General features: G+C 41.4%; 3 protein-coding genes and 1 pseudogene across 3 annotated transcripts; 1 reads left to right on the top strand and 3 right to left on the bottom strand.

The window, feature by feature from the left end:
• Positions 1 to 19058: 19058 nt before the first annotated feature.
• LOC130712444 (uncharacterized) lies at positions 19059 to 20681 on the bottom strand. The gene has a single exon (XM_057562278.1). The coding sequence runs from the start codon at positions 20679 to 20681 to the stop codon at positions 19059 to 19061; it is 1623 nt and encodes a 540-aa protein (XP_057418261.1).
• Positions 20682 to 35846: 15165 nt separating this feature from the next.
• On the bottom strand, positions 35847 to 37733 carry LOC130712443 (uncharacterized). Its single transcript, XM_057562277.1, has one exon. It carries the CDS (start codon positions 37731 to 37733, stop codon positions 35847 to 35849), a length of 1887 nt encoding a protein of 628 aa, XP_057418260.1.
• Positions 37734 to 52411: 14678 nt separating this feature from the next.
• Positions 52412 to 54723, bottom strand: LOC130712441 (endochitinase-like; annotated as a pseudogene).
• A 4590-nt stretch (positions 54724 to 59313) lies between these two features.
• LOC130712440 (protein STRICTOSIDINE SYNTHASE-LIKE 4-like) lies at positions 59314 to 64551 on the top strand. The gene is made up of 3 exons (XM_057562276.1): positions 59314 to 59661; positions 60572 to 60582; positions 64337 to 64551. Exons 1-3 carry the CDS (start codon positions 59314 to 59316, stop codon positions 64503 to 64505), a joined length of 528 nt encoding a protein of 175 aa, XP_057418259.1. The 3' UTR covers positions 64506 to 64551.
• The last annotated feature ends 7538 nt before the right edge of the window (positions 64552 to 72089 follow it).

Below are 72089 nucleotides of genomic sequence, written 5' to 3'. Positions count from 1 at the left end.
TCTTAAGCAAGCTCCCAGAGCATGGTATGAGAGACTCAGCTCATTCCTTCTGGAGAATAAGTTTGTAAGGGGTAAAGTAGATACAACTCTCTTTTGCAAAACTTACAAAGATGATATCTTAATTGTGCAAATTTATGTTGATGATATTATATTTGGTTCTGCTAATCAATCTCTATGCAAAGAATTTTCTGAGATGATGCAGGCTGAATTTGAGATGAGTATGATGGGAGAACTTAAGTACTTTCTGGGAATACAAGTTGATCAAACACCAGAAGGAACATATATCCATCAGCGCAAGTACACTAAAGAACTTCTGAAGAAGTTCAATATGCTGGATTCTACAGTGGCCAAGACTCCAATGCATCCTACATGCATTCTGGAGAAAGAAGATGCAAGTGGTAAAGTTTGTCAGAAGCTCTATCGTGGTATGATAGGTTCACTTCTATACTTAACTGCATCTAGGCCAGATATATTGTTTAGTGTTAATTTATGTGCTCGTTTCCAATCAGATCCAAGGGAAACCCACTTAACTGCTGTTAAGAGGATCCTAAGGTATCTGAAAGGTACCACTAACCTTGGCTTGATGTATAAGAAAACATCAGAGTATAAGCTTTCAGGTTATTGTGATGCTGATTATGCTGGAGATAGAACAGAGAGAAAAAGCACTTCTGGAAATTGTCAATTTCTGGGAAGCAACTTAGTCTCATGGGCAAGCAAGAGGCAATCAACCATTGCACTATCAACTGCAGAGGCAGAATATATCTCAGCAGCAATATGCAGCACTCAGATGCTCTGGATGAAACATCAGCTGGAGGATTATCAAATCCTAGAGAGCAATATCCCAATCTATTGTGATAACACTGCTGCAATTTCATTGAGTAAGAATCCTATCTTACATTCAAGGGCAAAGCACATTGAGGTAAAGTATCACTTGTAAGATCAAGATTTGGTCATGTGGTACAACTCTATGTTTTGATGATAACAAGTATTTATTTGTGGATGAACAACTATGATACTCTAATGTTTGTCTTGAATGTTTTGACAAACAGGTTCTGATTCTGACACCAGAAGATATATTCGTCAGAAGTTCTGAAGATCAGAAGATCTAAAGATCAGAGGATCTGAGGATCAGAGGATCTGAAGATCAGAAGATCTGAAGATCAGAGGATCTGAGGATCAGAGGATCAGAAGATCAGAGGATCAGAAGATCTGAGGATCAGAAGATCTGAAGACCAGAAGCTCTGAAGGACCAGAGGCTCTGAAGGTCCAGAAGCTCTGAAGGTCCAGAAGCAGAAGTTACGAAGGTCAGAGGATCCAAGCATCCCTCTGACTCTGATCACCAAGCTTCACAAGTTCCAACACGAAGCATTCCTCTGATCAGAAGTCAATGGTTAAAGGCAAATGTCTCTATCAAGAAGTACAAGAGCAGTGTACTATTCTGAAAAGCCCTCCTACCAAGGTTCAGCCACAGCAGGTTCTGGAAGTTCCAGAAATGCCCTCCAACGGTCATATTCTCTCAACAGAAATATCCTTTGCACCTTGGACTATAAAAGGCTGAAGAAAAGAAGAAAGCTAAGAGAGAAACCCAGAGCTACAATACAAGAAAAGATTCAAGCCTCTACTTTCTTCATCTATTCTTATTTAGTTTACACTCAGCTTATTTAGAAGCAAACCTTTGTAAACACCAACCTCAAACAGTTGTTTGATTTTCCTTAAGGGACCGGGTAGGTCAGTATCCTTAAGAAGACTAAGAGAGTGAATCTTAGTGGTGATTCCTTTAGGAGATCAAGGTTGATCGGATCCTAGAGAAGACTAAGAGAGTGAATCTTAGTGTGAGCTAAGTCAGTGTATTGTTAGTCACTTGTAGGTTTCAAGTGCAGTTGTAACAATTATCTGATTAGTGGATTGCCTTCATTCTAAGAAGGAAGAAATCACCTTAACGGGTGGACTGGATTAGCTTGAGGGATTTATCAAGTGAACCAGGATAAAATACTTGTGTGCTTTTCTCTTCTCTCTATCCTTATCCGCTGCACCATCTATCTTAGAGAAACCGAAAAGATTTACTTTAAATCTTAAGGGGAAAGTTTTTATATTCAAAACGCTATTCAACCCCCCCTTCTAGTCGTTTTTCACACCTTCAATTGGTATCAGAGCGCAAGTTCTGATTACCACACTTAACAGTGTTCAGTAGATCCGGGCCAGTGTGAAAAACTCATGGATTCCACCACTACTACAAGCAAATATCAATACAGTGCAAGACCACCTATCTTTGATGGTCAGAGATTTGATTTCTGGAAAGACAGAATCAAAAGCTTCTTTCTTGGCTTTGATCCTGATCTTTGGGATTTTGTTGTTGATGGCTACACCCCTCCTGTTGATGTACATGGTGTAAAGATCCCAAGGAAGAAGATGAGTGAAGATCAAAAGAAGGAATTCAGAGATCATCACAGATCAAGATCTATTCTGCAAAGTGCCATTTGATATGAAGAATATGAGAAAATTACTGATCGTGATTCCGCCAAGGGCATCTTTGAATCCTTGCAGATGTCTCATGAAGGAAACAAGAAAGTGAAAGAGACAAAGGCGTTGTCTCTAATCAAGCAATATGAATCCTTCCAAATGGAACCTGACGAATCCATTGAAGAAATGTTCTCCAGATTTCAGTTGCTTGTTGCTGGAATAAAACCCCTCAACAATAGCTACACCACTGCGGATCATGTCATGAGGATCCTTAGAGGTCTTCCTGAAAGCTGGATGCCTTTGATAACTTCCTTGGAGCTCACAAAAGATGTTGAGCAGATGAGTTTGGCAGAACTCATAAGCATACTGAAGTGTCATGAACTAAAGCGTGCTGAACATCAAGATCACAAGAAGAAGTCTATTGCCTTGAAATCCAAATCTGAAAAGGCTAAGGCTCTCCAAGCAGAAGCAGAAGAATCTGAAGAAGCCTCTGAAGATTCTGATGAAGATGAGCTGACTCTGATATCCAGAAAGCTCAACTGCATCTGGAAGCACAGGCAGAGCAAATTCAAAGGCTCATCAAAGGACAAAAAGTCAAAGAAGCATTTCAAGACCAAGAAGAGTCTGATGGTGACTTTTGATGAATCAGAGTCAGAGGATGTTGACTCTGATGGTGAAGTTCAAGGACTCATGGCTATTGTCAAAGACAAAGGAGCAGAGTCAAAGGATGCTGTTGACTCTGACTCAGCATCAGAAGGAGATCCTACCTCAGACGATGAAAATGAGGTATTCGCTTCTTTCTCAACCTCTGAACTGAAACATGCTTTGTCTGATATCATGGATAAGTATAACTCTTTATTGTCTAAGCATAAAAAGTTGAAAAAGGACTTATCTGTTGTTTCCAAGACTCCTTCTGAACATGAGAAAATTATTTCTGATTTGAAAAATGATAATCATGCTTTGGTAAATTCTAACTCTGTGCTTAAGAACCAGATTGCTAAGTTAGAAGAAATTGTTGCCTGTGATGCCTCTGATTGTAGAAATGAATCTAAGTATGAAAAGTCTTTTCAAAGATTCCTGGCTAAAAGCGTAGACAGAAGCTTAATGGCTTCAATGATCTATGGCGTAAGCAGAAATGGAATATATGGCATTTTCTATTCTAAATCTTCTGAAGTTGCTGCATCATCTCTTAAGAAAGGAACTTTCTCTATGTCAAAATATCATGCTCAAATTCTTTTATATTATCCTGTTGAAAGACCCAAAGTTGTCAGAACTTCTGGGCTAACTAACAAGAAAGGACCCAGAAAGTGGGTACCTAGGGATAAGATTATATATGTTGCAGATATCTTCAATAGGTCCATCGAAACTCCAACCATGGAACCTGGACAGTGGATGCAGGCAACACATGACGGGAGAAAGGCATATGTCCCAAGATCCAAAACTTGAACCTGAAGGTGAAGTTGATCTTGGAGGCATCAGTAGAGTAAGATTTGGTCAAGTCAAAGCTAGCTGAAAAAGCTTGTAGAGATGAGCATGACTGTTTCAGATAGAAACAAAGACTCAGAACTTGATGAACCAGAAGCAACAACATCAGAAGATGCTACTACAACTTCTGACTTGCGTCATCAGAAGAAGAGTAGGTTCCTAGCTTCTCATTCTGAAGTATCTAAAGATGAAATTTTGTCCAGAACGGAGATGTCACCAGAACCACACTTCTGCTCTCATCAGAAGATACACTAATCAGCAGCCAAGTATCCCTTGGTATTCCTTCTGAGGGGGAGTATTTCGTCTTATGCTCTTACTATTTTTTTTCCCACCTTCATTCTTTTTGCTTATGACAAAAAGGGGGAGAACTTATAGTATCTTGACAACTCCTATATTATTTAGCTCAGAATCTAGATATTACTTACGTTGATATTAAGTATTAGATTCAGGGGGAGCTTAGCTCAGAATCAAGCACGAGTCTTGGATTCAGAAGGAGCAAGATAAACTATACACATCAGGATAAGTTTTAACTCTGATACCTTATACTCTGAGTGTATTCAGTTTATTTGTTTAGAGTTGTTCATCAAAATACATGGTTTTGTCATCATCAAAAAGGGGGAGATTGTAAGATCAAGATTTGGTCATGTGGTACAACTCTATGTTTTGATGATAACAAGTATTTATTTGTGGATGAACAACTATGATACTCTAATGTTTGTCTTGAATGTTTTGACAAACAGGTTCTGATTCTGACACCAGAAGATATATTCGTCAGAAGTTCTGAAGATCAGAAGATCTAAAGATCAGAGGATCTGAGGATCAGAGGATCTGAAGATCAGAAGATCTGAAGATCAGAGGATCTGAGGATCAGAGGATCAGAAGATTAGAGGATCAGAAGATCTGAGGATCAGAAGATCTGAAGACCAGAAGCTCTGAAGGACCAGAGGCTCTGTAGGTCCAGAAGCTCTGAAGGTCCAGAAGCAGAAGTTACGAAGGTCAGAGGATCCAAGCATCCCTCTGACTCTGATCACCAAGCTTCACAAGTTCCAACACGAAGCATTCCTCTGATCAGAAGTCAATGGGTAAAGGCAAATGTCTCTATCAAGAAGTACAAGAGCAGTGTACTATTCTGAAAAGCCCTCCTACCAAGGTTCAGCCACAGCAGGTTCTGGAAGTTCCAGAAATGCCCTCCAACGGTCATATTCTCTCAACAGAAATATCCTTTGCACCTTGGACTATAATAGGCTGAAGAAAAGAAGAAAGCTAAGAGAGAAACCCAGAGCTGCAATACAAGAAAAGATTCAAGCCTCTACTTTCTTCATCTATTCTTATTTAGTTTACACTCAGCTTATTTAGAAGCAAACCTTTGTAAACACCAACCTCAAACAGTTGTTTGATTTTCCTTAAGGGACCGGGTAGGTCAGTATCCTTAAGAAGACTAAGAGAGTGAATCTTAGTGGTGATTCCTTTAGGAGATCAAGGTTGATCGGATCCTAGAGAAGACTAAGAGAGTGAATCTTAGTGTGAGCTAAGTCAGTGTATTGTTAGTCACTTGTAGGTTTCAAGTGCAGTTGTAACAATTATCTGATTAGTGGATTGCCTTCATTCTAAGAAGGAAGAAATCACCTTAACGGGTGGACTGGATTAGCTTGAGGGATTTATCAAGTGAACCAGGATAAAATACTTGTGTGCTTTTCTCTTCTCTCTATCCTTATCCGCTGCACCATCTATCTTAGAGAAACCGAAAAGATTTACTTTAAATCTTAAGGGGAAAGTTTTTATATTCAAAACGCTATTCAACCCCCCCTTCTAGTCGTTTTTCACACCTTCATCACTTTATTAGAGATTATGTACAGAAGGGCGTACTTCTTCTGAAGTTTGTTGATACTGACCATCAATGGACAGATATCTTTACAAAGCCCTTAGCAGAGGATAGATTTAATTTCATTCTGAAAAATCTGAATATGGACTTTTGTCCAGCATGAAGATGGATCAGAACCTCTGACTATGATACTTCTTCATCAGAAGATGTCTAGTCCAGAAGTCCAGAAGGTAACTTTATCAGAGTTTATGTACCCATTGGTGCTGACTCTGAAGCCGAGACAGTAAACGTGTGTCAGTATCTATGACACATAGTTCCTTGTGCCCGTGCTGACTGTCTGTTGTAATGAGTGTTGATGTGCTTCTCTCCTGCGTGTGATAGGTGTATTTACTGTTACTAACATGTCTTTAATTTTTAACCGTTGATTTTAAAATTGCTTTTTGAATGAACAACGGTTATTTGTCAAAACCCACTATACACACACGATCTCCTACACTTACGGTTTTACTCTCTCTCTCTTCAGTTTTTCAAAACTTCTTACCCACGATCTCTCTCTCGCTCTCTATTCTTTTCCTTCAACTTCACCTTCGACCCAAAACCTTCAACCGACTCCAAAAATGGTGAGAAAAACCAGAACTGAAGCTACGGATGCAACCAGGTTCCCTCACATGGTAGAAGGTCAAGCTACAGGCCAAATGGGTCCTGAGAATCCAAATCAAGGTCAAGCGTCAGAGAAGATGATCCTAATCGCAGAACGGGGCTGTGCCGTTCACTGCGTTTATGCTCCTGAAGAACTCCAAGTACTTGCAAAATGGAGATTCGACCTAGACAACATTGCTGCAAATGGGTATGACTTGCGTCCTGAAGTTCAAGCTCAGGGATGGGAAGAGTACTTCAACAGGCTCAGAGGACCCATTTATAACAAATTGGTCAAAGAATTTTGGAAGCATGCCGACTGCGATGACACTCAAGTGGTCTCCTACATTGCTGGAAGGAGAATAATCATCACTGAGAAGTCGATTGTGAATCTGCTGGGTGCAGACACTGCAAATGGGTATCGATTTCAACTAACTGAATCGAAGCTGAAACCCAGAACCAAGGATGAAACCAACAAGGCTCTGTACACCACATACAAACCGGGCAAGAGCGACTACAAGGTGGTGGATCTTCATCCCAAACTCAGAATCTGGGACAAGATCGTTCTTCACTGCATCAATCAAAGGCCGAAGGGTTGCTCTCCTGACTACATCAACTTCTGCCAGAAGGCGATGTTATTCTTCATTCAAGATAAGAAGAAGATCTGCCTACCCTTCTTCTTGTTCTCTTACCTAAAGGAATGTATCAAGAAGTCAAGAACTACTGCCTCCATCAAGTCTGCCATCAAGTATATTCCCTTTGGGAGACTGCTATCAGATCTCTTCATTGAGAGCAAATTCGTAGAAGATCTGATCAATGCTGGCTGCACAGAAGATTTGTCCACAATAGTCAGTGATGTCTTCACTGCCAATTCCTTGAAGAAGATGGGCTTGTTCAAGAAGAAAATCGCCCCTGCTCATGAAGATACGTCTGCTGAAATCAGACAAAGAAGGGTGCCTCTGAATGATTTCCCTCTGTGGACCCAAGCAGACAACCCAGAGGCTATTCTATGCTACATTGATGATCTGAAGCAACAAGGGTATGAGATTGATGTAGATGAATTCTTCAGAAGATTGCCCCCAGCTCAAGAGTTTGACTCTCCTCCCAAGAGGAAAGTTCAGAGGAAGATGGTCTTAGAAGAATCCTCTGAGGAATCTGATGTCCCTCTGAAGAGGAAGAAGAAGGCTGACCAGCCTAAGAGGAAACATGCTGAAACCACCAAGCCAGATGATGGTGATGATGATGATAATGAAGATGATCCTTCTCCTCCCAAGAAGAAGAAGAAACAAGTCAGAATCGTGGTGAAGCCTACACGTGTGGAACCTGCTGCTGCAGTCATCAGGATGGAGACTTCTGCCAGAGTGACTCGCTCTGCCGTGCGTACAAGTAAGTCTGCTATCATTGAATCTGATGATGATTTAAATTCTATTGATGCACTTCCCATTTCTACCCTCCTCAAACGCACATCCAACCCAACTCACTACCATTCCAGAGTCTCAACCTGCTGTCCAAACCACATCTCCACCAAATTCCCCAAGGTCTTCCTTTTTCCAACCTTCCCAACAAGAAGCCCCTCTGTGGAATATGCTTCAAACCCCATGTCCAGATGAACCAACCTCACCCATAACAATCCAGCAAGAACCCATTATTCTTGAACCCTCTGGACCTGAACTCATAATTCCTGTCCAACCAGAACCTGAACCCAGAACGTCTGATCACTATGTCCCCAGAGCATCAGAACGTCCAGTTGCCAGAACCACTGATACAGATTCTTCAACTGCCTATACTCCTGTATCATTCCCCATTAACGTTGCTGACTCCTCACCTTCCAACAACTCAGAGTCACATCGTAAATTCATGGAGGTCAGAAAAGAAAAAGTGTCTACCATCCCAGAGTATTACCTTACGGTCACAAGCCCTAGGAGATATCCTGGACCTAGACCTGAACGTCTAGTTGACCCAGATGAACCTATCCTGGCTGACCCTTTACATGAGGCAGACTCTTTGGCTCAACAAGCTCAACCTGACCCTGTCCATCAAGAGCCAGTTCAACCAGAACCAGAACACTCTGTGTCTAACCACTCTTCGATTAGATCACCACATCCTCTGGTTGAAACCTTTGAACCTCACCTTGGAGCCTCTGAACCACATGTCCAAACCTTTAACATTGGCTCTCCTCAAGGTGTTTCTGAGGCAAACAGTAGCAATCACCCAACCTCTCCTGAAACCAACCTCTCCATAGTTCCCTACACTTACCTCAGACCCACCTCTCTCTCTGAGTGCATTAATGTCTTTAATCATGAAGCTTCACTGATGCTACGCAATGTGCAAGGTCACACTGACCTGAGTGAGAATGCTGAATCTGTTGCTGAAGAGTGGAATAGTCTGAGTACTTGGCTAGTAGCTCAGGTTCCTATTATGATGAGGCATCTGACTGTAGAAAGGGATCAGAGGATCGAGGCTGCTAAGCAGAGGTTTACAAGAAGAGTGGCTCTGCATGAACAACATCAAAGAACTAAACTACTTGAAGCTATTGAAGAGGCCAGAAGAAAGCAAGAGCAAGCAGAGGAAGCTGCACGTCAAGCAGCAGCTCAAGCTGAACAAGCACGATTAGAAGCAGAGAGACTTGAAGCTGAAGCTGAAGCCCTTAGATGCCAAGCACTTGCACCAGTGGTCTTTACTCCTACTGCTTCTGCTTCCATTCCAGCTCATCAATCTGCTCAGAATGTTCCTTCTAGCTCCACACAGTCAAGCTCTTCCAGACTCGATCTCATGGAACAACGTCTTGATACTCATGAGTCTCTGCTGATGGACATGAAGCAAATTCTTAAGGAACTTCTGCGTCGCTCTGACAAACCCTAGTCTTAGGATCTCTTCGTTTTCTCTCTTAACTTTGTTTTATTTTAACTTCTTTTTATTTTCTTTAAGTTACTTTAGTTGTTATGCTTTGTTAGTTGTTGTTTATCTTTGCACATACATATATATATATATATATTTGTCACATTGTGTTTGCAAAACTTTCTTTTCTTTATTCATAATCATTATGTGTTTACATCATACATTTTTTTTCCCTAAAATCTAGAATGGAGGATCCCTCCTCATTCTTCTGCATTCTTGGCGCTGCTCTGACCTCTCTTTCTCCAGACGATCCAGTGAATACTGGATGTTGTTGAGATTGACGTTTAGTTCATCCCTCTCCAGAATCTCTTCTGTTGTCTTGAGCTTCTTTTCTATAGTTTCCTTCTCTTCCAGCAGCCTCAGCTCAAGCTGGCTGAGTTCTTGAACTTCCTCCACGAAGGCAAGGAATTCCTTCAAGTCGTTCTTCAGCTCTGGACGAAGGTCCTCCTCAAGCAGTGTCCTCGTCAGCTCGTGTATGGTCTTTGTACCATCTGGATGCCTTATGTTAAGGAACAAGTCCTCCTCGAAGGCCTTCCTTCTGAGCTCTTCCAGTGCTCCCATGAATGATGCCATTTTTCTTTCTATGGAATTGATCGAGTTGTGAAGCTTACCCTCCTCTAACTCGCTTTATATAAGCTTCATTCTCTCCTTGGAAGTTATTGCTCCTACAGTTTCTCGAGGTTAAGTCCTTGGTAACTGAAGTTCTCTTTACTCCCGTGGCCGGTGGTAAACGTTCTTCTCCTGCATTAACTCCCTTCTTTACTTCGCGTAACTCTCATTCTTACCGCGTTTATTTCTCCATCTTTTCATTCAGACCTTCTCTGAGGGGGAGTACCTTGTACTTCAAGCTGAGTTTTTCACACCCCATACTTTTTGCTTATGACAAAAAGGGGGAGTGCACCCAGTTTTTGATGTGTAAGCTGTGTTAGTGTGATTTATTTTTATTTTGGAGAATTTAAGAGTTCCACTTTTATGACCATAGATGTGTCACTGGGCAAATACAAGGAATACATTTCACTTCTTCTGAAGTGATTCTATTTGACTCTGATACCACTTAACGTTGACTCTGAATACTTATGCGCTCTGATTATTCTATTTCATCTATGTCATGCGCCTTCACTCTGAACTCTTACATTATCAAGCTCAGAATCTAGACATTTCTAACGTTTTCATTAAGTCTTAGATTCAGGGGGAGCTATGCTCAGAATCAAGCTGTGACTTGGATTCAGAATGAGCAAGATAAACTATTCACATCAGGATAAGTCTTTTTCTATATCTCTAAACTCTGAGTGAATTCAGTTTATTGTTTAAGAATTGTTCATCAAAATACTTAGTTTTGTCATCATAAAAAAGGGGGAGATTGTAAGATCAAGTTTTGATCGAGTAGTACAACTCTATGTTTTGATGATTACAAGTTAACATTTGAGTATGAACAATTATGGTACTCTAACGTGTTTTTCTGAGTGTGCTATTTACAGGCTCTGACCTCAACTCAATCTCACACAAATCAGAAGCACTGTGCATAAAGAGTGACCCAAGCAACGCTTTCGCAACATCTATGTTCATTCTGAACAGTAGAAATGCTTCAGAAGATTTGAAGTTATACAAGCTCTGATATGGACTCAGTCACTTGAAGTTCTGAAGATCCAGAAGTTCTGACAACCAAGAAACTCTAAAGGTTCAGATGTTCTGATGGTGTAGAAGACTCTGAAGATCCAGAAGCTGAATAGTGGAAACTCTGATGTCCAGAAGCAAGAAACTCTGAAGACCATGTACTTCCCTCTGAGTTCAGAATCAGAAGATACAACGGTCAGAGGATCTGTGCTTTCCCTCTGACTCTGATCAACCGGCTTCACAAGTTCCAACATGAAGCATTCCCCTGATCAGAAGTCTCCTTGGTTTAAAGGACAAGTCACTATCCAAGTACAAAAGCAAATGTACTATCCTGACGACCTACCTAACATTCTCAGCCACAACAGAAGCTGGAATTTCCAGAACTGCCCTCCAACGGTAGCATTTCCATGCAGCTTTCAAACCCTAATCCTTGGAGTATAAATAGAGGCTGAAGATTGAAAGATGCGGTTGGACGAATTACACACGCGCAAGCTAAATTCAAAAATCCTTCTTAGCATTCTTTCATCTGAATTCATTGTGTTTACTATTAGCTTTTCAGAAGCAAATCTCTTGTAAACATTCTTTCTTAAACAGTTTGTTTAGTTACCTTTAGGAGATCAAGGTTGATCGGATCCTAGAGAAGACTAAGAGAGTGAATCTTAGTGTGAGCTAAGTCAGTGTAATTGTTAGTCACTTGTAGGTTTCAAGCGCAGTTGTAACACTTTACCTGATTAGTGGATTGCCTTCATTCTAAGAAGGAAGAAATCACCTTAACGGGTGGACTGGATTAGCTTGAGGGATTTATCAAGTGAACCAGGATAAAATCCTTGTGTGCTTTTCTATCTCTTATCTTTAGCACTTAGTTCTCGAAAAGATTTATTAAAATCTTTAAGGTGGAAGTTAAATCTTGAAAACGTTATTCAAACCCCCCTTCTACCGTTTTTCATACCTTAACCTTCGAATATTGATCCGTAACCGCTCCCTTCTTCGCCTCAAACTGTTGTTTTTGCCCCGTAACCGCTGCATTTGGGCGGTTATTTTTTATCCGGTCGCTTTGCTCCTCCCTGATGTACCCTTGCACTCTTTCACGTAAATGTGCCATTGTTTCCACAGGTTTCCTACTTAAATTGTTGTTTAAGCCTCCAGGCTTCAAACCCAATTCAAAAGCTGCAATGCAGATTTCCGGCATCTTATCCTCCAAATGAACAGATAATTGGTTGAATCGCCCCATGTAAGACTGCAAAGTCTCATTTGGTCCCTGACGAACATTGAATAATGTCGCTGGAGTCACCTTTTGAGCACGACTAGTTGAAAATTGAGACAAGAACTTTGTTGATAACTCCGTGAAGTTGACGATTGACCTTGAAGGCAAAATTGTAAACCAAATCATTGCTGACTTCTTGAAAGTTGATGGAAGCATTTTGCACTTCAACGCGTCTGACGTGTCTACAATAACCATTTTTGTGTTAAAATACACTAAATGATCCTTTGGATCCATGTCGCCATAGTAAGAATCAAGCTTTAGTGTATTCAAATTATCAGGGACGGTGGTGTTTGCTATTTCCTCTGTGAAAGGTTGGAAATCCACCACCGTCTCAGCCATTCGTCGATCGCCCTCTCGTAAGCCCTGAGTCTGATTGAGATCAGTAAGTTGATTTTGTAAATGTTGATTATGTTGACGGAGATCATTGAGATCATCCATGATCTGCTGAAGAACATCGGGAGGAACATTATCTTGTTGGACATGATTCCTCTCTCCGTTCGCACCGGATCGAGTCACCATTGCAGTGAAAAATGAAGCCTAGGAAAGTATCCTTCGGCCCCACGGTGGGCGCCAATGTTCCGGTATTGAACTGCCGATAGGGCTAATCAAACTAGAGAGCGAACAAGAGGTAAACAAACGAGTAAAAATGCGTGAAATGATAGGTCCCCCTACCGCTTGGGTGGTGCCTGTTATTTATAGCTTGGCTTTTGGTCCGGTTGGACCATGGGTTACCCGACCCATTTGGTACATAAGTTTGGTCAGCCCAATTGTAAAATACATTGATTCGTCCATATCAGACCAAGACTCAAACCCACTCAAAGCCTCTCCTCTACGTCGCAATCAACCACCATGTGTTCGCCGCTTCAACCCAGTGCACTCGCCGTCACAAGAACAATCACAATTCTCCATCTTGAAAGAGCTCTGGATCTGCTTCTTCGCACTTCCCATCTTTAGTCTGGTAATAGCTCTTTTCATCTTTGGATATGTGTCTTCTCACGTTCTTTAGCTAACCACAAGCCATGACATGCCAAGGCGTTGCCTTTATCTCATCTCCGAGCAGTGAGCACCAATGTGAAGTCTGTGTTCATCTTCTTGTATTTATGTTTTATTTTTATGTATCTTTTCTCTTTTTGTCATCTTATCTTTTATTTTGGTGAGATTTTTCTGGATTTATTGAATCTGGCATGTATTACAATGAACTACACTTCTCTATTTTTTTGGATCCATCAAAGAAAAGCAATTTTTTTCCTCCTCATCCCTTTTTTTATCTCGTTCGTAACTGTTCTTGAATTGAACACTCACGGAAAAGGTAACCCCCAAAGTCCTAAGGAATTGAACACATGGATAAATAAGTAAAAGTTTGTTATTGGTTCAAATGAGCAGAAAGCCCCTTACAATGACCCCTTAACCCCTATTTATAGAGGCTTGGTGGGCTTTAAACGCTGCCCTAATGGGATTGTTGGGCCTCCTTATCCTAAGCCCAACTACCTAACAAATAACTCTCGCTTCAAGCGAGCAACCTAAGAAAAAATAAAGTCTCGCTCTACCAGGCTGTCCTCTGGCGAGCGTCATGTGCTTGAACCCACTATCCCTACGTGAGCGACTCTTGGATATGGGAGGCTCGCACAGTCCAGTAACCAACCAGATTGACCCACACCCACAATATCCGAGATATGACCTGAAATTCTAGATCCCTTAGAACAAATGTCCTGCACGATGCTGGGACAATCGATTAGAACATCATACAACTGAAAGACCTGAACACAAAACAACAAACAACTAAAAGGGAACAAGAAACAGGAAGTTGTTAACCCAGTTCGGTGAAACTACACCTACGTCTGGTTAGCTTTCGCCCAATGAAAAGGAATTCCACTATCTCAAGAACTAGGTATTACAGACCCACATGAACACATCAAGTTCATTGTTCTTAACCTAATCTACCCAGTGGTATTCTACTTAGAACCACAGCCTAAGTATGAGAGCCCCTCTCACTTTTCCTCAATCACTGCCACAGTGATTGGTGAACAACAATAACACAGAGTTTGTTTGACACTCAAACACAACACAGAACTCAGTCTCACTTTATAGAATCAGTGAGCAAGACGAGTTCACAACTAACAAAGACAAAGAACAACTTACACTCTTAAGAACACTTGATCTTCAAGGTAATTCTCTCGATCAACTTCAAGCTTCAGGTCTTTGTCAATATATACTTCAGCAGAGGCGGCTAGGGTTTATTTGGGCTGAAGAACACTTTGATCCAACTCATATCAGCAGAGAATCTTTCAAGATCTGATATGAGTGATCAACAAGTAAAAATAGAAACAAATCTTTTTAATCACATATTTGCTTCAACAATAACAACCCGCAACTGGCTCCCAACACACAGTTACTTGACCTTCAAGTAAGCACAGATCATACCATAAAGCATAACCACAAGGGACCCACTTGCATGCCAGCAGGGGCGGATGTCCTGGCCTTCATCAAGGCAGATGTCACAACATCGGCTAGGACATCAGGTTGTTTTTAACAAAATTGATGACAACAAAGGAACAACATGACCGAACCGACGCTTTACACAGACAGTGGTGAGCCTAGGTTTTTAGTTATTTCCACCCGAAGAAACCAACGATGGCGGCCCGAAACCGATTGTATTTGGCTGATGGACAACCCTAGCTATACAAATATAATATGGCATTGACTTTCATTTTACTTTTTCTGTATATATGTATTCTAAGATGCTGCTCTGGTACGAATGTGTTCCTTCCTAAGGTATGACAATGGAAATAAAGTACCCTTGAAAAACCCTAGCAGAGCTAGAAGAGGAAAACAATACGTAAATAAGGAAATAATCTCATAAATGGTTGAAAAGGTCCCTAGTACAAGGTGAGGACATCCTTTATAGTAGGAATTATCCTTATCTAGAATGTTCATGGATTTGAGCCTTACATACAGGGCCCAAATCCCTATGTTGAATAAGACAAATGCATGTATACAATATGATAAGACAAAACAACTCGGGCCCACATCCTTAAGCTGGGGTTTACGTCCTAATAACCTCGTTGCTGGTCTTACCGGGCAGGTCAGTAGACTTATGATGACCCGCCCGGCCCATAAGCCCACAAGACATGAAGCTCCATCTCTTCTGGAACTGAAATGTCTTAGTCAAGATAGAAATGTTCTTGCCGCCCTTCCCGCGGTAAGCCCGCCTTATCTGACCTAGCCCACAAGACAAGAGACTACTTCTTTTTGGAGTCTGCTTGTCTTATAAAATTCACGCCAGGTCGCCCAACTTGTTTGACTCGTGCCGTTTCTTCTATCGTTGCACCGTTACCAAAAAATTGCCATCATTAGCCTTCAACTGCCGCAGTCTTTTCACGCGGAATTCGAGGGATTGCCTCGATTTGTGAAAACGTTTAAAAATGGTCACGTCTTTTCCACTTTCCTTCTCTCTCCTTACTTGACTTCCCTATATAAAACCCCAAATCTTCATTTTTCACTCTTTTACTTTTCCTTACTTTCAACCCTTGTATTTGTTGAAGTTCTCTGAACTCGACTGCCGCTTGCTACTCCGGTGACCTTTCAGTGTTCCGACCACCATTGCTCGCTGCATTCCCATTACCTCACCTATCTTCGGTCAGTTTCTCTCTTTTCTCTTTACTTTTCTTGTTGTTTTTCCATTCATCTCCCTTTTCTGAAGCTTCTCCAAAATGTCTGCCAAAAACCCCTCTTGTTCTTCTCTTTCTCTTGATCCTGTTTCTGATGATGACAAAATTTTTAATAACCAAAAGGTTATTACGGTTGAATCTGATTCTGAGTCCCACACCTCGCCCTCTTCCTCGGAACCCGCCCAAGAAAGAACGGCCTCTATAACCTCTAACCTTTCCACCGATAACCCCTCAACTTCTGAAAGTTGGCGCACTAGTGATAAGTGTATTGATGACAAGTGTCTCCTCCGTTCCGTTTGGAACAGTGTTCAAGCACTGAATAACAATCGCCTTAACGCCCGAGGTTTTACCAGGGTGAACCCCGAAACCGGCCATAATGACGACCTATCCTTGAACGTCGCCCTTTGCGATGACAGTGAAGTCGTAACCCTTAAACCTAATGGAGCCAACAGAGAGCCCGCCTGGTTCTATCTTTATGGGTATATTTTTACGGAGCTTTTCATGAAGCTTCCTTTTTCCAGTTTTATTTGTGATGTGCTTACTTTCCTAAATGTCGCCCCCTGCCAGCTTCTACCGAACGCCTGGGGCTTCATTCGTTGTTTTGAATTGTTGTGTGAGCAGCTAAACGTTGTCCCCACTTACCCTTTATTTTTCTTTTTCTATAAAACTAGCATCGCCAAACTTTCTTGCGTGTCTTTTGTTCCTTTATCGGCCCGTCCTAACATGTCCATTTTCAAACCCTTGAAGAGTAACTTCAAACATTGGCAAAAAAAGTTTTTTAAGATCGTTCATTCGCCCGACATTCCGAACCTCATCCTTGACCAAAAAGACCGCCCCTTGTTTCCTCTACACTGGACCGTGAACCCTCGGCGGGACATCACTGTCGTGCTTGAGGCGCTGAACAAAGAGGAGAAACAGGTCGCCTTTTACATCCTTACCCTCCCTCAAATTTCCTGTTCTGACCTTCTTCAGGCCGCCAAAGATGAGAAACTTCCGCAATTTTTTTGGAAGTCTGGATTCATTATGCATGCCTTGTAATGAGCTTTCCTTGGTCGCCCGTTGCTAATTTTTTTTTTTTTTTTACTGTTTTCAGCTGAAATGGGCAAGGCCAAAGGCGGCGTTAGTGCTGACAGCATGCAAGCCTTAATCGCCAGTCAGGTCGATGCTGCTAAGGGGCAAAGGAAGAATGAAAAGAAAGACTTGAAGAGTGACAGGAAAAATAAGTCACCCTTGATTGATGAACGCAACCCCAAGCGCCAAAAACCTGGCGGTTCCTCCAAGAGTGACCCCAAGCAGCCAACATTGAATGATGCCTTATCCAAGGCTTCAAAAGACAGGAGGTCTTCCAGCAACATTCCCCCGCCCCCACTTCAAACTCCTGGCGCTTTTGCCAACCTGATCGCTGCCGCCAGCCCTACCCCTCAATAATCTCGGGACGCAGTACCTGGTAGCGATACTGGCGCTCTTCACAGCGTCTTTGATCCCAAATTCAATGGCCTTAACTTTATAGAGAGGAATTTTAACACTCAAATTCCGCATGACGTGGCCTCCAAGGGTGTTCGAACCGCTGTGACTCTCGCAGTAAACCAAGCGCTCGCCGCTGCCAGCTGTGCCGCCGGTTTTCTTCCTCATTTGAAGAATATCGAATCTGATAAGGCCCGCGCCCAGCAAAAATTTGAAGATGCTAAGGTGGCATATGCTCAATTGAAAACTGAGTCGGACACCGCCGCCAAGCGCGCTGATTCTGCCAAAAAGCAAACTGAAGATGCTTTGGTCGGCGTCCGCCGTCAGCTTCAGGGGGCGACTGAGGATCTTGCCAAGGAGAGGGCTGCCAAGGGGATCCTTGAAACCAAACTTAACACTGCTGAAGAAGAAATTAATAGGCTGAAGGCTGAGTTGCATAAAACTAACGAGACACTTTTAGTGAAGAGTTCTCGCCAATATGTTTTAGGTCATCTCAGCGCCAAAGAGCAACTTCGGATTCTTTATCCGAAACTTGATTTTTCTATGTTTGGTTTCATGAAGAAGATCGTGGATGGCAAAGTTGTAGGCGATCCCGATCCTAAAGTGCGCAGCCTTCCTTTTATGCAAGAGTCCGACGATGAGGAAGAGGGCGAGGATGCGGAGAAGATTGCTGCAAGTGAAACAACTCAGGGCGAGGGCGAGGATGCTAAGAAGATTGCTGCAAGTGAAACCAACGCAAATAACCAAGCATACGATATTAAGGATATTTTCCATATTTGTAACTTAACTTTTTGTTGCTTCTATTTGGATTTCGGGCTCCGCCCTTTGTTTTGTAATGACGTATGACATTTGGGTGCTTGTTCCCTTTTTATTTTCAATCATGTTTTACTCAATCATTTTAATTTCGTTATAGCGTGTTTTGCTGAGACTTTACTCGCCTTTTGGCGAGGTTTTTCAGCTTGGTATGATAACCAAGGCTTAGGCGCATTTTACTGGCCTTAGTCGTTTTACGGACGAGGCTTGGTTTCTAGTGGCCACTAGAATTTCCAAGGCTATGTTTGCTCAGTGATGACACTTTCTTATTGCGAAAGTTTTTTGTCATGTTGGGTCATCGCCATAGGAAATTTGTTTAGCAAAGTTTATGAGTTAGATCTCGTCAGTTGTGACAAACATCAAACTGTAAAAAATTTTTCATTGCTGTTAATAAAACTTAGGGTTTATAGACCCGTACATGAGAGTTTCCCCCATTCTTTTCATTGGTCGCCTCATTAAAAACCTTTTTCAAGGAAAAAAGAGTGCGACTTTCTTCTTCTTAACTATAGTATTGCCTTAAACTAGAGGCGTTCCACGTGCGGCGCACTGCCCCGCCATCCAACTGTTCCAGCTTGTACGCCCCCGCGCCCACTTCAGCTTTAACCCTAAAAGGGCCTTCCCAATTGGGTGTCAACTTGTTCTTTCCTGAAGTCAGCGTCCGTTCACGCAACACCAAGTCTCTCGCCTTCATTTTTCGAGGGATGACCTTTGTTGCGTACTTTCGGGCGACCCTTATCTTTCCAGCTTCATTACGCAAGTGTGCCTCCCTTTGCAATTCTGGGAGCATGATCAAGTTTGTGATGGCGTCTGAACCATAGGTTAGCCTATACGGCGTTTCTCCAGTGCTGGTTTGGACCGTGGTATTGTACGCCCACAAAACACCGGGCAACTCCTCTGCCCACCATCCTTTCGCCTCATCAAGCTTCTTCTTCAATCAGTTTAATATGACCTTGTTTGCCGCCTCAGCCTGGCCGTTCGTCTGAGGGTGTTCAACCGAAGTGAACCGCATGTCAATCCCAAGGTCAGCACAGAAGTCCCTTGTTAGTGCGCTGGTAAATTGAGTGCCATTATCCATAACTAATGCCATTGGGACTCCAAAACGGCACACAACACGCCTCCACAAGAAGTTTCGCACCTTGGCAGCCGTGATTGTGGCGAGTGCCTCGGCTTCTATCCACTTGGTGAAATAATCCACTGCTACCACGATGAACTTCATTTGAGCCTTTGCCCTTGGAAAGGGTCCCAAAATATCCGTTCCCCACATGGCGAAGGGCCACGGGGCGGTCATCGTTGTGAGTTGCTCTGGTGGTGCCCTGTGTATATCAGCAAAGACTTGACACTTTGAACACTTTTTCACGTACTCCATGCAATCTTTCTTGATGGTTGGCCGATAGAAGCCCACCCTAAGAACTTTTACGGCCAAAGACCGCCCCCCAATGTGGCTTGAGCATACTCCCTCATGAACCTCAGCCATTATTTCTTGAGATTTGGCGGTATCCACGCATTTAAGCATTGGAGACATAATTCCCCGCCTATACAACTGTCCACCAACAAAATTATAAAAGCTAGCCTCGCGCCTTCTTTCCTTGGTGTTTTTGCTTTCATCTTGCGGTTGTTGACTTAAGAATTCAATGATTGGATCCATCCAAGATGGTTCTCCATTTCCTATAGCCTTCGCCACTTTGAACTCTACCATGTCTGTACTTGGATGGGGCAAAACTTCTTGTATTACAGTTTGGTAGTTTCCGAGTCGCCCAGTGCTGGCTAGCTTAGCCAATGCATCCGCACGCTCGTTTTCACTTCTTGGTATGTGCTCGATCCTTACATGTCCAATCGCCTGCATAAGCCTTTGAACAATTTCTAGGTATTTGGACAATTGTGGGTCCTTCACTTGGTATTCACCACGCACTTGCTTTACTACCAATTGAGAGTCGCCCTTTATATACAGTTTTTGCACTCCCAATTCAATGGCGAGTCTCAAACCGGCTATTAATGCTTCATATTCGTACCGATTGTTGCTCGCCCTGAATCCAAACTTAAGTGATTGTTCAATCAGCATTTTGTCCGGACTTTCGATCGACACGCCTGCACCACTTCCTGATTCATTGGACGAGCCATCCACCGAAAGTACCCATTCTGCATTTTCTTTATCACCTTCTGTGGGTGTTAACTCTGCTACAAAGTCAATCAGACTCTGAATCGTGACTTGTCCTCTTGGTTCATAGCTAATGTCATATTCCGACAGTTCGACCGACCAACTCACCAATCGCCCTGATAAATCAGGCTTTTGCAAAACTTGCCTCAAGGGAATGTCTGTCTTGACCTTTATTTGGAAACTCTGAAAGTATGGCCGAAGTCGCCTGGCCGTCTTTAGTATTGCTAGAGCCGCCTTTTCTATTTTCTGGTACCGCGCTTCTGCCCCTTGCAGCGTGTGACTAACAAAGTATATGATTTTATGCTGCTTCTTTTCTTCTTTAAGCAAAACCGTGCTTACCGCCGCCTCAGTGACCGCCAAGTAAAGAATTAAAGGAATCCCGGGCGTTGGCTTAGCTAGCATAGGTGGTGAAGCCAGTAACTCCTTAAGCTGCTGGAAGGCATCCTCGCACGCCCCTGTCCACTGAAAACTTGCATTCTTTTTTAAACATGCTGTAACACCCCGATTTCGGTGGCGTCACTTTAGTAACCAAAAATAAACTTAATGCGGAAAAACGTGAATATTTTTTTTTTTGATAATAATAAAGACAAGACTGAATTAAAAAGAACCCAAATGCGAAATCAACAGAACTAATATACTATATATATACAACAGCCCCCGCTGTAAGTAGCAACCTCGTCACGAGTAAACCTCCAGTGACGGTAATAGAAGAGTAGCGCCCGTAGGCAATATATACAAACCAAATATAAAGGTAACTGTCCGCAACACTATCCCTCAAAACTAAGAATAAGCTGACCCAATGACCTGAAAATAAGACCTCCTAAGTCCAACCAACTCTCTGTGATTCCCATAAGGAAACCACACAAAAAGCTATAGGCGGAACTACCCTGTCCCCCAAAGAAGCAAATGAAGCAATGACTGTCAGAGCTAAGACTCTACTCCTACACTAATCCTAACTCGAGAAGCTCACACTAACACTCAAAACTATGTGTCAGCATGATCGTCGTCTGAATCAGAATCCAAAACAACTAAGTCTACAAACACTACCCTGCCCCCTCTCGCAACAGCGATGCACTCCGGTGATGGACTAACGGGCTTTGGGCCCGATCCATGATCATCAATGATCGCAGGGGTGGGTGCACTAGACTCTGCCGAAGGCACTCCCACTGGCTCCTCCTCTGAGGGATCCTCGTCCTCTGAAGATGACGGTGGCGGTGGTGGTCCTCCTGCTCCTGGTCCGCAATGCACACCCGGTGGCAAGTTGAAGCTGACAGAGCACCTCCTCAGCACTCCCTCTACCAAGAGTCCTCCCCTATCTACCCAATCCTCCATGATCCTCCCGGAATAGGTCGCGCGGTGGCTAGCGGGGTCTACCACCCACGAACCGGGGTCATCCTGGTCAATCATCTCATATCTGATCCCCCCCGAAGGGTGGACCATTGTGAACCAGTCCGCAATGGACATCTGACAAAAGGCGTTGTCCGCCAAAACACACACAGAAGACGCGAGGGTCAACTCTAAAGAACTATGTAGATAATAAACCCAATAGGTACAAATAATAGATAGCCGCTTAGGCTTATAGCTAGAGATATGATTCCTAGGGTTGCATGTTCCACAATAACATAAAACGCAATAATAGCAGATAGCATGTTCCAAATAGGATTAACAATTACCAATCACACTCAACAACTAAATTAGTATGCATGTTGCATGATATGCAAATGACGGTTAACCCAGTTAACCACATGCATTCCGGAAAGGGATGGACATCAAACGGATCAGCCCTAACACCAGCCACAGTGGGACCATTTCGGCCCGCGTGCCTCTTACTCCAACAATCACACGTAGTCTGATCAGCATTAAACCAGTAGGTCTGCCATTTCGGTCTGCTACAAGAGACGTCTACAAACGCTCTTACACGGCATTCCGGGTCTTATGACCATTTTGGAAACCGACGAGGTCCAGAGTACGTCCTGTGTTAATACCTCATTAATGTTGCAAGAATGTAGAATGATTAGTCAAACAACGTCTCCGAATCTCACTCGACACGTCGCCACGTGTTCTAGGTAAATTAAAGTCCCTAAAAGCTTACCCTAAGGTAAAGTCGATTCTGCGACAAAATACAATAACCATAAAATGTGTGCAACCACTCACGATAACTCTTCGAGTCATCAATGCTCTCACGAAGTCTCACGCTTCAGTGGAGTCTCACCCATTCACAAAGTCTCACGCTTCAGTGAAGTTTTATGCTTTCACGGGGTCTCACGCCCTAGTGAATTTACACACTTGCACGAAGTCTCACGCTTTAGTGAAGTTTCATGCTATTCACGAGGTCTCACGCCTCAGTGAAGATCCACGCTTTCCACAAGGTCTCACGCCTCAGTGGAGTATCAACATACTCGGAAACTATCAATTTCCCGGACTTATTCCCAGGATAGCCCGACAACACAGCTGCTCCAACAGCACAAGAGCATCAACATACTCAATACTTCTCAACTCCTCAACACTTGGATCCGACGACACTTCTCGTTTTCCAAAACTAAGATTTGCCTCCAAAGCTTCCTTTCGAGTTTAATATCATTATTTGAAGATTTAGAGGTTGTTTAATGTCTTATGAATTTTCCTTATAAAATAATATCCTTTTAGTCTTATCGCAAAACTTATGAGTTTAAGGATCTCCTAATCCCAAATAACTTCCCGAGAATGTCTCGATCCACTATAACCATAACAAGGCCCGAATCTCATTCGTCCTATCAAACTTTCTCAAAACTCTCAAAAACATTCAGTAGATGAATCATCTACATTGTCAGCCGAAGCCTCAGAAAACATTTTTCCAATCAAACACAAACAAGTGCATAAACAGTAAACAATGTCGAAAGCATCGACCCTAAGCATTAACTAGAGATTCAGTGAGTAGCCCTCACCTGCAGATTCTCCAGGGTTATCTCCTAAAGCTCCTTCACAATCAAAGCCTTGCTCCGCTGGAAATTCCTCAAAATCACCTTTAGAGCAAAACCACAGAAATACTATCAGAATCTATCGGAAACTAAGCTATCAATACATCACTAAGGTTACACGAAGTAGTACATACTCCGAGGTACGATAATCTAGCGCGAAAGGACAAGTTTTCGGAAAAGGAAATTTTCCTCCTCCTCCCCTATAGGTTCGGCCACTTTTGGTAATTGTAGGACTCGATTTTTCTTCGATCAAACTTGGTTCCTATGCTATCATTAGCCGTAACTAAGGGTATTCTGAACTCGGAAAAATTATCGGATCAAAAACTGTCGCAGGGGTATTTTGGTCATGATTTTTAACTTAGAATTTCAAAACTGAAATCCCAAAAAGCAAATTTGACAGGGACGTTACTAACGACGTTTATGACAACTAATCCTACTAGCACTAAGCTAAGGCGATAGTTTTCAGCCTAAAGGTTGAAGCTTTACTCCAAAAATGGGTATTTAAGGCTAAAATTGATTCCGGCGGAAATCCGGCGGCATAACGGAAAATCTAATCAGGCAGAAGTGATCTTGGGCACATAAGGAAGAGGTTTAGAATCAGAAATGAAATATTCAGGATAGTTTTGCAAAAACCTCAAAACTATCAGCTCATAAAAGTCTACAGAAAAGCTATGGAAAAAGCGATCAGAGGTAAGGATTAGCGACTATACCTCGAAACCTTGAAGCAGCAACTGATTGATCGACGATCAAGCAAGGAATGAAGAAAATCTCTCCTCCTCCTCTCCTATGCAAACTCGCGGCCTTGAATGGGTTTTTGGGTGAGTTTTGTGATTTTTTTCTCATTTCTTGGCTATATATAGAGGTTGGCAAAACGCGGTAAAATGAAAGTTTCGCGAATCTGATTTTTCTGGCTTCATTCTCCGTGAATTAATAGATATGTTTTGGCAAAAGAATTCCAAAACTAAAATGAGGTTTCCTTGTATTTTTAGCGACTAATGCATAATCGGTATAAGACTATTTTACCCGATAAGTTGCTTTTTGCATCGAATGTCGGAATGGAAAACTTCCTTCTGAAGAAAGATTGAAATCATCAAGAGAAATGGGTGTACGCGTGTAGAATCTTCATTTGAAGCTCTGAATAGAAAAATTCTTCATTGTCGGTTGATTCTAGGGTTTTGAAATACCAGGGATTCGGTTTCGGCAAACTTCCGATGATTGGAATCGGACGTTCGTAGATCCTAGAGTTTCGCCTCGAAACGATTTTGATATATGGAAAAAGAGAAGTTCTAACATTTCTCTGAAGATTTTTGGAATTAACTTCCATCGTGCCTAAAAGTGAAAACTAGCTATATACTAGGGTTTCTGACCTAAGTTTCAGCGTATAACGATCGTGCTATAACTTAAATCGACTTCGATACAATCCTTTGACTTTTCCTGAACTTTCTCCTTCATAAATTTATTTCATTTGGTAAACTCTAGTTCAGGTTTCCCTTCACGATACATCAACCCTAATCGTGAAAAAGAATTTTATTCACTTGACAAAAGCTTAAAACTTGGGCCTTACATTACTACCCTCCAAAAAGAAAGTTTCGACCTCGAAACTTAAGGGTTCGTAAAAAGTTCTGGATACTGTTCTTGAATCTTCTCCTTCAGCTCCCATGTCGCATCACCGGTGTCTTTATTCCAAATGACTTTCACTAACTCGATCTCTTTTCCTCTCAACTGTTTTATCCTGGTGTCACCAATGCTAATTGGCGGTGCCTCGAAAGACAGATCATCCTTCAACTCAATGTCATCCAGCTCGATAACATGTGTCGGATCCGCAATATACTTCCTCAGTTGTGACACGTGGAATACGTCATGAATGTTCGATAGAAATGGAGGTAGTGCAATATGGTAAGCGACTGGTCCAATTCGACGAGTGATCTGATAAGGTCCAATGAACTTCGGCGTAAGCTTCTTTGATTTGATTGCTCGACCAACTCCCGTAGTCTGAGTCACTCGCAGAAATACATGATCCCCCTCTTCGAATTCCAGAGATCTACGTCTTTGATCTGCATAACTCTTCTGTCTACTCGGAGAAGTCTTCATCTTCTCTCTGATCTGCTTGATCTTCTCAGTCGTCTGTTGCAGAAGTTCCGGTCCTACTAACAGATTTTCTCCATTTTGATACCAGCATAGAGGTGTTCTACACTTGCGGCCATACAAAGCCTCATACGGTGCCATACCAATGCTCGTATAAAAACTGTTGTTGTATGTGAACTCAATCAATGGCAATAAGGCATCCCAACTGCCCTTGTTGTCTAACACACAAGCGCGTAGTAAATCTTCCAATGACTGGATTGTCCTCTCAGTCTGTCCATCAGTCTGCGGATGATAAGCAGAACTTAGTCTCAGCCTCGTTCCCAAAGCCTCTTGAAGAGCTCCCCAAAAATGTGATGTAAACTTCGGGTCTCGATCGGAAACAATACTTGTCGGTACTCCATGAAGTCGTACAATCTCGGATATATAAATCTCGAATAGTTTCTCCACGTTGTACGTAGTCCTCACAGGTACGAAATGAGCCGACTTTGTCAATCGATCCACGATTACCCAAATAGAATCATATCCTTTCTGAGTCCTTGGCAAAGCCACGACGAAATCCATCGATATGCTATCCCACTTCCATTCTGGTACATCCAAACTTTGTAGCATACCCGAAGACTTCTGATGTTCCACCTTTGCCTTCTGACATGTCAGACATGCAGCTACATACTCAGCCACTTGTATTTTCATTCCTGGCCACCAGAAATTTACCTTCAAGTCCTGATACATCTTTTTCATTCCAGGATGAATGCTTAACTTGCTCTTGTGACCCTCATCCATAATCAATCTTCTCAAGTCAGGGTTGTTAGGCACACAAACCCTATCCTTACACCGTAGGGTATTGTCACTTCCTACCTTGAATTCCGGGTCTTTACCTTGACTTACCAAATTCCTTTTCCCGAGCAGAAACTCATCTTGTAACTGTTGGTCTCGGATTTCTTCCATCAATCCATTGGCAATCCTGATCATTCCGAACTTCAGCTCTCCTTCGGACAATCTCACATCTAAGCTTAAGTCTCGGAATTGTTCCAGCAGTTGCAGCTCTTTCACCATCATCGACGAGATATGCATCTTCCTGCTCAAGGCATCAGCAACAACGTTCGCCTTTCCAGGATGATATTGCAGGGTGAACTCGTAATCTTTGAGAAATTCCATCCACCGACGCTGTCTCATGTTCAGCTCCTTCTGCTCAAATAAATACTTCAAGCTCTTATGATCACTGAATATGGTGAAATTGCATCCATATAAGTGATGTCTCAAAATCTTCAGTGCAAATACGATTGCAGCTAGTTCCAAGTCATGAGTTGGATAATTCTTCTCATGCACCTTCAGTTGTCTTGATGCATAAGCAACCACCTTCCGATGTTGCATCAGCACACATCCCAAGCCTTGATGCGAAGCATCACAATAAACCTCATAAGGTTCCTCTGGTTGCGGTAAGACGAGTACAGGTGACGTCGTCAAACGTTCCTTCATCGTCTGAAAACTAGTTTCGCACGCTTCAGTCCATGCAAAAGGCTGGTCCTTCCTCGTAAGTTGAGTCAACGGTCCAACAATCTTCGCGAAATTCTCGATAAAGCGACGATAGTATCCCGCCAAACCGACAAAACTTCTGATCTCAGTCACTGTCTTTGGCCGTTCCCATGACAATACGGTCTCTACCTTTGCTGGGTCCACAGCTATACCCTCCTTAGAGATCACATGGCCTAAGAATTTTACCTCTTCGAGCCAAAATTCGCACTTAGAAGGATTGGCGTACAACTCCTTCTCCCTCAGCACTTGTAAAACTTGTCGCAAGTGCTCCTCATGGTCCTCAACATTCTTTGAGTAGATCAGAATATCGTCGATAAACACCACGACGAATCGATCCAGGAATGTATGGAAGGTCATATTCATGTAAGCCATGAATATTGCCGGTGCATTTGTCACCCCAAGTGGCATCACTAAGTACTCGTAGTGTCCATAACGGGTTCTGAATGCCGTCTTCTGGATATCCTCGGTATTGACTCTGATTTGATGATAACCCGACTTCAGGTCGATCTTCGAGAATATTGCAGCTCCTCGCAGTTGATCCATCAAATCATCAATTCTAGGTAACGGATACCTATTCTTGACGGTTACTTTGTTCAGTTGTCGGTAGTCGACACATAATCTTGATTTTCCGTCCTTCTTCTTCACCAATAAGACTGGCGCTCCCCAAGGTGAAACACTTGGTCGAATAAATCCCTTCGACAAAAGATCTTCTAGTTGGGACTTCAATTCCACTAGCTCCGCAGGTGCCATACGATATGGTGCAATCGAAATCGGCCCTGTTCCCGATACGATGTCTATAACAAACTCAATGTCGCGTACGGGCGGCAGTCCAAGTACATCGCCAGGAAAAACATCCGTGAATTCCTTCACCACTGGAATACTATCAACTTCCGGATTCCCTTTACTCTCCAAACTCAGCAGAACGGAATACTCTTGAGATCCCTCGTTCAAAGAGACGCTAATGTGATTAGCAGATAGATACTTGGAAAGATCCGAATCAGGAAATACCACTCTCTTTCGGTTGCAGTCCAAAAGACAATGATAGCGGGACAACCAATCCATTCCTAGGATAATATCTAGGTTCTTAAGGGCTAGGCATACTAGGTTAGCATGGTATACTCTATTGTTATAGGTTATCAGACAGTACATACATGCAGTATTAGCAAGTAGAGTCTTGGCAGGAGTAGTAACTATAAGGTCGAAGCTTTAATCTGATTGCACACTCTCTAGAGATAAAAGAATGTGTTGCACCGGAATCGAAAAGTACGGATAGGAGATTACCGTCAATCTCGCAGTCGCCTCTAATCAGTCCATCGACCCCCTCAGCATCTTCGCCATCCATGGTGTAGACTCTCGCCTTTGCAGCAGGACGCTTTCCTTGAGCAGTGTTGACGGTTGGTTCCGTCTTTGGTGCCCTGCACTGAGCAGCAGTATGCCCCAACTTGTTACAGTTGAAACATTGAGGTCTCGTGTCGGAACAAGCACGAGCAAAGTGCCCCGGCTTCCCACACTTGAAGCACGTCAGCTCCCTGTTCTGAGTCTGACCCCCAGAACCACCAACAGCACCCACCATGGGCCTGTAAGATCCTGACGCAAACCCTCTACCAGCAGGACGCTGATACGGCCTCCTGTTTTGAAACCTCCCCCTGTTCTGAATATTCTGAGAGCCCGATCTCATCGGCCCTCCAGTTCCAGTCCGGTTTAGCCTCCGGTTCTTCATCAGTTCCACTTCTGTGGCTTTCTCCACCAACGATTGGAATCGCATGATTCCCAGTGGCCTCACTGAGTCCTCAATATCCGGCCTCAGTCCATTAACGAAGCGCTTGCACATGTAGCGCTCATCCACGTGATCATTAAAGAATTGGAAATGCTTCGCTAAAGACTCCAGCTTCGAAGCGAATTCCGGTACAGACATACCTCCCTGACGGAGTGTCAGAAACTGCGCCTCCCTCTCATCCCGGGCACTTGTTGGAAAATACTTTTCCAAGAATGCGGTTCGGAACGAGTTCCAGTTAATCTCTTCATGGTTGGCTTCCATGATTCCCCTGGTGCCCTTCCACCAGTACTCAGCATCTCCTAGCAGAAGATAAGTCGCCATGCCCACCTTGGCACCCTCAACAGTCTGCAGAACGCCGAATATCTTCTCGATTTCCTGGATCTAGAGATCCGCTGCGCCTGGGTCAGTACCACCAGAGAACTTTGGTGGGTTTTGCCTCCTGAAATCATTGAGACCTTTGTTCTGGTCCAGAGTTACTTCCCTCTGGCACTGATGTTGTTCACGTGCTTCTTCAGCAGCACGCCTCATGGCATTATCGTTTTCCTGCGCTGTTACCGCTTGGGCCATAGTGGCCATCATCTCAGCTAACTGATTGGTATTCACCATGTTCTGTTAAAGGAAGCAAACAGTCAGTACTCATCATAAGATAGCATCTAGCATCACTATACAATATGAGTAAGCAATAACTTCAATCAATTCTAAGCGAAAAATCGCTTGCAGACAATCAATTTTCACTCTTTGCAGAGTCACACAACCTAGCACAGAAGACCTATTCCCCAACAACTCCCGAAAGACTCGACCGTGCTCTGATACCACAATGTAACACCCCGATTTCGGTGGCGTCACTTTAGTAACCAAAAATAAACTTAATGCGGAAAAACGTGAATATTTTTTTTTTTTTGATAATAATAAAGACAAGACTGAATTAAATAGAACCCAAATGCGAAATCAACAGAACTAATATACTATATATATACAACAGCCCCCGTTGTAAGTAGCAACCTCGTCACGAGTAAACCTCCAGTGACGGTAATAGAAGAGTAGCGCCCGTAGGCAATATATACAAACCAAATATAAAGGTAAGTGTCCGCAACACTATCCCTCAAAACTGAGAATAAGCTGACCCAATGGCCTGAAAATAAGACCTCTTAAGTCCAACCAACTCTCTGTGATTCCCGTAAGGAAACCACACAAAAAGCTATAGGCGGAACTACCCTGTCCCCCAAAGAAGCAAATGAAGCAATGACTGTCAGAGCTAAGACTCTACTCCTACACTAATCCTAACTCGAGAAGCTCACACTAACACTCAAAACTATGTGTCAGCATGATCGTCGTCTGAATCAGAATCCAGAACAACTAAGTCTACAAACACTACCCCGCCTCCTCTCGCAACAGCGATGCACTCTGGTGCTGGACTAACGGGCTTTGGGCCCGATCCATGATCATCATTGATAGCAGCGGTGGGTGCACTAGACTCTGCCGAAGGCACTCCCACTGGCTCCTCCTCTGAGGGATCCTCGTCCTCTGAAGATGACGGTGGCGGTGGTGGTCCTCCTGCTCCTGGTCCGCAATGCACACACGGTGGCAAGTTGAAGCTGACAAAGCACCTCCTCAGCACTCCCTCTACCAAGAGTCCACCCCTATCTACCCTATCCTCCATGATCCTCCCGGAATAGGTCGCGCGGTGGCTAGCGGGGTCTACCACCCACGAACCGGGGTCATCCTGGTCAATCATCTCATATCTGATCCCCCCCGAAGGGTGGACCATTGTGAACCAGTCCGCAATGGACATCTTACAAAAGGCGTTGTCCGCCAAAACACACACAGAAGACGCGAGGGTCAACTCGAAAGAACTATGTAGATAATAAACCCAATAGGTACAAATAATAGATAGCCGCTTAGGCTTATAGCTAGAGATATGATTCCTAGGGTTGCATGTTCCACAATAACATAAAACGCAATAATAGCAGATAACATGTTCCAAATAGGATTAACAATTACCAATCACACTCAACAACTAAATTAGTATGCATGTTGCATGATATGCAAATGACGGTTAACCCAGTTAACCACATGCATTCCGGAAAGGGATGGACATCAAACGGATCAGCCCTAACACCAGCCACAGTGGGACCATTTCGGCCCGCGTGCCTCTTACTTCAACAACCACACGTAGTCAGATCAGCAGTAAACCCGTAGGTCTGCCATTTCGGTCTGCTACAAGAGACGTCTACAAACGCTCTTACACGGCATTCCGGGTCTTATGACCATTTTGGAAACCGACGAGGTCCAGAGTACGTCCTGTGTTAATACCTCATTAATGTTGCAAGAATGTAGAATGATTAGTCAAACAACGTCTCCGAATCTCACTCGACACGTCGCCACGTGTTCTAGGTAAATTAAAGTCCGTAAAAGCTTACCCTAAGGTAAAGTCGATTCTTCGACAAAATACAATAACCATAAAATGAGTGCAACCACTCACGATAACTCTTCGAGTCATCAATGCTCTCACGAAGTCTCACGCTTCAGTGGAGTCTCACCCATTCACAAAGTCTCACGCTTCAGTGAAGTTTTATGCTTTCACGGGGTCTCACGCCCCAGTGAATTTACACACTTGCACGAAGTCTCACGCTTCAGTGAAGTTTCATGCTATTCACGAGGTCTCACGCCTCAGTGAAGATCCACGCTTTCCACAAGGTCTCACGCCTCAGTGGAGTATCAACATACTCGGAAACTATCAATTTCCCGGACTTATCCCCAGGATAGCCCAACAACACAGCTGCTCCAACAGCACAAGAGCATCAACATACTCAATACTTCTTAACTCCTCAACACTTGGATCCGACGACACTTCTCGTTTTCCAAAACAAAGATTTACCTCCAAAGCTTCCTTTCGAGTTTAATATCATTATTTGAAGATTTAGAGGTTGTTTAATGTCTTATGAATTTTCCTTATAAAATAATATCATTTTAGTCTTATCGCAAAACTTATGAGTTTAAGGATCTCCTAATCCCAAATAACTTCCCGAGAATGTCTCGATCCACTATAACCATAACAAGGCCCGAATCTCATTCGTCCTATCAAACTTTCTCAAAACTCTCAAAAACATTCAGTAGATGAATCATCTACATTGTCAGCCGAAGCCTCAGAAAACATTTTTCACCACAATGTAACACCCCGATTTCGGTGGCGTCACTTTAGTAACCAAATAAACTTAATGCGGTAAAACGTGAATTATTTTTTTTTCGTCGATAATATAAATAAGACTGAAAGAAATAAAACTCTAATGCGAAGGATAATCAGAAACTAATATACAATAATAATTACAGCCCCCGCTGTAAGTAGCTAACCACATCACGAGTAAACCTCTAGTGACGGGAAGTAAGAAAAGTAGCGCCCGTAGGCAAAAGGTACAAACCAAAAGAAAGGTCAAGTGTTCGCAACACTATCCCTCAAAATGAGAATAAGCTGGCCCATCGGCCTAAAGCAAGACCTCCTAAGTCCAACCAACTCTCTGTGATTCCCGTAAGGAAACCACACAAAAAGCTATAGGCGGAACTACCCTGTCCCCCAAAGAAGCAAATGAAGCAATGACTGTCAGAGCTAAGACTCTACTCCTACACTAATCCTAACTCGAGAAGCTCACACTAACACTCAAAACTATGTGTCAGCATGATCGTCGTCTGAATCAGAATCCAGAACAACTAAGTCTACAAACACTACCCCGCCCCCTCTCGCAACAGCGATGCACTCCGGTGCTGGACTAACGGGCTTTGGGCCCGATCCATGATCATCAATGATCGCAGCGGTGGGTGCACTAGACTCTTCGGAAGGCACTCCCACTGGCTCCTCCTCTGAGGGATCCTCGTCCTCTGAAGATGACGGTGGCGGTGGTGGTGCTCCTGCTCCTGGTCCGCAATGCACACCCGGTGGCAAGTTGAAGCTGACAGAGCACCTCCTCAGCACTCCCTCTACCAAGAGTCCTCCCCTATCTACCCTATCCTCCATGATCCTCCCGGAATAGGTCGCGCGGTGGCTAGCGGGGTCTACCACCCACGAACCGGGGTCATCCTGGTCAATCATCTCATATCTGATCCCCCCCGAAGGGTGGACCATTGTGAACCAGTCCGCAATGGACATCTGACAAAAGGCGTTGTCCGCCAAAACACACACAGAAGACGCGAGGGTCAACTCTAAAGAACTTTGTAGATAATAAACCCAATAGGTACAAATAATAGATAGCCGCTTAGGCTTATAGCTAGAGATATGATTCCTAGGGTTGCATGTTCCACAATAACATAAAACGCAATAATAGCAGATAGCATGTTCTTTTTTTTTTTTTTTTGGTCAAAGATAGCATGTTCCAAATAGGATTAACAATTACCAATCACACTCAACAACTAAATTAGTATGCATGTTGCATGATATGCAAATGACGGTTAACCCAGTTAACCACATGCATTCCGGAAAGGGATGGACATCAAACGGATCAGCCCTAACACCCGCCACAGTGGGACCATTTCGGCCCGCGTGCCTCTTACTCCAACAACCACACGTAGTCAGATCAGCAGTAAACCCGTAGGTCTGCCATTTCGGTCTGCTACAAGAGACGTCTACAAACGCTCTTACAAGGCATTCCGGGTCTTATGACCATTTTGGAAACCGACGAGGTCCAGAGTACGTCCTGTGTTAATACCTCATTAATGTTGCATGAATGTAGAATGATTAGTCAAACAACGTCTCCGAATCTCACTCGACACGTCGCCACGTGTTCTAGGTAAATTAAAGTCCCTAAAAGCTTACCCTAAGGTAAAGTCGATTCTGCGACAAAATACAATAACCATAAAATGAGTGCAACCACTCACGATAACTCTTCGAGTCATCAATGCTCTCACGAAGTCTCACGCTTCAGTGGAGTCTCACCCATTCACAAAGTCTCACGCTTCAGTGAAGTTTTATGCTTTCACGGGGTCTCACGCCCCAGTGAATTTACACACTTGCACGAAGTCTCACGCTTCAGTGAAGTTTCATGCTATTCACGAGGTCTCACGCCTCAGTGAAGATCCACGCTTTCCACAAGGTCTCACGCCTCAGTGGAGTATCAACATACTCGGAAACTATCAATTTCCCGGACTTATCCCCAGGATAGCCCAACAACACAGCTGCTCCAACAGCACAAGAGCATCAACATACTCAATACTTCTCAACTCCTCAACACTTGGATCCGACGACACTTCTCGTTTTCCAAAACTAAGATTTGCCTCCAAAGCTTCCTTTCGAGTTTAATATCATTATTTGAAGATTTAGAGGTTGTTTAATGTCTTATGAATTTTCCTTATAAAATAATATCCTTTTAGTCTTATCGCAAAACTTATGAGTTTAAGGATCTCCTAATCCCAAATAACTTCCCGAGAATGTCTCGATCCACTATAACCATAACAAGGCCCGAATCTCATTCGTCCTATCAAACTTTCTCAAAACTCTCAAAAACATTCAGTAGATGAATCATCTACATTGTCAGCCGAAGCCTCAGAAAACATTTTTCCAATCAAACACAAACAAGTGCATAAACAGTAAACAATGTCGAAAGCATCGACCCTAAGCATTAACTAGAGATTCAGTGAGTAGCCCTCACCTGCAGATTCTCCAGGGTTATCTCCTAAAGCTCCTTCACAATCAAAGCCTTGCTCCGCTGGAAATTCCTCAAAATCACCTTTAAAGCAAAACCACAGAAATACTATCAGAATCTATCGGAAACTAAGCTATCAATACATCACTAAGGTTACCAAAGTAGTACATACTCCGAGGTACGATAATCTAGCGCGAAAGGACAAGTTTTCGGAAAAGGAAATTTTCCTCCTCCTCCCCTATAGGTTCGGCCACTTTTGGTAATTGTAGGACTCGATTTTTCTTCGATCAAACTTGGTTCCTATGCTATCATTAGCCGTAACTAAGGGTATTCTGAACTCGGAAAAATTATCGGATCAAAAACTGTCGCAGGGGTATTTTGGTCATGATTTTTAACTTAGAATTTCAAAACTGAAATCCCAAAAAGCAAATTTGACAGGGACGTTACTAACGACGTTTATGACAACTAACCCTACTAGCACTAAGCTAAGGCGATAGTTTTCAGCCTAAAGGTTGAAGCTTTACTCCAAAAATGGGTATTTAAGGCTAAAATTGATTCCGGCGGAAATCCGGCGGCATAACGGAAAATCTAATCAGGCAGAAGTGATCTTGGGCACATAAGGAAGAGGTTTAGAATCAGAAATGAAATATTCAGGATAGTTTTGCAAAAACCTCAAAACTATCAGCTCATAAAAGTCTACAGAAAAGCTATGGAAAAAGCGATCAGAGGTAAGGATTAGCGACTATACCTCGAAACCTTGAAGCAGCAACTGATTGATCGACGATCAAGCAAGGAATGAAGAAAATCTCTCCTCCTCCTCTCCTATGCAAACTCGCGGCCTTGAATGGGTTTTTGGGTGAGTTTTGTGATTTTTTTCTCATTTCTTGGCTATATATAGAGGTTGGCAAAACGCGGTAAAATGAAAGTTTCGCGAATCTGATTTTTCTGGCTTCTTTCTCCGTGAATTAATAGATATGTTTTGGCAAAAGAATTCCAAAACTAAAATGAGGTCTCCTTGTATTTTTAGCGACTAATGCATAATCGGTATAAGACTATTTTACCCGATAAGTTGCTTTTTGCATCAAATGTCGGAATGGAAAACTTCCTTCTGAAGAAAGATTGAAATCATCAAGAGAAATGGGTGTACGCGTGTAGAATCTTCATTTGAAGCTCTGAATAGAAAAAGTCTTCATTGTCGGTTGATTCTAGGGTTTTGAAATACCAGGGATTCGGTTTCGGCAAACTTCCGATGATTGGAATCGGACGTTCGTAGATCCTAGAGTTTCGCCTCGAAACGATTTTGATATATGGAAAAAGATAAGTTCTAACATTTCTCTGAAGATTTTTGGAATTAACTTCCATCGTGCCTAAAAGTGAAAACTAGCTATATACTAGGGTTTCTGACCTAAGTTTCAGCGTATAACGATCGTGATATAACTTAAATCGACTTCGATACAATCCTTTGACTTTTTCCTGAACTTTCTCCTTCATAAATTTATTTCATTTGGTAAACTCTAGTTCAGGTTTCCCTTCACGATACATCAACCCTAATCGTGAATAAGAATTTTATTCACTTGACACAAGCTTAAAACTTGGGCCTTACACATGCAAAGAATGGCGCTTCCCTATCACCCGCTTTTGGCAAAAAGCGAGATAAGGCCGCCAACCGTCCTGTTAACCTCTGAACTTCGCGAATATTGGACGGGCTTTTCATGTTTACTATAGCTTTGCACTTGTCGGGATTAACCTCGATCCCCCTTGAAGTGACCAAAAATCCTAAAAACTTGCCACCTAAAATTCCAAAGGAGCATTTTTCTGGATTCAACCTCATATTGTACTTCCGAATCTGTGCAAATGCCTCAGCCAAGTCTTCATGATGGGCGCACCCTTTGGCAGTTTTGACAATCATGTCATCCACATATACTTCCATGTTTCTTCCCACTTGATTTACAAAAACCTTGTCCATCAACCGCTGATAGGTCGCCCCCGCATTCTTTAAACCAAAGGGCATCGTTTTGTAGCAATAGTTCGCCTGACTCGTCATGAACGTCGTTTTCTCCTCATCAGGGCGATACATCATTATTTGGTTGTATCCGGAGTATGCATCCATTAAACTGAGCAGTTCATTCCCGGACGCCCCATTTACCAACTTGTCCACATTTGGGAGCGGATAAGAATCCTTTGGGCAAACTTTGTTCAAACTTGTGTAATCTGTACACATTCTCCATTTCCCATTAGCCTTTCGCACCATAACAACATTTGCCAACCATGTTGGATATTGAACTTCTCTAATGAACTTTCCTTCAAGTAACTTTTGAGTTTCTATTTGTACTTCCTTGTCCTTTTCCTCACCCATTCGCCTACGAGCTTGTACAACAGGTTTTGCCCCTTGCTGGATTGACAAGTGGTGGGATATAACATTAGGATCAATGCCTGGAACATCCTTAATTGTCCATGCGAATAAATCCAAATTGTTTTTGAGTAACTCGACCAATCGGTCCTCTTGTTCCTTTGACAAGGTGCTTTCAATTTTCAAAGCACGCCCAGATAAGTGAACAGATTTGGTTTCTTCCGCCGGCTGAGGTCGTAACTCCTCCGAATCATCACGAGGATCCAAATTGAAATTCTCATGTGGAAAAATTTCTGTGACGCGATGGGCTTCCTTGGCGGCCTTCTTGCCGTAAAGTTCCAGACTTTGTGCATAACATGATCGGGCGGCCTCTTGATCCACCCTCAAAATTCCCACCTTTCCATTGCAAGCTGGATACTTTACTGTCAAATGGACGGTTGAAATTATTGCACATATTTTGTTCAATGTATCACGCCCTAAAAGCACATTATACGTCGCCTTACACGGAAGAACCAAATACTTTACTTGAAATTTCTTCACGTATTCACCCTCACCAAAAGCAGTGTCCAATTCCACGTAGCCTCGGACCTTGGCCCGATCGCCTGTGAATCCAACTAGACACCCAGTATATGGCTTTAAGTCTGACTCCTTTAAGCCCAATCTTTCAAATGCATCACCATATATGATGTCAGCAGAACTGCCTTGGTCTAGAAAAACTTTCTTGGTGACATAGTTATTTACGCGCAGAGTCACCACTATTGGATCGTTATCATGCGGAATCACATGATCATAATCCTTTGGCGAAAAAGTAATTGGAGTATGGTTCAGCCAACATTCCCCCTCGTAAGCGTGGTGAACCGAGTTCACTGCCTCAACATATCTTTTCCTTCCCTTGCTAGATATGCTCCCACCGCCAAATCCCCCTGCGATTGACAAGCAAGACCCGGCGGGTACTCCTAACTCCTCAACGACCTCCTTTCCCTTTGCCGACTCACCGCCCGTGTTTTTGACTGCGTCAAGCTGTGTATTGTCTCCTGAGACAAAATTGGACAAATGCCCCGCCTTGATCAGTCGTTCAATCTCCTTGTGCAAAGTCCAGCAATTATCTGTATTGTGTCCCATGGCTTTATGGAATTCACACCACTTTATCGTGTCCACGTTCGCAGGAGGTCGCCTGGGTGGCCTTGGGTATTGAACTACATTAGTTTACCCTACTGCTCGCAGTATTGTGCTGAGAGGGGCGTTCAATTTGGTTTGATTACCTTGGGCGGGAGCATGTCCTCCTTGGGCCGCCGGATTCCCCGAAGCGGGTTGACTATTTCGATGCCAAGTGTTACTTTGTGGCCCCTGTCTTCCTGCTGGATAGGGCGCTGGCCTTGGCTGGCGTGGTGTCCGAGCGGGTCGTTGGTCTTTAGGAGCGCAGCCTTTTTCTGATGGTTGGGCTCGCCAGTCATCCCTGTCTTTTTTTGTTTGCTCATCCTGCTCCACCAAAATAAACTCTTGCACCCGTGCACGCAAATCCATCATATCTTTGGCAGGCCGTCTAGTTAAATCTTTGTTCAATGAGCCGCATCTGAGCCCATTTTTGAAGGCAGCCACACAGACATCCGGACTGGCGTCCTCTAACTGTACTGAAACTCTACTGAATCGAGACATGTAGGTTTTAATACGCTCGCCTGCATGTTGGCGAATATTGAACAGATCAGCTAGGGTCGCCTTTTGTGCTTGATTGGCCGAGAATTGTGTTAGAAACTTGGTTGAAAAATCAGTGAAGTTGGAGATGGAATATGGAGGTTGTTTAATGAACCAAGTCATGGCCACGCCCTTAAATGTTGAAGGCAACAATCTGCACTTCACAGCATCGGTCGCCCCTCCAATGACCATTTTAGTATTAAAATACCGTAAATGATCAATTGGATCGGTATCCCCTCATACATGTCCAAAGTCAGAGTCTGCAAATGCCCTGGAATCTCAACTGCGGCGACTATGGGCGCGAAGGGTTGAAAATCCACCACATCCTCATCATCCACACGTTGCCCACGCCTTAAGTCACGCATTTGATTAAGGTACTCCACTTGAGCCTGTAAATGTTCATTCTGACGTTGAACCGCCTGGATAGTGTCCAACACCTGCCTGAGCTCCGCAGATGAGGCTCCTACCACATTGTCTGGTACTCGCGCGGGTGTGTCAGCCTGCTGATCTCCTAAAGCATCCGCTTCCGGGGTAGGAAGCTTAGCTTTAAGATCCAGTCCAGATCCAACAGCCGCATCTGGCCGTGCCTAGACATCTGGAACTGTGGTGGCATGAGAGCGTACCGCCACCGAGGCTTCATCTGAAGAAGCTTCTCCTTTCAAGTCAGGTTGTCCTACAGGAGCCTGGCTTCTGACTCCAGTAAGACAACCTCCACCTCGACGGCGAGGAGCTCGCCCACCGCAAGAACGTGTCTCCATAACCAAAAATATGCCTCTCACGTCAGCAGAAGAATAATCGTGGAGTTAGAGCCACAGACGACGCCAATGTTCCTTTCTAAGGTATGACAATGGTAATAAAGTACCATTGAAAAACCCTAGCAGAGCTAGAAGAGGAAAACAATACGTAAATAAGGAAATAATCTCATAAATGGTTGAAAAGGTCCCTAGTACAAGGTGAGGACATCCTTTTTATAGTAGGAATGATCCTTATCTAGAATGTTCATGGATTTGGGCCTGGCCCAAATCTCTATGTTGAATCAGACAAATGCATGTATACAATATGATAAGACAAAACAACTCGGGCCCACATCCTTAAGCTGGGGTTTACGTCCTAATAACCTCGTTGCTGGTCTTACCGGGCGGGTCAGTGGACTTATGATGACCCGCCCGGCCCAGAATGTAAAATGAAAAGGTGCGGTACCTTTTTTTTTTTAAAACAGTTTCATGTAATTCCTTCAATTAAATTAATCAGAAGATGAATCCATGTAGAGTAGGAGCAAAAACTGCCAATTGTGCAAAAGGTACACATCTGCTCTCTTGTTATTGTCTGAGCAAAAGAGAGAACATGAAATTATTCTCATTCTAAAATCAAAATACATTGAGATACATGAAGAAATTTTGCAGCCATCAATTAACTGGAGATATCAACTGCATGGTTGGGAAGCTGCATGTCCTTTTAAATCGATCACCTCAGATAATGGTTATGTCTTTTGCAGAAGAAAGCAAGGACAGAGCACCCAAGTCTCAATAGTTGATGTGGAAACCCTTCAGAATCTATTTCTACAATCGGATAAAATATTTTAGCCAATATAACCGATCACCTCAGCTTGCAATGAGCAACATATATAAGATCCTTCCACTTTTAATTTTTCATTTGTCTACTGGCCGGATATTATCAGGGATCAGCACTTACCATGAACTGAGTAAGAAGCCATGCATTGAATTGGAAAATGTATGTCTATATCTATGTTATGCCATTCTCATGACTAAAAAGCGCGTAGCATGCATCAGCTCTTTGATATCAATTTCTCCAAGAGGATCTTGTTAAGGAGACCAGGATTTGCCTTGCCTTTAGATAACTTCATTACGTACCTGGCCAGCAAAATTAGACTATTGTTTAAATATTTAGGACTAGATTGTAAATTATAAATATTTATTTTAGAAGATAATATGACATATCATGACAAAAATATATGGAGCCCCTCAATTTTTAAATGGGTGCCGAAAAATTCATACTTTGGCTATAAAAGCTCATCTTTTCTACCAATACAAGAGAAGAGGAGTGCTAGCGACACTTGCTTTCTAACACTATTTTTAATACTTTTACCAAGGAATTTCAAAGAAAATAACTTTTTTTTTTTGAAAATGAAAGATATATTATTAATAAGAAAGCCTGAGCTAAAGAAGCAAACCAGGCAAAGTACATTTACATGAAGCTGAGAAACAAAAGCCCACCACCAACCCGCAAAATGGCAAAAGCGTAGTCCCAAGAAAGAGCCTCATTAAAACCTTACTAGGAAAAACCCATTGGGATAAAAACCTAGCAAGGAAAAAGATTACCACAATCTTGGGACAGCCATTTTGCAACAAGATACAATAAGAATCAGCCCCTCCAATCATGAAAAATTTCCAAGAGTTCCAGACTGTTTATTATCGCTTAACAGCAGTGACAACAACTACAGAACATCACATGCATGGTCCAAAAACTGTAATTTTCGAAATCAGCAGCAGCACAGCAACAACAACAGCACCAGCAACAGCAACAGCAACATCAACAGCAACAACAACAGCAACAACAACAGCAACAACAACAGCAACATGAACAGCACCAGCAAATTTCAACAACAACAACAGCAGCCAGCAACCACAGCAAAAACAGCAGCAGCGATATTAACACCCCCAGCAACAACAACTTCAAAAATTCCAATTTTAATGCATCCGCCAATCCTCCTATAGCCTGCAAACAAAAAAAAGCAAGACCAAAATATCAGCACCAGCGTTACTAAACACCTGTTGACCCCTAAAAAAGCCACACCGGTTCCACGCACAAGCATCCTAGCTTTGCCAATTCATCTGCCTCTGTGTTCCCTTCTCTCAAGATAAAGTTGACCCCATTACAAGACACAACCGGCATCAAGTAATCAATCAAATTCAACTCATTTGTGAGCTTCCAAGGCATTTTCTCTCCTTTCACCCAACCAACAACAAGAGTAGAATCACTCTCAATTTCCACTGAAAATACCTGAAATTGGTGGCAAAACAAAAGAGCATACAAAATGGCTAAAACCTCAGCCTCATCAGCTCGTTGAACGTCAACTATCCTGGAAAATTTTCCTACCACCGTCCCAACTGAAAGACCCTAGACGTTATGTAATGCTTAAGTGATAGATTGAATAAAATAAGACTTTTGGCTAAGTTTGAGTTTTGACAGATTACAACTGTCAACTTTTGTGAATTTTTAGAGGGTCTTAACGACCTCCTTTGGGAAAACTTCCTTCATGAGAGTTGTAGCCCTTTAAGTGTAGAAAATTCCCGAAGTGGAATCAGGTCATTCCGACCCCTGTAGCTCAAGATATTCGAATTTTACCGAGTGTGGTTCTGGTAGTAAAGTGCCAGCGAATTAATTTGTGCATTTTTATTTTAATTCCGAATTTGGTTAGGTTATTTAATTAAAAGGAGTAGGTTTTTAATTAAATAAGACCTGGTTAGGGTTTTTAAATAATTGGGTCAAAGGTGATGAGATTTGGGCTTGAAAAGGGAAAACCAAACCCTAGCCCACTTGTGGTTTGCATGGGATTAAGGGGAAAACCCTATTTTCTTTCCCTCATTCAGAGCAGAAACTGCACCCCATCTATTCACGTGAAAAACCAGAGAGAGAACAGTGAGAGAACTCGAGAGAGCAAGGGGGGAGGTCGCCGCTCAAGCCGCCACCACCGCCGGGACGCCGTCGTACACGCGAGAGAGAGCTTTGCGAGAGAGAGAGAGAGCTGCGAGGGAGAGGGAGGGGACGTGGACAGCAGCGTTTTTAGACCTTTTCTTCACCAAAACCTTTTCCTTTTCACCAAGTTAGCCAAGGTAAGGGCTGGTCCTAGGAGTTGGGTAGCATGTGTAGGCCATAGTGCCATGCTTTGACATGATTTTATGTATGAACTTGATTGATGTGCTTGAGGTTTTGAATATGCGATGTGTGCTGGACTTTTTCCATGTGATATTGGGTTACACTGTGAACATGTTACTATATTTGATGCTGGTAGATGACTTAGAACCCTTAGAATAGAATGGCTAAAACGAAATTGATGGCAAATGCATTCTCTGTCAGATTTCTGTGCTGGACAGTAAACTTCAGGTCCTATTTTCACTTGTTTCTGGTCATCAAATAAAGAAATGATTAACATACAAATTGTATATCTTCGAAAGAGCTTTCCAGGCATATAAAGATCATAAATTTTGGTCTAGTATTGTGTGTTGTAGGTCGTTTTGGGTAACTGTCATACCTGCTGTTTTTCCCTGTGTCGGATAGAAACTTTAAAGAGTAATATCACCTAATTATGGGGATCAAATGAAAATGATTTTAACTAGAGAGTTGTAGATCTTTAAAATAGCTTTCCAGAAAGATATTATACATGATTTTTTGTTGGAGGACGCATTCTGTAGACCAGTTTCAATGAACGTTGTTTCTGCTGTCCAAAATGCTAAGTTGCGAAAATGTGTTGTTTTCCATGCATAAGCCTTATGTTACCTTATTTCATAATTTATGCCATGATGTGCCATGCGTAAGTGTAAGTTTATGCTATGCCTTACGTGAATTGTGATACTATTGGAAATTGTTCAAAGGGTCGCTCATCTAGCTGTAATTCCTGATGTGTCTGTGATCGTTTAATTGTTGTATTTATGCGATGTTGATGTAAGACTCTAGGTTGACTTTAGAGACTTAAACAAAGAGAAACGTGTAATTAACTCGCTTGCAAGTAAATGTGAATAATATGGGCATAGGTCTAGTGTAGACATAGTCCATGAGAACGATGGGCTTCCACGCGAGGGAGAATTGTGGATTGACTGTGGGTCTCCACGTGAAAAGGTTGACTGCGGTCACCTAGATATTTTGTGGATCTTTGCGGCTCCACGTGTTTGGTTGACTGCGGTCACCATGAGATTTTTGTGAAGTATTGCAGCTTCACGTGATTGTACATCTGCGGATGTAAGTGATTGGCCAAGGCAGGATTGGTGGGTTGCGTGATGTGAGATTCCGTTAGTAACTGACTCTTTCCCATAAAAGACATATAATGTACTTATATTATGTTGTTGTTGATTTTGTCATTATCATTCTTTTTGTTGGACCTGACCCTGCTTGTTTGCTATGTGTTTATTTGGGGGGGGGGGGGGTAGATGGTCGTGAAGATAATGGCGACGACTCATTCTTGGGAGTTGATGCTACGTGACGAGCCACTACCGGATGACGACTACACTTCTGATGAAGAGGAAGAAGATAAAGAGGAAGGGGCCAAGGATATGGTTGGGTTGTGAGACATCCATTTTTCTTTTGGGTTGAGAGTACCGAGTTTTGGAAGTATTGAACCATTACTTTATTTTAGTTGAGATAGTTTAACTTGATGTAATTTACCTTGAAGTTTTCTTCCGGATATTTATTTCATACTCTTTTCAATGATTAATAAAGTTTGAGGTTTACGTTGATGATTATTTCCGCAAGTTTGAAATGGTTAAGTTTCGAGAATTTGGTAAAATTGAACTTTTATCATTAATTCAAGATTAATAAGTGAATCGACGAAAACTCTTTACGAAAATTGGTTAATTAGTTACTGTGTAACACTCAAGAAATCGAGGCGTTACATTGTGGTATCAGAGCTCCGGTTGAGAAACCAGAGCACTAAGGGTTTGGGGCTTACGAGTTTCCGAACTCGTGGTGTTTTGTTTTGATAAATGTGTTTTCAAAACTTCTCGGTGAGATTGGGTAGACTTGTTTGCTAAGATGTGTGCTTGGCTGTGAGAATGTCTGCGATTAGTATCATTGTCGTGATACTTGAGATTAAGTGTTTGACTCTTTGTCAAGATATTTTGAGGAAGTTGATTTTGGATGAGGGTCATAAGAGTAGATTGAGTATTCATCCAGGAATGACGAAGATGTATCAGACTTAAAACTTCATTTCTAGTGGCCTGGGATGAAGAAACGAGCAGTCGAGTATGTATCAACGTGTTTGACGTGTCAAAAGGTGGATGTAAAAGCTAAGGATGAATCTTAGTGGAATGACATATGAATTCCAGAGATGAGATGTCAAGGGTACATAATTTTTTAGGTTGAAGTATTAGAAATTGAATCGATTGGATAGGACCTCAATTTATGTGACTACCGGATGATAGAGACTCATTGACCTTTCCAGTGATTTTTTTTCTAAATTTTCATCTTCGACATATTAAGCTTAATCGACTTAATATTGAAGGGTGATGATCTTCAAAATTATAGCTGGTGATGGACCATGATAGAAAGGTTGATAGGAATTGATAGATGTTGGTCAAATCTGAGAGATGAGTTTGTTAGGTGTTTGATCCCTTTGTGAAGAAGTCGTAGTGCAAAGAAATGAATATTCATCTAAAAAGTGTTGAAGAGTTAGAGGACATTATTGGTGCGAATTCGGTGAAGGTTTAGATTTTAAGTCCATAAATTCTTGTCCTAATTGTGTAGGACTTAAAGTTTGTTAGAATTGGATTGAGAGAGTAAGAAGTTGATTGGTGTCATAATGATCAAGCTAGAGAAAGAAAGTTTTAGCATAAGTTGAATACATGAGAGTGTTGATATGGATTTCAGAGAAATGTGCTAGGATTACTAAGTGAGATTGACTAAGCTGGATTAAAACCTTAGGGGTTAAGATTGTCCTTGAGAGTTGAGAGACAGGTATGAATAAGAGATTTAATGGTTTTAGTTGTGACGATAGCAGTTGAACCTTTGAAGATTAAAATCTAGGGAGCGAAAGTCGGGCTAAGTCCCTAGAGGCACAGTATATGGTTTGATCTCGAAGGGAATGAATTATGAGTTATGCAGAGATTTCAGACTTAAAATAGGCTATAATTTGACTTGTGGATAAGTGAAAGATTGATTTAAGGTCTGAATGAGGATAGTTCTGAAACAAGGGATGACGTATAGATTGTTAGGTATTGAGATGATGATTAGCTTATAAACGGTTGATCAATTGGACTTGGATTTGGCGCCTAGTGCCCTAGTACGAGCGTGATATCTAGGTCTATCTGAAGATGATTGGTAGATATCTAAGGGTTGATGTTGCCTTGTATGTCACCCTTGAGGTGAACTTGCATGACGTCTCCCAGGTTTTGGGATGCGTGCTGACACTACTTGTAAGATCGAAGAAAAGTGAGGGATTGAAAGGATGTTTTAATTAAGGGTTGTCGCTTACCAAAGATTGAGATTGGAATGGACGCTCCAAGTGGGACACGCCTGACCACATCGAGACTTTGTGTCAGAATTGGTAAAATAAATAATAATTGGTATTATCTCATTTTGTGAATGGTTTGTGATTTATGTGTGTGATATGATTTGGTGTGCTGAATGCTCATTATTGAGTCATAGAGGCGGGGGAGAACATTGACCGAGTCAATGTCTTCCTTAAGTTTTGTGGTGTTTTGTGTGATTGTGTTGCACTCTCGATTATCCTCACTTAGCAAAGATGGTGGATGGAACCATCGGCTAAGAAAGGATGGCGGATGGAGCCAGTGAACGGAGTGTGTCGATCAAGGTGGTGGATGGAACCATTAAGGTCGATGAGATGGCGGATGGAGCCAATGAACGAAGTGCGTCGATCAAGATGGTGGATGGAACCATCAAGGTCGATGAGATGGCGGATGGAGCCAGTGAACGGAGTGCATCGATTGAGATGGTGGATGGAACCATCAAGGTCGATGAGATGGTGGATGGAACCATCGGTGAAGCAGGAATGGTGGATGGAACCATTGGTCAGACCGAGATGGTGGATGGAACCATCAGGAAAGACGGGATTGGTGGATGGAACCAACGATCGTATATGGTGGATGGAACCATAGATCGAACAAACCAGATGGTGGATGGAACCGTCGAATGGACTAGGTGGTGGATGGAACTACCGAACGAGTGAATTGGTGGATGGAACCTTTGAGCTCGGTGTCCGGAAAGTTTGTTTTCCCGTGTCTGAGCTGTTGATGTTGCATCTGGATCACCTGGGCGGGACGCCGACCAACGTGTACTGGCATGAGCATAACACCTGTTTGACTTAAACTTTTGTTGTTTTGTGTGACTGCAGTGAGGCAGTTTGGGTCGTGTTCTAACGGAAGAGTTCCGTGAGGTTCTACGACGGGTGTCTAGGTTATAGACAGTGAAATGAGAGTGACTTGAACATCCTTACCAAATATTTTTCCTGATTGCCATCTTTTGGATATTGAGCCTGATCAACTTGATATTGGAAAATGGTGATCGGAATGATAGTTGGTGTTGGACTATGAAAGGAACGCTAAGGAGAGACGGATTCCCTTTGTGAGAATGATGTGGAACTAGACCATTAGAGATGTCACGTGAAGACCAGAAAGATGAGACTAAGGACAATAACCTATGCGTCGAGACGACTGGGAAATTTGTAGGGAATATCAGAGTGCGCAATGGAAGCGTGGTATGTCTTCCTATAGTAGTTTCGAGGACGAAACTATTTTTAAGGAGGGTGGTATTGAAAGACCCTAGACGTTATGTAATGCTTAAGTGATAGATTGAATAAAATAAGACTTTTGGCTAAGTTTGAGTTTTGACAGATTACAACTGTCAACTTTTGTGAATTTTTAGAGGGTCTTAACGACCTCCTTTGGGAAAACTTCCTTCATGAGAGTTGTAGCCCTTTAAGTGTAGAAAATTCCCGAAGTGGAATCAGGTCATTCCTACCTTTGTAGCTCAAGATATTCGAATTTTACCGAGTGTGGTTCTGGTAGTAAAGTGCCAGCGAATTAATTTGTGCATTTTTATTTTAATTCCGAATTTGGTTAGGTAATTTAATTAAAAGGAGTAGGTTTTTAATTAAATAAGACCTGGTTAGGGTTTTTAAATAATTGGGTCAAAGGTGATGAGATTTGGGCTTGAAAAGGGAAAACCAAACCCTAGCCCACTTGTGGTTTGCATGGGATTAAGGGGAAAACCCTATTTTCTTTCCCTCATTCAGAGCAGAAACTGCACCCCATCTCTTCACGTGAAAAACCAGAGAGAGAACAGTGAGAGAACTCGAGAGAGCAAGGGGGGAGGTCGCCGCTCAAGCCGCCACCACCGCCGGGACGCCGTCGTACACGCGAGAGAGAGCTTTGCGAGAGAGAGAGAGAGCTGCGAGGGAGAGTGAGGGGACGTGGACAGCAGCGTTTTTAGACCTTTTCTTCACCAAAACCTTTTCCTTTTCACCAAGTTAGCCAAGGTAAGGGCTGGTCCTAGGAGTTGGGTAGCATGTGTAGGCCATATTGCCATGCTTTGACATGATTTTATGTATGAACTTGATTGATGTGCTTGAGGTTTTGAATATGCGATGTGTGCTGGACTTTTTCCATGTGATATTGGGTTACACTGTGAACATGTTACTATATTTGATGCTGGTAGATGACTTAGAACCCTTAGAATAGAATGGCTAAAACGAAATTGATGGCAAATGCATTCTCTGTCAGATTTCTGTGCTGGACAGTAAACTTCAGGTCCTATTTTCACTTGTTTCTGGTCATCAAATAAAGAAATAATTAACATACAAATTGTATATCTTCGAAAGAGCTTTCCAGGCATATAAAGATCATAAATTTTGGTCTAGTATTGTGTGTTGTAGGTCGTTTTGGGTAACTGTCATACCTGCTGTTTTTCCCTGTGTCGGATAGAAACTTTAAAGAGTAATATCACCTAATTACGGGGATCAAATGAAAATGATTTTAACTAGAGAGTTGTAGATCTTTAAAATAGCTTTCCAGAAAGATATTATACATGATTTTTTGTTGGAGGACGCATTCTGTAGACCAGTTTCAATGAACGTTGTTTCTGCTGTCCAAAAAGCTAAGTTGTGAAAATGTGTTGTTTTCCATGCATAAGCCTTATGTTACCTTATTTGATAATTTATGCCATGATGTGCCATGCGTAAGTGTAAGTTTATGCTATGCCTTACGTGAATTGTGATACTATTGGAAATTGTTCAAAGGGTCGCTCATCTAGCTGTAATTCCCCATGTGTCTGTGATCGTTTAATTGTTGTATTTATGCGATGTTGATGTAAGACTCTAGGTTGACTTTAGAGACTTAAACAAAGAGAAACGTGTAATTAACTCGCTTGCAAGTAAATGTGTAATATGGGCATAGGTCTAGTGTAGACATAGTCCATGAGAACGATGGGCTTGCACGCGAGGGAGAATTGTGGATTGACTGTTGGTCTCCACGTGAAAAGGTTGACTGCGGTCACCTAGAGATTTTGTGGATCTTTGCGGCTCCACGTGTTTGGTTGACTGCGGTCACCATGAGATTTTTGTGAAGTATTGCAGCTTCACGTGATTGTACATCTGCGGATGTAAGTGATTGGCCAAGGCAGGATTGGTGGGTTGCGTGATGTGAGATTCCGTTAGTAACTGACTCTTTCCCATAAAAGACATATAATGTACTTATATTATGTTGTTGTTGATTTTGTCATTATCATTCTTTTTGTTGGACCTGACCCTGCTTGTTTGCTATGTGTTTATTTTGGGGGGGGGGTAGATGGTCGTGAAGATAATGGCGACGACTCATTCTTGGGAGTTGATGCTACGTGACGAGCCACTACCGGATGACGACTACACTTCTGATGAAGAGGAAGAAGATAAAGAGGAAGGGGCCAAGGATATGGTTGGGTTGTGAGACATCCATTTTTCTTTTGGGTTGAGAGTACCGAGTTTTGGAAGTATTGAACCATTACTTTATTTTAGTTGAGATAGTTTAACTTGATGTAATTTACCTTGAAGTTTTCTTCCGGATATTTATTTCATACTCTTTTCAATGATTAATAAAGTTTGAGGTTTACGTTGATGATTATTTCCGCAAGTTTGAAATGGTTAAGTTTCGAGAATTTTGTAAAATTGAACTTTTATCATTAATTCAAGATTAATAAGTGAATCGACGAAAACTCTTTACGAAAATTGGTTAATTAGTTACTGTGTAACACTCGAGAAATCGGGGCGTTACACCAACACTATTCCTCAACACACCACCAATACCAGCACGGCCAGACTGAAAAGAACCATCCACATTAAATTTTAAAAGCATACCTTGTGGTGGTTTCCAAGGCACTACAGGTCGAACTCGAACGCTACCCTCAACATCAGTTTTTGTAAAGCCTCTAGCAAATTGATCCGCCCCATACGGGCACTCCTTCCACCACGCCTTTATCCAGGAAAATAGCAAAAACATATGAGTCTCCCATGCATCTTCTGGATCAAAAGGTTTGTCATTAAAGAGCACATTATTACGGGCCATCCATATCACCCAACAAATTGCGTACGGAATCAATTCCCATAACACTTTTGAAGTGCTTCTTCGTAGTGTCGACCATTCTGCCAAACATGCATGAATTGAACCCGGCAATGACCACCACACGCCCTCCCTATGCAACACTGCTGCCCACAAATGCCAAACCCTTGGGCAATGCAAAAAAAGATGCGCTACCGACTCTGTGACTAATAAACAGAAGACACAAGTCATTCCATCCTCCAAAGCCACCCCACGATTCACCAAATTCTCCTTTATGGCAATCCTGTTCTTCTGAACCTGCCATAAAAACAAAGCAATTTTTGGAGGTAAAATAGGCCTTAGAAATTTTGGAACGGACCACCCATCCTCTGTGAACCACCGCGCCTCAACAACAACACATAAAGATTTAACACTAAATAATCCCATGTTGTAGTGCTTCCATACCATACAGTCAACAGTTGCATTCTCCCCCTGCTTAGGAACCAAACTCTGAAGGTGGCACATAAATACATCATAGTGTTGGCACTCCCATCCCAAGAAATCACGCTGAAAAGTTATGTTCCAGACCCATTGATGGCCTACAGCTGTACCACATTCCATAATAGTTGCCCGTTTATGCGTTGCCAATGCAAATAACCGAGGGAAAACAAGCCTGAGAGGACCAGAACCTGTCCAATGATCAAGCCAAAATAATACACCTGCCCCTCTGCCAACCTGACAAGCTAAACCTTCCCTGAACACGCTCCCAACCAGCCCACTATCTCGGCATACAGTACAAACATCCATTAGCGGAATTGACAATTTTTTAAGCTCCAGAGTGTCCAAATTTAATGAAATCAATTCCATGGGCAGCCCATATTTTTTACAAATCACCATGCGCCATAAAGCATCTTTCTCCCTACCAAAGCGCCAAACCCATTTCAAAAGTAAGGATTTATTTTTCCATTCGAGAAAACCGACTCCTAAACCACCATATCGTGTCCCCTTGCACAAATCCTCCCAAGCAACCCACATAATTTTGTTTTCACCTGCAGCCCCCCCCCCCCCCCACAAAGAGCGCCTCATGATCCTTTCCATTCTCAATATGACAATATGATCCCTTTCGGAGCTCTATATATAGCCATATAATAAAGTGAAATAGCATTCAAAACTGATTTCAGAAGCACCAGACGCCCACTCAAGGATAAAAAGCGGGAACTCCATAAACCCAACTTTTCTGATAATCTCTCCAGAACCGGATTCCAAAATGACAACCTCCTTGGATTACCTCCAAGAGGGGCCCCAAGATACATAAAAGGTAGGGAGCCTACCTTGAAATTCCACCAACTTGCTGCCTCTTGTACCGTAGATGAAAGCGCATTTACCCCATAGACCGCTGACTTGCTAAAGTTAACTTTAAGGCCTGAACAAAACAAGAAGACTTCTACCGCCAAGGCCAATTTTTGATACTGTTTCCGGTCACAATCTGTAAAAAATAGAGAGTCATCTGCAAATTGTAAGTGATTAATTCGTAGCCCCGGCGCCACTTCCACCCCACAAGGGATATCACCTTCTAGCAACTGATTCAGCATACATGACATCTCATTCTCCACAATATTAAAAAGGAGAGGGGATAAAGGATCTCCCTGGCGCAAACCTTTTTGGATTGTAAAAAATTCAGAAGGAGATCCATTAACCAAGACCGCCAAAGAAGCTGTTGAAACACAACTTTGCATCCATCGAATCCATCTTTCCCCAAAACCCATCTCATGAAGAAGCTCCAGCAAGAAACCCCATTCAACACTATCATAGGCCTTCGCAAAATCAATTTTGAATAGCAAACCTCCTTCTGGCCTTGAGCTCATGGAATGAACAATTTCACTAGCAATCAAAGAACAATCTGCAATCTGACGGCCTGCGGTGAAAGCAAACTGATTCTGACTAAGCAAACCAGGAAGAACCAGACTCAGGCGAACAGACAACACCTTAGCCAACAATTTATACACGCTTCCAATTAAGCTGATGGGTTGAAATTCATGTGATAATATATATTTTATATAATAGCTCATATCATTTCTTCCTCAATCTATTATGTCCATTAGGGGTGTTCGTGGGACGAGTTGAGACGAGTTATGTTTGACTTTTACCTGGCCTGAAATATTGGTCAGGAAAATTTTTAAACCTAACCCCCTTCCATTGACCCAAAGAAACCCGATCAGGTGCCGGGTTAAGAAAGACTGGCCACAATAGGACGAGTTCGCGTTGACCTGAAAGACAAGTTGAATGACAATTTCAAATTTCATAAAAGAACTATAAATACTTCTCATTATGTAAAAACACTCATTTCTAATCCTATTACCAATTACAAAGAAGTTACGCATATATATTAGATTGTTTGTAATAATTTTTGCATGATACAATGTCAATCAAACTATGTAAGGAGACACATTTCTAGTAGGACTACTCGTGGGACGGGTTGTGCTTGTCTTTTACTCGACCCTAAATATTGAATATTGACCATACCAAATTTTTTAACCCAAACCCGTCCATATACCCAAAGACACTCGATGAGGTGCAGGTTGAATGGACTTCGCGTAAAACGGGTCAAAAGACAAGAACATATTTTGTACACCACTATTGTTTATGTGTAATATTTTGTGCATGAGTTCTTTTATTTAAAATATCATTTTCGTGATATCAAGGATAAATATTGAGTTTAACTAAAATTCAAACACGCTGAATTATTTTATTTAAACTAGATAAGCAGGATCTATCTTCTTTAGCAAGAAGATCCGTGCTACATTTAGGATCATTGTAATCCCCTTTATTATTTGCAATACATTAACACCATCAAGCAAATGGCCTTTGGTAGTTGCAGTCCAAGTTATCTCCAGGGCTCACTCCTAATATCTGGCAGTACCTTCGGTAAAACCCAATACGACTTTGGACATAACGATCCCACCCGTGCCCGCATTCAATCCCGCCGTTGATTATGTTGGTGATCACGTTGTACCCAGGGACTCGCCATGCTGACCAATAAGTACCAAATGGCCTCCATTTCCCAATAATCACATAGTGGCTTCATGGCTTGTTTGCCTGTCGAGTCATCCAAAACCATATGGTTGTCTTGAAGGACACGGTCTGGTTTGTAGATACTAGATCTGGATTGTTTATCAAATCTTCACCAATTGCGTTACTCGCTTGACCATAATTGTAATTGGTGTTATAAAAGGTTCCATTAGTGTCAATAGCCATATTCATTACTCATATCACTAATTATATAGTTAATACTTTTTGTGCATTCAATTAAGTTTCATGATGAAAGAAGGGACTTACTGAGTGAGTTGTGGTCTGATCCTCTCCATAGTACTTTTTACCAGGAGCACATGGCCAATCTCTGGACGTGCAATAGTCTCCAGGTTTACTGAGTTCGTTAACAAAACAATTTCCCAACGCGTGTGAACCATCTGGAGCAGATGACCACCCTCCTGCTCAAAACATTAATATAATTGACTCATAATTAAGTGATTTCACCAATTAATTCATACCTTTTGGTTTTTCCTAAAAACAAATAACAAAACTGGAACTTCTTGTACAAAATCAAACTTGTGACTAACTGTGAAATATCTTATTATGTAAACCAAAATAATTACTACCTTCATTCATATATAACTCGTCAGAGAGAGAAGAAACACACATATTAACATAATGCATTTTATTTTTCGTCATTTATTATTCCTGCAAGGGCATTTCTTGGAAAAACATCATTTAATTCTGACTTTGAAACATCATTTAATTATTTTTCGCCATATAGGAATACTTTTTATTCTTCTTCAAAGTGGACTGTTAATAAGAAACGAAGGTATCAACAAACCTATAGTTTCACGAAATCAGTTTTGTAGCAAGGAAACAATTATTTGGAAATTGTAGTCATGCAAAAGAGTTGATTAGAAAATAAACGTGTTCGGTTAAAGTCATTGCTGTCTGAATCGGATCCAACCAGCCAGAATCCACCTTAATCAGTTTTGTCGATCTTCTCCTATAATTACCGACCTCTGAAAAATCGGTACCATCGGTAAAAAAAGGCCGTGAACCGGTTAAATCCATCAAAAACCGATTCATGACAAAAAAAAATGGAAGACCAAGATATAATACCCTTTATCTTGTTGCTATTATTTTCCCATTAAAAGTTATTCGTAAGTTAATGTGTTCTGAATGTCACCTTGTCTTCTATATATTTTTGTCTTCTATCTGTTTTAGCATCTGGTTCAGCATCTGTCTTTTGTTGGCCTTCGCTCACATTTGCAGGTGTGTGCGTGACCATCGCTCTATAAAGTGCGCGAGTAACGCATTTTAGAGCGCGTGAGTAACGCACCTAAAAGTGTGTGATAGATACACACCTAAAGAGTGCGATGGAAACACACCTTCAAAGTGCGACCATTTAAAATTATAAAGGTTTTTTCGAATTTTAACAATATAAGGGTGGTACGAATAGACGCGGGGATAAGAATAACAATTCCCTTAAAAAGATTTACTGAAAAAAAAATCATGTGTTATACTTTAATCGGAGAAAAAGGGTTGTCTAAATGACTCATGTAGGTTACTAACCCACAACTCAACAGATCAATAAGATTTTTTATAAATAAATTAATAAATAAAATATATAAATGTCAACTCACCTATCTTCAATGTGATTGGACGATGAATTATTTAACTCAAACTCTCTCATGAGTCATGAAACAACCCCTAAGCAAAATGCAGTATGAGAAGCACAACACTTAAGCTTTATGTAAAACATATTATTTTATTACTGAACTATGATTCCATACAAAAATTTGATTTGTTGCTAATGAAAGGTTAAAGTCTATATATTGTACGTGATGGAGTTATTTAAATGATATTTAAGATAAGTGAGATTGAACTTTCACTCGATCAGGTCCGACAATTCAATATTGTTCTGGTGCCTCGATCGTTTCAATGATTTGTCCGATTCTGAAAAGATGATTGTTTCAAGTGACATAAATATAATTATCTAACGCAACAATTATGAAATAATCATTACCTGTGGTTTCATGAGATGTTTGAGGCAAGAAAGCAAAAAGCTCCCTCTTTTGTGCAGTGAGATCACCAGTGTTGCCAAAGGCACTGAAAGAGCGAGTGTGTTAATCATTACCTGTGGTCTTCTCACTTTTCACTTTTCGCTTTCTCACTCGACATCATGTTATATATTCCCTGAATAATTGTTTGTTCACACCTCAAAGATGAGGTGGAAAAAGGTGGAGGAGAAGAGAGATAGGAATAAAATGAAAAGCAAGAGAGATAAAGTATAAGATTTGATAGATGATAAGAGAAGATACATATGTAAAAATACAAGAGTTCAAGGACCAGTTCTAAGCAGAAGCGAAGCATAGGGACTTGTTTGTAAATACTACTAGTTAGTGCTTAATAGGTGAGCTGGCAAGTAGTTAGGGCTGTTAAAAAAGAATTAGGAAGTTAGTTACAAGTTAGTTGTGTTAGTTTTGTTATAAATAAGCTTTACTCTTCTATTCATTGTTATTAGAATCATTCAGTTGAATATTCACAAGGTTTTCATTTTCTTCTTCAAGCTTCTTCAATAAGCTTGTTCTCTGATTTCTTTGATGGTATCAGAGCCCTAGCAAAGGGTTCTGCCATCACGAAGCTTCCGCAACAATGGTGACTCGCCAGAATCAAAACCACAATACAGTTCCTCATGTGGTGCTCGATCCTTCACAAAACCCAGGATCACCATATTACATACATTCCAGTGATGATCCTTCAACTACCATGGTAAATCCACCGTTCAATGGCAAGAATTACAATGTTTGGGCAAGATCAATGAAGCGGGCGCCGATGGTGAAGAACAAATTTCAATTTTTTAATGGCGAAATTCCAGTACCAATAGCAACTGATGCGAATTTTAAGGCTTGGGATCGCTGCAACAGCTTGATTCATTCATGGATCCTCAATTCGGTAACAACTTCAATTGCAAATAGTATAGTTTTTGTTGAAAATGGTTGTGATGCTTGGAGAGACTTGAGTGATTGGTTTTCACAAGGGGATTTAGTAAGGATTTCAAAATTGCACAATGCAATTAGTAATCTGAAACAAAATTCAGTTTTTGTAAATGAATACTACATTGAATTGAAGATACTCTTGGAAGAATTGGAGAATTGTCGACCAATACCACAATGTAGATGTGGTGCAATTGAGAGTGTGAAATTATTCAAGGAGCAAGATAATGCAATCAAATTCGTCTTAGGTTTAAATGATAATTTTGGAGTGGTGAATTCACAGATTTTGATGAGTTATCCTCTTACATCAATTGTTAAGGTAGTCCCCTTAGCAATACAACATGAAAGACAAACTGTTATACATGAAAATGGAGATTCATTAGCTATAGTGAATGCAGCTGAAGGGAAGAAGCCATATGGTAGAGGGACACCTGCTAGTTCCAATTACAAGAATACTGGAAAATTATGTACTCATTGCAAGAAGCCAGGGCACACAATTAAAACATGACTCTTTGGTGCCACGTCCAAATTGGGCTATTCATTTGTTAGAAATTTTGGTGCCATGTCTTTGACGGTGGTGTCCTCCGCGTCGTCTCCATTACCAGCTAGGCCTTGGAAGGTTTTTTTGAAGACTGATGCTCTCCCAAGGTGCAAAGATGTTGCTTGGTGTGCTTGCTGCTCTCTCCTTCCGGTTCGGGAGTCTTTGAGAAGGAAAGGAGTAGATGTTGACCCAGCTTGTCCTTTGTGTGCTGAGCATGATGAAACAATGGCTCATATCTGGTTGGAGTGCCCAGTAGCTCGTGGTTTCATCTGACTTGAAAAAGAATGAAACAATAATTTTAGGATATGAACAAAAATATGTGCGCGCAGCAACAAGGAACAAGATAATGAATTAAGAAAGCGTATAATTGTAAAATGAATATCTTTTAAAAGAGTAGCTAGAATGATGATTTCATTCCATATATACCTCCCAATTTCGGGGAAAACAAAATGAGGGGAATCGAGGCAAGTTCACCAAATGAGGAGTAGGAGGGAAGTTCTCTTTTTGGTGGAAGGATATCCTGTGTACTTGTTTTGAAAGTGAGGTAGCTAATTGGTTTGATTCGAGCTTGAGGAGGATTATGGGGGAAGGCACAACAGTGAGATTCTGGCAAGACTATTGGTTGGGACAAGGGTTGCTTCAAGATAAGTATGCAAGGTTTTATTATTTGTCTTTACAGAAATCTACTTTTATCTCGGAGATGGGGTGCTGGGACAATGGTGTGTGGCGTTGGGCCTTCCTTTGGCGAAGGGAAATACTTGCTCGTGAGGAAGAAGCTATGGAGAAATTTCTATCATACATTCAGGTTGCTCCCTTGGTTGAGGGAAGGGAGGATAAGTGGAAATGGGGGGGGGGGGGGGACAGAGAATGGCAATTACACTGTAAAATCGGCTTTCCTCCTACTGCAAGGTTTGGAGCTAGAGGAACCAATTCCGGTGTTTAATCATTCTCTTTTGTAGGAGGCTGCCCCATATCTAATGTGCTTGCGTTCAGCTGGGGGCAATGTGACAGAGGTTACAAACAAAACAAAATCTGCATAAACGGGGAATTCTACCCACGGAGGCTACCACGACTTGTGTCTTTTGTCACCAAATGGAAGAATCTCTGGAGCACCTCTTATTTAGTTGCTCTTTCTCCTTTCGGGTCTAGTCCCTATGTTATAAATGGCTAGGAGGGCTCACTGTTTTGCTAGAGAATTATTGGCTTTACTTTCTTCAACATGGTGCTGATTTGAGGACGCAAAACCTACAACAAGGAGCGTAGACAGTTTGGATTGCAGTCACGTGGTCGCTTTGGTTACACCGCAATAGTGTCATCTTAAAAAAATGGTCCTATGGATCCACAGAAAGTGTTGGATCTAGCCCAATTAAGGGTCTGGAGCTGTTTTACGGGTAAGGAATTAATAAAGGCTTTAAGTTCTCCACCTATGATTGGATCACCAAACCAAGATTATGCTTGGAGGGCTTATAACTTCCATTGTGGTCTGTTTCTGTTTATCTTTCTTTCTTTGCTGCTGGATCTTTGGCTGGAGGGGTGTTGGTTCACACTTCACACCCGAGTTGCTTGGGTTTTAGATGTAGAAAGACTGTGTGTTGGCGGGGTTTCTATTGTGCTGATCTCGTATCTAGGGGGTGGTGGTTTCGTTCAAAAGCTCTTTTTTCTGGTTCAGCTTGGGAGATGACTAGTGTTGTGCTTTGTTTCTTGTCCCTTTCGCTTCCTACCGATGTATTGAGTTTGGAGCACCCCTAGTGCTCCCCACTTAATATAATTCATAGGGGTGTACAAGGGACGGGTTGGGACGGGTTTTGGTTAATCCTAACCCGGCTCTAAATATTGATCGGGCCAATTCATAGACCCTAACCCAACCCTAGACCCGAAACAACCCGACATTATGCGGGTCCAATTTAGGACGGGTCTATGTAGGACGGGACCGGGTTGGCCCGAGGGACAATAAGTTTAAAACTATTTGATACTAATTGTAAGATTTGAAGATAATAACATACTAAAAGACTTATAAGTTGGTACTATTTTTTAGAAGAAATAACTTGAAAGGATCCAATTCTTTCATAATCTATTGCACTTGAGAGGTTTACATTTTGTTTGATCATTTCTTCACTTGTCTCACATATGCATAATACACACACATGATTTTCTCTTGTTAGAGCATGAAAGTGTTCATAGTTTGACCAACGTTTATTTAATTCATAAGGTAAATGTTAAACATTTTAATTTCATCTACATGGTAAGATAAATTTGAGCATCATGTATCACATTTTAATCATTATAAAAAATTAAAATTTTATAAAATATATATGTGGGACGGGCCGGGTGACCCGAGTGTCAACCCGAACCCGACCCTACCCGAAGTCGGGTAACTCAAAGATCAACCCGAACCCGATCTCTTTTAATGATCAGGCCGGGTTGAACCCGGCCCTAAAGGCTTGGGTCGGGACGGGTTGGCAGGTAGGGTCGGGTCTTGTACAATAATTCATGTTTACTTTCCTGATAAAAAAAAATTGAGGGGATTAATGAAATTGGGTAGTATATCTACAGTCCTGATTTACGAACCACGACACAGTGTGGGGCCACTTAGCTTGAAACACCTACTTTTATGGCGGTTTTATAAACCCTCGCAAAAAGAGGTGTCGAAAGTGGTTTACCACTATTACGTGGGCCACAAATCTTTATTGGTATATCTATCCCACTTCATCTCATCTCATCTCACTCATCATTATAACATATCCAATTCCAAACAATAGAATTTAAAAATATTTCATCTCATTCCATCCCAATCTCACCCCTACCACCAATCTTAACATACCCAATATACCCTTAATTTTAAAATAAAAAAAATATTTGCTAATTCAGTAATTCTAACACACTTCATAAGTAGCTCCATGTTCCATGCTCATTAGGTTAACCTTATCGTGTCAAATAGTCCAACATAAAGGACCATGCATACATGGCATGTATGCTATCCTCCACCGCCACGTCTCTAAACAAAAAGAATAAATTTTTCTGCTACTACCTGCGTATCATCACACTTATCCGCAATGTCCGAGCCAACCCGGGTCGACTCACCATCTTCTACACCACCCCACTCAGATTCTAACAGCCCCACGACGAGAAAAACACGAACAGGTTCATGCTTTTTAACAGCATCGGTTACCCTTGCTTTCATGGTGGCGGTGACCGCGGTTCTCTACCGGCTCGATCCGTTCGATCCGGTCCACTTTCCGGCCGATGAGTTGAGCCGGAAAACTGCGACAGTTCCGGCTCGTAACTCGCGGATGATGGAAGGGTCTGAGCTTGTGGCACGGGGAGAAGTGACGGGGCCTGAAGACTTGGCTTATGACAAGAAGCGGCGCGTGATTTACACGGGATGTGGTGATGGGTGGATCAAACGAGTCACGGTGAATGAGTCAGTGGATGACTCGGTGGTTGAAAACTGGGTCAACACGGGCGGAAGGCCGCTCGGACTCGCTTTGGAAAGAAACGGCGAACTCATTGTTGCTGATGCCGATTTGGTAAGTAGATTGATATCTCTTTTTTTTTGACAGCAAGTAGATTGATATCTTTTACATCTCATTTCATTCCGAAACTTTTTTTTTTTTGTTACATAGGAAAATAATTATCAGAAACATTGATCGATAATAAGTATATCGGAAAGAGAAGAGTAAAATATATTACTATAAAAATGTTGTTTAAATGACCCAATAAAAGTTTGGGTTAAATAACTCATTATCCAATTATATTGAAAATAAGTGAGTTGAAATTTTTATATTTTTTTATTAATTTATTTCCAACTCACTTATCTCCAATTTGATTAGATGATGAATTATTTAACCCAAACTTTGTCATGTGTCATTTAGACATCCCTATAAAAATATTAAGTGATAAAAATCCTCTGTCAAAAAAAAAAAGTGATAAAAATCGATTTTGATATTTTTTTTAATATGATGTTTTTGCTGATTTTCAAACTTCATGAGATTAGGCACGGGAAATGGGAATGATGAGACAGCTAGTACCTCATTTCTATATTTCCAACTTTTTTTTATATTACATCACTTATCATATGTTTACTTCACACACTTCTTTTCTTATCTTCCTATAAAAATGGAGGTGAAATAGGCACGACTGGTGCATTTTTCAATTTTACAATCACCGATTGAAAAAACTAAATCTATGTATAGTGGAAATCAGTTAATCATACGGTGGAAATCACTTCATCGCCTCTCGTGCCACATGTAGTCGTGCTCTTTATCTTTTTCCTAAAATTATTCAACAATAATAAAAGAGTGATAGCAATACATTACACACCATTTTATGAAAAAAAAAATACATTACACACCATTTTAAAAGTACACGTAACACATTCAATGTGATTGCTTTTTTAAGGCAAAATATTTCTTACACATTTATGTTTATGTTTTGTAGTGGACCCACCAGTAAACAATAAAAACGAGCCCCAAACCTAACTGAAATAAGAACCCCAAACAACCGGCACAATAGTCTCATGACTGGAGCTTGTAAGAAAACATCTCAAATAATTTGTTTAACTTAATTGGTTCCAATTATGAGGCTTTTAATTAGATTGATGACCATTATATTTTGTATTTGAGTAAAGTACACTCACCCCCCTTAAGGTTTATTAGAATTACACTCCACCCCATTCTTATCTAAAATCTACTACCACCCCATTTTATATAGAGGAAAATTTAGTGACGAAAAATATTCTTCATTAATAATTAGTTATTATTTAAATTGTTAATCAATAATTTCAAAAAAAATTTTCAATATAATCCAATAAATTTAAAAATGAAAACATCACAATCCTCCTCATTCTCTCAATCGCATTTTTCCTCCGTAAATTCACAATGAAAATTATGCAATAGCACACCTGCCCAATTTACAAACCATATCTCGAACATAGTGAAACATGCTTGTGTTTTCATATTTGGTAATAATTCAATTTTAATCAAAATAATCTCTTTATACCTCCAATTTTCAAAATTGGGTTGTAGGCCAAAAAAGCAACACAAATGGGTGAAGAAAATAGAGAAACAAAATTATGAAAATATGAAGTGGATATGAGGTTATTAGAGCCCAACGAGGCGGTGGAGCATCGTTTTTAACAAAATCCAACAATATCTTAGACCAACAGAGCGTTCGCTCACAACTTAAAGGGGTGAAATTCACAAGAAGTAGTTGAACAAGTGGCTTTAGGGATGTGCGATTCACGTTCTGGGGTTCAGGTTGCAACAAAACTTTGAGGCATGGTGGTGCCGTGGGGTTTCACATTGTGGGACAGTGGAGCCGTGTTAAAGGGAGTAAAGGCTTGGTGGTGACCGTTTGTGATGAGAAATATGATTTGGAGATAGATGGGACGTGGACTTAACAGACAGAGTGGATGTTTTTTTAAATTTAATTCAGTAAAATTATTTTCATAAATTAATGTATGATAGTGTATATGCATTAAATTTATTTAAAATTTTACTAATTAGTAATTAGTTTTTAGTAGTGACGAATTTGTTTTCGTCACTAAATTTTGCCTTTATAAAAAATGGGGTATCACGAGGTATCAAGGTAATAGAGTTACAGAAATTCAGTTATGCAATGAGATCTCCTTCTCTTTCTATGTATGTACCTCATGGATGATGCCAAATTGCCAATCGCTCATATTGCCATCAAGTATAGTTCTATTTGTGAAAAGAAGGAAGCATATCATTGGGGGTGATTGAAATTAGAAACTGGTCTATACACAACATCAAAACTTAGATGGCAGTCTCCCAAAGTTTCTAGTATTGGACAACATGGCGGTGGGCTGGTGGTGGGGTGGCTGTTGTTGCCCCGTTTTTAGGTTTAATTGTGGAATAGAAAAAAAACAAGGAAGAAACAGAGCATAAGGGTCACGTGAGTAATTTAGGTATTAATCCCCACCGTTAAATTATAATAAAAAGAAGGGCTGAGATTTGGAGTGGATTTTATAACTTACTCCTGAAGTAAATTGAGACCTCCTCTAATTAATAAATTATGTAGTAGAAAGATTTATTAACCCGTTGGTCTAGCTACTAGCCTCTTCTAGATAGTATTTTCTGTTAAATAGGCTTATAAAACAAGCTAGTAAGCCAGGTCAAACAATCTAAAAAGCCAAGTCATACGAGACTTTAACATTTAGCCTATGGCATGCCACATGTCAGGCTTAAGACGCAAAATTTGAATGAAGATCAGACTGACTTTGGTCGTGCAAAGCCTGACCTGACCTACTTCGATCCCTTTTCACCTTAGGCCTATAACTTTAACCTAGTCATTCTAAGAAAAATTTGGCTGACAAATTAAAAGAGAGGTTATCCTTAAATTAATTTTAGCACATAAAAAATAGGCTTAATACATCAGAAGGCCCCTAGAATTGTAAAGGGAATCAGTTCTAGAGCCTGAAAAATTTTCGCATCAAATTGAGTCCCTAAGAAAAAAAATTTAATTCAATTAAGGCCAAATGCTGCCAGACCTCAATTTTGTCCTAGTCATTAATTACACGTGGCTTTTATAATTTTTTTTAATTAAAAAATTAAAAAAATTTTTTTTTTAATTCCAACTCATCTCATTTATTTAAGGAGAAAAATTAAAAATTAAAAAATTAAAAAATTCCAATTTGTTTAACTTTGATCCTAATTATATCCTTAATCTTATCTCCCTCAATCTCCATGGAATCAACAACAAATTCAGAAAGAAAAAATCCTCAAAATCAACAACAAATCTAACATCAACCACCATCTTCATCTTCATCCTCAAACCACCAAAAGCCTATTCCCTTTACCAAGAAATCAACCCCACAAAAAACAACTAAAAAAATCCAGAAATAAACCCAGAAACAACCACAAATTCAACATCACCCATCATCTTCATCTTCAGCCCCAAACCACCAAGGAGTCAAAGACTGATTTCAAATCAAGGTTTCTTCACATAAAAGCTCTGAATGTTAAACATCCACAACCTTCAAGCTGGACAACCCATTAAAATGAACATGTATGTTTTAAATCATAAGCATGATATGTGAACCAAATCACAAAACTTCTAGCTCATTAAAAAATCACAAACCAGATTCAACCCCTCTTTTTTGTGCAGGCACGATGTACAAAATCACAAACCCGCTGAGAAGCTCCACAACGCGATCCACCACCTCGAGAACCAGCTCCGCTCCGAGGTGCTCTCCCGCCACGACGACCTCCTCTCCCAGCTCTCCTCCCTCCACCACGCCGACCACGCCCTCTCCACCCTCCGATCCTCCCTCCAATCCTCCCTCCGCCACCTTCGATCCGAACTCTCCTAGCCTCACCGCTCAATCGCTACAAAAACCTCCCAGCTCTCCAACCTCCACCGAACCACCGAGCTTCTCCAGCACTCCGTTCGCGCCCTCTGCCTCTCCAAGAAGCTCCGAGACCTCATGGCAGCCGCCGATATGGATAAGCTCGACGTCGCCAAGAAATCCGGCCGCGCATTTCCACTCTGAGATCCTGAGCCTCTACGACGAGTACGACCTCGCCAGCATCGACGTTGTAGACGAGGAGCTCCGGTGGGTGAGGGAGAGCGGCGACCGGTTGAGGAGCGAAGCAATGAAGGTTCTGGAGAAGGGAATGGAAGGGTTGAACCAGGCAGAGGTTGGAACTGGGTTGCAGGTTTTCTACAATTTGGGTGAATTGAAGGGTAATTAGATTTAGGTTTTATTTTTAGGAAATGAGTTGGAAATAAAATAAAATGAAAATATTAATTGGTATTTAAAAAAAAATTATAAAAGTCATGTGGAAAAAAATTAAGACACATCAGCGGCTGACACACTTTGGCCTTAATTGAATTAAAAAAAAATTCTTAGGGACCCAATTTAATGCAAAAATTTTACAGGTCCTGGAATTGATTCCCTTTACAATTTCAGGGGCCTTCTAATGTATTAAGCCTAAAAAATATATTGTAAACAATATGTATCGAGTGTTAATATTAAAAGTGTGGTTCATGCACGAACCAATTTTTAACATACTCTATTGTATAATTATTCTAAAGTAACAATGTGAAACTTTAATTAACATGAGAAAATTCTGATCTAAGCTTATTGTACGTTATTTGAATTTGATCTTAAGCCCAAGGCCATTATAGTTGTGAAGTTTTTATTTGGCTAAACTTATATTTTTGTAAGTGCTGATTCTACAGGACTAGGTGCAGAAAATATTACATACAGGGTCCTAAAAAAGGAACAATAGGCGAATTTTGTCCTGACATACCTGGCATGCCGGATAATATTCACTATGTTGGTCAAGGGCAGTATTTTATTGGATTGGCCACGGTAACATATTCCTTAACTTCATTATTTAACTTTTGAGTAAAGTACACTCACCCCCCTTAAGGTTTGTTAGAATTACACTCCACCCCATTCTTATCTAAAATCTACATCCCACCCCATTTTATATAGAGGAAAATTTAGTGACGAAAAATATTCTTCATTAATAATTAGTTATTATTTAAATTGTTAATCAATAATTTCAAAAAAAAATTTCAATATAATCCAATAAATTTAAAAATGAAAACATCACAATCCTCCTCATTCTCTCAATCGCATTTTTCCTCCGTAAATTCACAATGAAAATTATGCAATAGCACACCTGCCCAATTTACAAACCATATCTCGAACATAGTGAAACATGCTTGTGTTTTCATATTTGGTAATAATTCAATTTTAATCAAAATAATCTCTTTATACCTCCAATTTTCAAAATTGGGTTGTAGGCCAAAAAAGCAACACAAATGGGTGAAAAAAATAGAGAAACAAAATTATGAAAATATGAAGTGGATATGAGGTTATTAGAGCCCAACGAGGCGGTGGAGCATCGTTTTTAACAAAATCCAACAATATCTTAGACCAACAGAGCGTTCGCTCACAACTTAAAGGGGTGAAATTCACAAGAAGTAGTTGAACAAGTGGCTTTAGGGATGTGCGATTCACGTTCTGGGGTTCAGGTTGCAACAAAACTTTGAGGCATGGTGGTGCCGTGGGGTTTCACATTGTGGGACAGTGGAGCCGTGTTAAAGGGAGTAAAGGCTTGGTGGTGACCGTTTGTGATGAGAAATATGATTTGGAGATAGATGGGACGTGGACTTAACAGACAGAGTGGATGTTTTTTTAAATTTAATTCAGTAAAATTATTTTCATAAATTAATGTATGATAGTGTATATGCAATAAATTTATTTAAAATTTTACTAATTAGTAATTAGTTTTTAGTAGTGACGAATTTGTTTTCGTCACTAAATTTTGCCTTTATAAAAAATGGGGTGGAGTGTAGATTTTTAAAAAGAATGGGGTGGAGTGTCATTCTTGCAAATCTTGAGGGGGGTGAGTGTATTTTACTCTTAACTTTTTATTATAGTATTATCAAGTAAGTATTATCCATTTTTTATTTTTCATTTATATGGAAAGTTTTGAAGTGAAAGTTTGAGAAAATTTCAAGCACACAATCGGTAGAGCAGATTCCTTAAGCATTTAGTCCACATTATACCACATACTAATTATAATAACTAAGAGCAAAAGTAAGTGAAGAGTTGTAATTATATTTCTACTTACTGTTTGTTAGGATATTATAAATTGATGGAGTGATTAGGAAAACGAAATCAATACTTGCAAGTTTGCTAATGAAACGTCGACCACAACTTATAACATAAATAATCACGTTTTTCTGTTTGTAGCTAGCTATCCAAAACGAAAGTAAGACAGAGCCAAAATGGGATACACTTTATAGATTAGCAACAATGACGTCAAAACAATTCTCCAAACAAAATTAACAAACGAATTTATGCCTAGATTTTTTGTTTTATTTTCTGATAAATATTTCTTATGCTAATTTAATGGCATGCAGTCCGTGACTCCTCAATGGTACCTAGCACTCAGATATCCTTTGATTCGGAAAGTTACAGCAATGGTGGCCAAGTATTTTGGAAGATTCCCTTTTGACACTTAAGCACAAGCTAATTAATGTGAAATCATGAGAGAAAGAGTGGAGAGAGAGAGAGAGAGAGCGGGAGGAGAGGGAGAATAGGGCGAATGTTTGGAGGAGAGGAAAACAGGGGCGGGACGGCGTGAACGGTGGCATTCAGTAGGTACCGACGAGGGCGGAGCTAGTCGGCGTAATTTCAAGGGAGAGGGAGGAGGTAGCATCACCTCTTTCTTCTTCACTAACATTGCCACTAGTGTTGGTGAATTTGACTGTTGGAGCTGTGGAAAGCCTTCGAAAGATGGGGGAGGATTTGGGAGATATATATACCCAAAGGCTTAATTGCAATTTTGGTCCCCGACATTTACCAATGTCACGATTTTGGTCCCCCACCTAATTTAATTACATGGATGGTCCCCGACGTTGTAGGTCGTGTCCAACGTTAGTCCTACCGTTTATTTCTTAATGGAGGAGGCTTACGTGGACGTCCAGTTGGAGAGAGAAAGGAGGTATGCGGAGAGAGGGAAGCACGTGAGTATCACGTGACCCTCATCTGAACCCATTATACCCAAACCCCTGACCTCCCTGGAACGAAGAAGGTAACGCGATTTAGATCCCTAGGGTTTCAGATTTGAGTATAATGGGTTCATATAAGGTTCACGTGAGTTCACGTGATACTCACGTGCTCCCGTCTCTCCTCAGATCTCCTTTTTCTCTCCAACTAGACGTCCACGTAAGCCTCCTCCATTAAGAAATAAACGGTAGGATTAACGTTACACGCAACCTACAACGTCGGGGACCATCCATGTAATTAAATTAGGTGGGGGACCAAAATCGTGGCATTGGTAAACGTCGGGGACCAAAGTTGTAATTAAGCCATACCCAAAAAAAGGGATCGTTATGGTCGTAGGTTTGGATTTGCTCACTTAATGAACGTCCCAAATCCCTCGGAGCTGGTAAAGCAACTGGATAAACTCGTGGTGGGGGGGGGGGGAGAAAACTCTTTGTCAACCTCCCCAGGTTCTCAAAGTCGAAAACAAAAAGCCAGAAGCCATCGAAAGGTAACCTCAGCAGCAAGGGGAGAGCAGAAAAAGGAGATGTGCAGGAGAAGCAGAAACGTGTGTGCAACGAGAATGAAGGGAGACGATCTTACAAAGAAGTTTTGGTGCAAGGCAGAACCATGGAAGGATGTTCCTTAACTAAGAACCATGAAAGGTAGAGGGTGCACGAGAAGCAAGCAAACAAAAGTGTTATGAGCAGTGTGGACCTGGATTTGCATCTGGAAGGCATATTTGAAAATTGGTTGGAGAGAAGCTATGTAGGTGAATTATGGGATATATCACAAGCACATGCTCTTCAAGAGCAGCTGGTGCTGATGGGAGTGTGCACGATTCAGGTGAGAACAATGGGCGATAACCTTGTGTTGCTGACAGGAAAGGAAGGCAAGCAAATATACTATCTAATCGCAAATGAGCAGGATTGGAACAAGGAACACTTCTCAAATATTGAACCTTGGAGCCCTCTTTTTGTGCCTAGAAACAGGGTGGTATGGTTAAAATGTGAAGGGATACCTCTTAACTTGTGGACCAGACACTGCTTTGAATCACTGGTAAAAAAATTTGGGGATTTAGTGTCAGTTGATGAAGGAACCTCATCTTTCACCTATCCTGATGTGGCTAGAATCTAGGTGAGAACTTTGTCGCTGGAATCCATTTAGGTTTCGAAGAGGGTGAGATTGAATGAAGTGGTGTATTGGGTGAGGATGATTGAAGAGCTTGCTACCCTGGTTTCCCACTGTCGGTGTTCTTCGAGCTTGTCGTCGAATGAAACTTGCTCCGATTGGCTCGAGAAGGTTGAAGACGAGTGTTCGTTTGGAGAAAGGGACGACGATGGCGGGTGGGAGTTGGGATTACGTTCCGGCGATGACGACAGCCACCCTAGAACCCTAAACCAAGAGCTTCGTCTCACGTGCGATGGAGGTGGATCGGTAGTAAGGGAAACTACGACAGAGGATACACAGGAACAGACTGAGATAGTGGCAGCATGAGAATGGGAAATATCGACAGCAGGGGCCAATAAGTGAGAAGGTCAACCCTGACTTGGAGCAGATGGTACCAAAGGGTGTCAGTTTGAAAAAGAAACACACAATTCAATTTTTAAATGAGGTTAATCCCTCCTCAGGTGACACATCAGGTACAATTAAAATTGCAACTTTACAGAGGGGCCCAAGCTTAAGTGAATTAAAAGAGAAATTGAGTGGTGGGCTGGAAACCAACGAAATTGAGGCCCATTCTGATTGCTAATTGGATGCCAAACGGGTCTTGGTTGAGTCCGATCCAGTTGAAAGCTGGTCTTTCTACAATAATAGAGTTGATTTGTCGGGTAGAGGGGAAAATCAACTTTTTATTCCTGAGAATTCATTAAAACACCCAAAATCAATTATTCCTTGTGTTGATATGGTCGAAGACGCTAACTCAGCATCTGAAGGCACTAGGCTGAAACTACTTCGTAGCGGAGAGTAATTCCCGCTGGAGGAGGACGCTTGTGGCTCCCAGCCAAGCAGTCTAAGTCGAGCTTGTGCCAGGAACTCAAGAGGGAAGACACATAGAAAGGAGGTTAGACAGTATGCACTTTCAATTTACAATTCTCTTTCCGATTCAGGTATCTTAAATTGCAATAAACTATTATGGGATAAGTATCTGGACTTGGAAGCAAGAAAACTTTGAGGTTTAGGAAAGGAACTTGGTGTCACACACCAAGGGGATGAAGCGGCATTGATTGAAAGAATTCAGAGTATGGAACACAGAGATGTGGTGGAATTGGCTGCAAATGTTGATCGCAGGAGGAAAGAGATAGGTAGATGATGACAATGCTCACCTATAATGTTAGAGGGTTGGGAAATAGAATTAAATGGAGAGTAATTCGTGATTTAATTGTCAAGGAAGAAGTGAATTTTACTTACTTCCAAGAGACCAAGCTAGAGTGCAGTGATGTAAGATTGTGTAGATCGTTATGGGGGATGATTCGTTTGATTAGTCCTTTATGTCGTCGGTTAATAGAGGAGGTGGCTTATTATGTTTGTGGCATAGAGGTACATTCAAGCTGTTTGAGAAACAGCTGGGCAGCGGGTTCTTGGGTCTTCGAGATACATGGGGTGATGATGATCTACCTTGCATTATTATCAACTTTTATGGTTCGGGTATTTTTCAGGAAAAAATTCAACAATGGAAAGAGATTGTGGCAATAAAGACAAGCTTCCCAACCCACCTTTGGTGCATTTTAGGAGACTTTAATTATGTTCGTTCTTCTGAAGAGAGAAGAGGAACCTCCACCAGTTCTGATCCATTCCGTAGAGACACGGAAGAATTCAATAGCTGCAATAATGAGTTGGAATTGCTGGATTTACCCCTTGTAGGGAGAAAATTTACTTGATTTCGACCGAATGGGCTTTCGATGAGTAGGTTGGATAGAGCACTTGTTCCTGGTCGCGGAAGGATGAAGGAACAACCTTCCTTTGTGTCTCCGGGGACAGTTCCTCCGTCAACCCCGTGAGCCGCAACTTTCTGAAACTTGATTTTTGTAAGCCTTCAACTCTTGTATATGTTTTAGCCTCGAGTAAGCAAGCTTTAAAGAAAAATAAACATTTTCATTGTTATTGTGAAAATCGAAGTTTAACAGTTGATTAGTGAAGAGTTGCGATTTGTTTTACAAAATGGTTTTCATTTCAAAAAGAGATAAGTACTCTACTAATTACTGTAGCTGTTGACTGAGAAAGAGTCGTTTAACATGTGTTCGCTTCAAGTCAATTGCTTGAAAGTCATAGTTTAGGCTTTGAGTTAGTGAGTAGTTCAATTAGTGATTACGTTACGTATACTTATGAAGGGTACGAATAACGGAGACGTTTGGCGACGAAGCCAAAGGACAAAAGGAAGCGAGCTAACACGGGAAAGCAAAGATGTGAATGGATTGGAGTTGCAGCTTTGTAAGGAAATTGGCTAAGGTGAGGGCAACTTATCTTGCTAGCTAATGTCTTTGGCGTCGATCAATTCGACTTGATTTATTGCTTATGCTTTACTTGATTATATGATATGGAAAACGTTTTATGAGGCTTAGGCCGTTGTTAATCAATAGAAACGTGTATCTTCGATTTTTGGGGCTTCGGCCGACATCTGTGTATTACTTGCTTATTGCTTGATTATAACTGTTGATTGATTCACATGCTACGTGTTAAATGGTTAATCTTAGGATGTGTTGATATATGTGCCATGATTTGTTGGATTGTACTAACTTTGTTGTGCAATTATACATATATATGTTGTACGTCTGAGTGTGAGGAATCGGGATAGTTATGTCATACTAGTGACGAGATTTTGATAGAATGTTTGATGGGACGAACCGAGGTTCGGGCCCTCATTGTTTTAAATGGATCGAGACCTTCTCAGGGAATCATTTGGGTTAATGGGATCTTTTAAACTTATAGAATTTAGAGACGAAAGAAATGTAAATTATTTCAAGAAGAAAATTCATAATACACTAAACAACATCCGAACACTTTAAATAATGATAACAATCTCAGATAAAAGCTTAGGGCTTGGATACTACTTTTGGAAAATGATAAGTGTCGCCAAATCCAGGTTTAGGGGAAACTAATAAGTTTCTGAGTATGTTTATACTCTTTTGCTCCATGAGCAGTTTTATTGTTCGGCTATCTAAAAGATAAGCCGGTGAACTATAAGTTTCCAAGTACATTGGTACTCTTTTGCTCGCTGAGCAATTTTTTACCATCGAAATTTGATGAGTCAGATGACTCAAGAAGTCATCAAGGGTGATTGCACTCTTTTTATATTTATCTGTCTTTTGTCGCAGAATCGACATTTACCTTCGGGTACAGTAGAGCCAATAAACTCTAACACTTTTGCTGATTAAGCAAGTTTTTGGTCTATGACCACAGTATACCTTCGGGTACAGTATACCTTCGGGTATCGTAGAGACAATATACTCTAGCTAGACACGTGTATCCTGGTGAGGACGATCGTTGTTTGGCTAACCATATGCACTCATGCATTTATTCATGAAAGGTGTAAGATCAAGTTTTGATCTAGTAGTACAACTCTATGTTTTGATGATTACAAGTTAATCTTTTGATATGAACAATTGTGGTACTCTAACGTGTTTTTCTGAGTGTGTTATTTACAGGCTCTGACCTCAACTCAATCTCACACAAATCAGAAGCACTGTGTATAAAGAGCGACCCAAGCAACGCTTTCGCATTCACCATGTTCAGTATGAACAGTGGAAAAGCTTCAGAAGTTCTGAAGTTATACAAACTCTGATGTGGACTCAGTCACTAGAAGTTCTGAAGATCCAGAAAGTCTGATAACCAAGAAACACTGAAGGCTCAGATATTCTGATGGTGTAGAAGACTCTGAAGATCCAGAAGCTGATTAGTGAAATTCTGATGTCCAGAAGCAAGATACTCTGAAGACCATGTACTTCCCTCTGAGTTCAGAATCAGAAGAAACAATGGTCAGAGGATCTGGGCTTTCCCTCTGACTCTGATCAACCGGCTTCACAAGTTCCAATATGAAGCATTCCCCTGATCAGAAGTCTCCTAGGTTTAAAGGTCAAGTCGCTATCCAAGTACAAAAGCAACTGTACCTTCCTGACGACCTACCTAACAGTCTCAGACATAGCAGAAGCTGGATTTTCCAGAACTGCCCTCCAACGGTAGCATTTTCCATGCAACGCTCAACCCTAATCCTTGGAGTATATAAAGAGGCTGAAGACTGAAAGAAGCGGCTAGAAGCATTCACATACGCGCAAGACAAATTCAAATTCTTCTAAGCTTTCTTTCATCTGAAATTCATTGAGTTTACTATTAGCTTTTTAGAAGCAAATCTCTTGTAAACAATTCTTTGATAAACAGTTTGTTTAGTTCCTTTAGGAGATCAAGGTTGATCGGATCCTAGAGAAGACTAAG

Source organism: Lotus japonicus, chromosome 4 (genome assembly GCF_012489685.1).
Source record: "Lotus japonicus ecotype B-129 chromosome 4, LjGifu_v1.2".
NCBI lineage: Eukaryota > Viridiplantae > Streptophyta > Magnoliopsida > Fabales > Fabaceae > Lotus > Lotus japonicus.
This window is presented reverse-complemented; position numbering and strand designations above follow the sequence as displayed.

Bases quoted from the DNA above. Each gene is read 5' to 3' on its own strand.
- LOC130712444 (XM_057562278.1), bottom strand. From the start codon at position 20,681: ATGCTAGCTAAGCCAACGCCCGGGATTCCTTTAATTCTTTACTTGGCG.
- LOC130712440 (XM_057562276.1), top strand. From the start codon at position 59,314: ATGGTGGCGGTGACCGCGGTTCTCTACCGGCTCGATCCGTTCGATCCG.
- LOC130712443 (XM_057562277.1), bottom strand. From the start codon at position 37,733: ATGGGACACAATACAGATAATTGCTGGACTTTGCACAAGGAGATTGAA.